This window comes from Tympanuchus pallidicinctus, unplaced genomic scaffold (genome assembly GCF_026119805.1).
Source record: "Tympanuchus pallidicinctus isolate F22 unplaced genomic scaffold, pur_lepc_1.0 scaffold3, whole genome shotgun sequence".
In the NCBI taxonomy this organism is placed as follows: Eukaryota; Metazoa; Chordata; class Aves; order Galliformes; family Phasianidae; genus Tympanuchus; species Tympanuchus pallidicinctus.
This window is the reverse complement of record NW_026294747.1, coordinates 88,894,610-88,953,131: the sequence shown is the minus strand read 5'-3', so window position 1 is coordinate 88,953,131 and position 58,522 is coordinate 88,894,610. Positions and strand designations below refer to the sequence as shown.

At 38.4% G+C, this 58,522-nt stretch overlaps 1 protein-coding gene across 1 annotated transcript; it reads right to left on the bottom strand.

Annotated features, from left to right (window-relative positions):
• Positions 1-9,267: 9,267 nt before the first annotated feature.
• Positions 9,268-46,157, bottom strand: LOC128085223 (dynein axonemal heavy chain 11-like). The gene is given in 9 exon segments (XM_052692309.1): positions 9,268-9,378; positions 9,381-9,488; positions 11,909-11,946; positions 11,949-12,119; positions 14,227-14,277; positions 14,280-14,350; positions 21,004-21,026; positions 45,199-45,345; positions 46,023-46,157. Coding segments are annotated over 9 exon segments (855 nt in total).
• Between the last annotated feature and the right edge of the window lie 12,365 nt (positions 46,158-58,522).

Sequence of the window (58,522 nt, the reverse complement as noted above, 5' to 3'; positions counted from 1 at the left end):
CATATGGGGCCTTCCATTCCTCTGAGAAGGGAGTCACCCACCACGACCACCCTTGTTTCTTTCCTGACAGAGGCAGTCTGGAGGCATGGGGATGGCCGCCTTGCCTTAGACTCCCTCCTTGGCAGATCCTCCATCACCTCATTGCTCACCTGACCTTCCATTTCCAGCATGTGAAACCTGTTGCTAAGGGGGATCTGGGGAAGCGGGGTGGGCAGGCAGGGGGGGTTCCCATGACGTCGAGCAGGGACTCTTGTCCAACCCTCCTAATCAGTCAGGTCTGTCCTACTCTGATGGGGCTGGGGGTCCACCCCTTTTGTGAGGGTGTCTCCCTGGCACCTTTTCCTCTGACATGCCAGCCAGTAACCCCACCAGTCTATCTCCCGCTCACATTCCCTGATGGTCCTAAGTTTCTGTACCTCTTCCTTGAGCTCAATCACCAGCTGGAGTATCTCATCCACTTGTTCTCACCTCACGCTGGTGTAATCCCTGCCATCTTCCCCAGGTAGCAGCAGGCTCAAGCAGTCCCTGCAGCCAGAGACTTGAACAGCCACATTTCTGAGCAGCCCCTTCGTCTGGGTTGCCACAGTCTTGGAATAAACTCATTGCCTGGTGGAAACCATGTTAGCCTCCCTGTTCTCAATAGGCTGAAGCAATGGTTCACACCTGCTCTGCTGTGTGGGTGGAAGATATCTTCTGCCCTCCCTGACGCTACTCAAGGATTATTAGAGGGTGTGAACTGCTTATCAGCATTCAGATTCAGAGCCTCTCTGAACTCAACACAGACCTGTCTGGGATTTAGGCTAGACTTGCAAGTTATTGCTGCTGTGAACTATTTCTGACTGTAAGTGGTGCTTTTCACAGAAGCCATTTTTTGCTAATGCAGGGTCCTATCCACAACATCACAATAAAATTTAAAGGCTTTTGGCATTTAGAACAGTCGACAACAAGCTACTGCTCAAAATAATACCAAGAAACACTTATTTCTGAAGTAATCTTGGTTCTGCAACCAGCCATTTATCTACACTGAAGACAGCACAACTAACCTCATCCACAATAAGCTGTGCCTTAAGACACCACTTTGAAGCAATGCCTGGGTGTTGAAAAGAGCCTTGTTATTCACCTTGAGTGAAAGATCAGTGCCATCAGGCTGTGGCACTTACTGCTCTGTGCTGGCACTCCTGGAGCCACACGTGCAGCTGGAGCTGCAGCCCACTGAGCTCTGTGCAAGGACCCACCAACATTGTGTCCCTATGTTGTAACCCAGGTGAGGGACAGCAAAGCTGACTTGTGCTGCCTAATTCTAACACACCTTGCAAAAGGTATTACAGCTAAAGCAATTCAGCAGCAACATAGGTGAGTAAAAGACAAGGCAATCTTCCCAGCAAACGCAGAACGGAGATCCATGCACATCTGTCCTGTTTGCATTCATTTGACCATCAGCCAGTGCGTACAAGTTTCTGTTTTCACCAGTGCTGTAACATTTTCCAATTACAGCAGAGAGCTTGGAAAGATATAATCTCGTTCTCTGAAACAGCAGCGGATCCCTGCTCAGGGTTGGGTCTCTAAACTTTCCAAAGGCCATACAAATAGCAGTGATTCTCCTCAGGTTTCACCACCTATACTTATTTTACAATTATTCGAATGAAAGTTCAGGCTTGTGAAGGTTAATGGACTGCCTAAACGGGAAGCAGTCATTCTTTACTCACCCAGGGGCTGGATGCAGAGCAGAGACAGGCAGAACCAGCTTCCTCGTGTGCCCCCGTGACCTCCGCTGTCATTTGGAAAAATCATCCTGGCGGAGGTCACAAGTACAGTAATGTTTAGCCTCCTCATCTCCATGGCAACTTCCTCTTGGGCCTCTTCTTCAGAACAGTTCCTTCCAATTGTGTTAATCTGCGTGTGGCTCTTTGACATATGAAAACCCACTTGCTAGGGACAGGGAGATGTGAGCAAACTGATATTGCCCAGAACCTTATGGCAGAGTTAAGGGCGAAAAGTGCTCTTTCCCTAAGCTAGCCAGGCTCAGCAAATGACCTGTTCCAACACAACTTGCTATTTTTTTTCTCTTCCAAAAAAGCTTTTTACCTTTGGACAAAGAAAAATAACAAGTCTGGAAAGGGCACTAGAAAAAGCTCTCAGGTGATTTCCACAAATTGTCTGCAGTAAATGCTCTGAAGTGGCTAGCTCAGCAGCAGAGGGGAATCAGCTAGGGTTGTTCTTATCTGTATATTCATCCATATTCATCCACATTTTATACAGATCTATGTGGATGTTCATATATGAAAACAGATTAAAGTATTTCCCATGCAAGGGTTTTAGAACTAAAAGTCGCATTTTCTTCTTGTATGCTTAGAAGTTCTGCCCTTTGTTTCTGAACAGAAGCAGCTTTGGCAGTTTTGCACCTTAGGCTCTTAGCTGCTCTACATGCCATCCGGGACCAAAACTCAAAGGCAAAGTTCAGATCATGCAGTATACGTCAGCTGGTGGCAATTTGACAAAGCTGGAGCTACAGAAACAGATGTATGAGAGAGCCATGAAGAACAATGCACACTCTAATAAGCTGTTCTCCCTGTTTTGGGAACATGAAAATGAAAGGAAACGTATAATGTTTTCATGCTATTATCTATCCAGAGAAAAAGACATTTAAGCAATTAGATAGAAGTCTCGAGGGTTGTGCCACTCTGGACTGCTGTATCAGGGGAATCTATCATTTAAAGTGCAGCTTAATAAAAAGCATATCTTTCTTTCTGCCCAGGCATTTCTAAATAGTAACCTCTTAAAACAAAATAATTAAAATAGGAAAATTGAAACCTAAATACACTGAACCAGAAAGTGACTAGGCTGGCTATATAAAGCAGTGTTACAAAACACAGAATCCAAGTTGCCAACTAAGTGCTTGCAAAAGTATTTAAAGAAGCAGTGTGCCAAGTCACAAACCTTTGCAGACAAAATCTTCTGGTGATGAATCATTGTGCTCGTTTCAAGTCAGGTAATTTATTCCACAACAGACAGTCAAATGTCTGGTATGATGGGACCATAAAGATGAGAAAGCTTGTGGACTTCCCCAGAAGGCTCCAGTCCTGAAAAATGAATTTACCTCCAGTTTAACGAACTATGTATATACATTCAAGAGGTTTAGGTATGAAAGTTATTAACACAGACAAGGTGATGAATTCTGGCAAATGTATGAAGCAGAGCCTGCAGTCCCAGACTTCAGTGGTGTGGACACCAAAGAGACAACCCAAATCCTCCTGTAGAACTTCAACCATCCGGACATCTGTTGGAAAAACCACATGGCGAGCTGCAAGAGCTCCAGAAGGCTCTTGGAGTCCATTGACGATAGCTTTCTGGTTCAGGTATTGGACAGACCGACCAGAGGTGAAGCGCTGCTAGACCTGCTGCTTACCAACGCCGAGGAGATCATCAAAGGCGTCAAGGTTGGAGGCTGCCTGGGCTCCAGCGACCACGCCCTGGTTGAGTTTGTGATCTCAAGCGATGTGGGCTTGGCAAAGAGCAGGATCAGGACACTGAACTTTAGAAAAGCAGACTTCAAGCTACTCAATGGATTGCTGGCCAAGATCCCCTGGCGCGCTGCCCTCAAAGACAGGGATGTTGAGGAGAGCTGGCGGCTCTTCAAAGATGCCCTCCTGGAAGCACAAGAGGTCTCCATTCCTCTGAATAAGAAAGTGGGCAGGCGAGGTAGGAAACCGGCATGGCTCAGCAAGGACCTGCTGAGAGAACTGAGGGCGAAGAAAGGGGTGTACAAGCTCTGGAAACAAGGCTGTGTCACCTGGGAAGAGTACAGGGATGCCGTCCGGACTTGCAGACGTGGGATCAGGGAAGCCAAGGCGCAGGCAGAACTGAACTTGGCAAGGGACGTGAAAAACAATAAGAAAACCTTCTACAGGTACATTGGCCAGAAGAGACAGGCCAAAACGGGCGTACCTACTTTGGTAAATTTAAAAGGAGAACTGGCTTCAACAGATGAAGAGAAAGCTGAGGTGCTGAATGAGTTCTTCACCTCGGTCTTCACTGGTGGCCAGGATTCTAGTCTTCTTCACGTCCATGAACCCTGCATCCCCAAACCTCTATGTGGGGACCAAGGAGGTAAATCCCTCCCCACTGTAAGGGCAGAGCAAGTCCAAGAGTACCTCCTTAGACTGAATGAATACAAGTCTATGGGGCCAGATGGCGTGCATCCCAGGGTCCTGAAGGAGCTGGCTGATGTGGTTGCCGAGCCGCTCTCCATCATATTTGAGAAGTCGTGGCTGTCAGGTGAGGTCCCGGATGACTGGAGGAAGGGTCACGTCACTCCCATATACAAGAAGGGGAGCAGGGAGGACCCGGGGAACTACAGGCCGGTGAGTCTCACCTCCGTGCCTGGGAAGATCATGGAACAGATCCTCCTGGACAACATGCTCGATCACATAAAGAATGAGCATGTGATCCGAGACAGCCAGCACGGCTTCACCAAGGGAAGGTCATGCCTGACTAATCTTGTGGCCTTCTATGATGGAGTGACGGCATTGGTGGACGAAGGGAAGGCGACCGATGTCATTTACCTGGACCTGAGCAAGGCCTTTGACATGGTCCCCCACCACATCCTCATCTCCAAATTGGAGGGAAGTGGATTTGATGGGTGGACGACCCGATGGATAAGCAATTGGTTGAAAGGCCGCAGACAGAGGGTGGTGGTCAATGGCTCTATGTCCAGGTGGAGGCCGGTAACAAGTGGTGTCCCCCAAGGGTCTGTCTTGGGACCGGTGCTCTTTAACATCTTTATTAATGACATCGATGAAGGAATTGAGTGCACCCTCAGCAAGTTTGCTGACGACACCAAGCTGAGTGGTGCGGTTGATACGGTGGAAGGAAGGGATGCCATTCAGAGGGACCTCGACAGGCTTGAGGGCTGGGCTCGGGTGAACCTAATGAGGTTCAACACGGCAAAGTGCAAGGTTTTGCATTTGGGCCGGAAGAACCCCAGGCACCCGTACAGGCTGGGAGAAGTGGTCCTTGAGAGCAGCTCGGCAGAGAAGGACCTCGGGGTCCTGATGGACGAGAGACTTAACATGAGCCAGCAGTGCGCTCTGGCAGCTCGAAAGGCAAATGGGATCCTGGGCTCCATCAGGAGAGGGGTGGTCAGCAGGGACAGGGAGGTGATTGTCCCTCTCTACTCGGCTCTTGTGAGGCCCCACCTGGAGTACTGTGTCCAGGTGTGGAGCCCTCAGTACAAGAAAGACATAGAGATCTTGGAAAGGGACCAGAGGAGGGCAACTAAGATGATCAGGGGGCTGGAGCACCTCCCCTATGAGGACAGGCTGAGGGAGTTGGGCTTGTTCAGCCTGGAGAAGAGAAGGCTGCGGGGTGACCTCATTGCAGCCTATCAATACCTGAAGGGAACCTACACCCAGGAGGGGAGTAAACTCTTCAGAAGGGCTGACAACAGCAGGACTAGGGGAAATGGATCAAAGTTGAAGGAGGAAAGATTTAGGTTGGATGTTAGGGGGAAGTTCTTCACAAGGAGAGTAGTTAGGCCCTGGAACGGGCTGCCCAGGGAGGTTGTGGATGCCCCGTCCTTGGACGTGTTCAAGGCCAGGTTGGATGGGGTCCTGGGCAACCTGATCTGAATGTGTACGTTTGGTGGCCCTGCTAGGCAGGGGGGTTGGAACTACATGATCCTTGAGGTCCCTTCCAACCCAGGTGATTCTGTGATTCTGTGATTCTGTGTGAATGTACCCAAGATCATTAGGTGAAACAACATCAGTTTTCAAAAGAATAAAATCAAAGCTTCTCATAATAAATACTGTTATGAGAAACAAACAAACAAAAAATCCAGTATTTCCTTCCACAAAGCTTCATAGTTAAGTATTCTCACTGCTGTTTTTTGTTGTTGTTTCAGACATAACTGCACTGAAGTACAGATTTCCTGGCTTTCTTGCTATTATTATTTATTTTTTTTTCAATCCAGCAAGAGGTACCTATAAATACTTGAGCAATAATATCAAATTTATGACTATAACTGTCTGATGGTGTAAAGCAGTCTCATCTGAGCCTAATGTTATATTTTCTAACTTATACCTCCTAAAAATCTTTAAGGAGAAAAGTACATTTTCAAAACACTGCATGGTATAAGAGAAAATAACTCATTAGCAAGTGAATGTATTTTCCCATGCAGATCTTTAAAAACATAATCCTCACGAGTGACAGGAAGGTAACCTACTGTGCCTTTCTTAGAGGACAAATAAAAAAAACTTGTATCTGATTGCAGCCTTTTATATTGCCTCACTAGGAAACACCAAGTAACTGAAATTCTACTTCATTTGAATTTGGGATTTATTCAAAAAATTCAGTAAAAATTGAACTAATATTAATCCCATTGCTACCACATCACATAAGCATTATGTTTATTGTAGAACTCCAGCCATAATGTTGCTGTTAGGCTTTGTGATTAGCAGCAGTAACACATTTTATTCAAGGAACTACTGTCTTTCTGCTTCATTTGGCTTCACAGAGTTTGAAGCTTCTTTTTGCTACCCTTTGGTTTGCAAAATATGCCAGTTTATGATGAAGCCTTTCCAAACAGGAACCCTTACGCCCTTGGGGGCAGTATTTGCCTCCCAACAGTTCAAGTAAAAACTTAATTATAGGCTTTAAATATTACATGATATGACAGAACAGAACACGTAAAATAGCTGCTGCTATGCCAGTATGCTTGCTGCAACTTTATTTCAATTGGAATATGTGAGACTCGAATCCATCTTTCTTTTAAATTGAGTGGAAGAGAATGGAGGGGGAAAAAAAGGAAGAAAGGTAGAAAAAAAGGCCACCAGGACATAATGAGCAATGTCACACACTGGTGATGAGAAGCCTAAGCCTTGTGAAAAATACCAACAACTTTGGCTAAAAATGGGACTTCTTTGCTGTCAGAATAAGCTTGCGCCTCTTGGTCAGCAATAGAAGCACACATAATGCTTTTTACATTTAAAATATATTTCTCTAAAGGAATGGTTGCTTCCCTTTGTATTTTGGAAAAGTGTGTCAGTATTCTGACTCTGTAAGGCTCATTCAGACACGTACCTTTAGAAACGTTGATTACATGGGAATAATCAAAGCTCATAAGAGGGACATTTTCACTGCTGCAAGAAAAGTGAGGGCTTTGTATTAGAAATTATTTGGGCTGTCAGGTTTGCATAACTGCTGTTGTAATTATGAAAAATTGGTCTGTTTCTATTCAGAAGGGCCTAAACCATTGCTCACTGGATGAATACAGAGAGTAGAGCTCACATCCCCCTCAACACCAAACAGCTCCATGTATGTGCATACATGGACAATGCAGTGGAGGGAAAAAGTGGGACACTGAAGTGAGGACACTTCACCTTAGTTGCCAGTGTTGAGTATGGCAGAATTCATCTTTGCAGTGGGAAAAAGTGTTAAGTCTAACTGAGATGCAAGAATGTTAAGTATTAATTCACAGCACAAACTGATGCCAATAATGACAGGAGATGGGAAACTCTGCAGTAGCTGATGGGCTAGCTAATGCTTTCTAGTCTATTATTCCTGGTTGTAATGTGATGGTAGGTACTGCAATAATAGTGGGGTGGCACAATCCGAGGCTGCAGCATATGAGAACAAACCCTGTACAGCAGCTGTGGATGCAGAAACAAAAAAGAAGAAAATGTGCTTACCTTTGTAAGGTCTCAGGTAGATAGGAACCTCCAGCAAGATACCCTTGCCTCCACTGCCAACCTTTAAATGAAGTCTGGGAAGGGATGGATCCTGGCTCCAACCCTTCCGGTCATTGAGAAGCATTGCTTGCATGTGATCTCCTCTGGGTTTTGGCCCTGCCTTCCCACCAGGTGCTCAATCACTGGTTCAAGCTGTGACTCAGCATTTCTGCTACTCTGCTCAATCCCTACTTCTATGAAACAAGTTTGTTACCGAAGGGTACCAAACTGGGAGCTATATCAATATATATGTATTCACATACATATGCACATGTGCATTTGCATATGAAGTTGCATTTAGGAAAGTCTTTCACTCTTCTCTCTACAATATCTATGTTAAAAAATGCTGATAAAGCCACAGTGTAATGAATCACTAACCTCTACAATGAAAAGGGCCAGTAAGCATTATTACCAAAGGGAGAGCTGAAATAATTCTTGCTCTTACAGACCTTTCTAGTCCTTCCTGCCATCAGAATCCTCCTTCTCTTTAATTAGCAGAATTAATTATCAAGCTTATGAAGTATGGTTTAAAAAGAACTAAGCTTAAAGAGCGGTAAGATTAATAGCAAAGAGAACTGAAAGTTGGAATCAGCTGATTTTAAAGACTTGTTTTCTAAATGAGAAACATTATTAAATCATCACCATAAAATTAAACAATTATTTCAAAGTGACACCAAGTACTACAGAAAGGAAAACCAGTTTCATGTCCTATTAGCCAAAAAAGGTCAGTAGGGGAAAAATTAAAAAGGAAAATTAATTTCTAAGAGTAAATGCAAGTTAGGAGATACAGAGGAAAGCATATCACCAAGGGGTAATATTTCTTTTTTTTTTTTTTCTTTAAAGCTATAAATATCTCTGATATTTCATTAAATTCTGACCACAGGAGGACCTGTTCCATACTAACCACATTATTCAGCAGCAAATAATTATTGCAATTATTTAGACACTGCATTTACAGAACTTACATAAATGACCTCAACTGAGTATTTAAACTACACAAGTGTAAAATATGCTGTAGCTCAGAAATAAAATCACTCATCTACCCTTAACTTCGACTCAAGGGGAACATTACTGAGAAAGTCACAACAAGGTGGCATCCTTAATACATAATAATGACACATGCAGGAAATGCACCATTATTTATACATGTGACGCGCTGTAAATTGCTTCCATCATCAGAACTAATTGTAGTGATTATTAATGCAGTGTTATGAACTGTCAGAATTGCTCTATGTAATTACATTTGTGCAAATGCTTCATTACCTGCCTAATGAATTTGGCATATATGCACATGTAAACCACTGTTTTTGTTAACATAATGAAGGGCATTTTTTTCCCCCTTAGCTACTGATGTGGAACTGGTTTGACCTAGATTATAAAGTTCAGGCACCCACCACTAGGAAAAAAAAAAAAAAGGAAGAAGCTTTGATCTGGTTTATTTTCATTCTCAGCAACAGAACCTCATAATGCCAGATATTTAAATAACTGCTTCAGAGAAAAACTATATCCCCATTATTCAGTACGAACAACTGACTGAGACAAACTAACCTTGGTGTGCATTTAACTGACCACTGTGTCTGACCTCTCTGTGATTGGCTAAATAGTTACAGAGAACTCTGATGCAAACAGTGAGATCTCTAGAATTGAATGGGTATATCTATGTTTGCAGCCCGGAAGGCTAGGAGATTCATGAGTTTGAAAATAACAAAAAGAGAAAAGGATGCTCTTCAACTCCGGTTCTTTGTCACACAGTTCAAGGGTATCCTGCCAAAGGAAAAAAAGGAATACATTTATCCACTTAACAGCCAGGAGTGTTATTGATAGCTGTGCCTGCCACAGCTGCTGAAAGGGAACACACACTGGCCTGAGGTTTGGAGGAGAGAGAAACAAAGGTGAGCAACTACGACACAGTGTTTGGGGCAGTACTTCCCAGAAGCAAAGTTGTTGATGGTTACCTTTTTATTTACAACCATCCCTTAGGAATTACATCTTTGAACAACTGAAACTAATAAATATAGAGAAATTAAGTAGTCAATAAAAACCACTATCGTTTCTTTGCATGAGCCACCCACAGGCTTCATTCCAGGTAGAAAATATGCAAGTTTGACATTTTATGAAAAACATATTGTTCCTTCAGATTTTACACCATTTCTGAAAAAGTCATGTTTGAAAGTGAAATTTAATCTTTTTTTTTTTTTTTTTTTTTTTTTTGCTTTTGGTTGTTTGTAGTAGTGGCAAAAACTGAGCAAAATTCTGTGAAGATTTCTAGCTGGTCTTAAAATTATTGAGATATTTTGGCATTTCCCCATAAATCTTGCAGAAATTAATTCTTGACTCCTTGACAGTTCTCTATGTTCTACCTTTTAATTTAAAAAAAACCAGACATAACAAATCTGACTTTTGATACCCATAGAGACTTAGATGTGTGGTAGAAACTTCAGAGGGATAAACTCTTGGCTGCCAAAAGTAAACAAGTCATTGTTAACTGAACAACAGGTTGCAAAGTCTGAGCAAAAGTGAAGATTCTGTCCAACAAAAAAAAGCCTATACTCAAGTCACCATCTTGAGTTTAACCATTAAAAATCCAAGACAAGCTTCTATCCTAAACATGAAATTTGAAATTTATTCCACCTAGCTAATGTGTAGTTTCATTTTCTCAGTACTGTTTTTTCCTCCAAAGAATTAGAATACCTTGACAAGAGATGTGTTAAGTATAATGTCTGCATGGGAACTTGCAGTAAGTTTCAAACACCAATGGCTTGAAACAAGGGGGAGGAGGAGAAAGGAGTGAGAGTGATTCCCAAAGTACCAAGCTTAGAAATAAGCTAATTAAAACACACATATGTATTTTTTGAACTGAAAATAGTCTGAAGTGGGACAATAATGCATATGGGTTGCTTTTATTAAACATTTTGTCCAGCATTTTCTTTCAGCTTTCCATTAAAAGCATTGCTATAATAACTTATGTATATAAAAAAGGAAAAACATCAGTAGATGTGTACAACAGCAGTAGAAGATATCTGTTTAGTCACAAAACTACAGCTATTCTCATACTGCCATAATTGATGCCTTTGTAGCTACAGCAGTTGTGACACAGCTCCTTTAGTGCACAGCTCTGCTTTTTCAGGCTGGTTGACAGAGCTTCTTTTAGAAGAAACTCTCACCCTGCTTGCATCCAGGCTCTGCCTTCATGTATCCTATGTACACATAAAGACGTGCTAATAGTATTAGTGAATCTCCAGGGTTGGAAGGATGGACGAGAATAATGGGGTTCAACATCTGGCTCCACACATGACCACCCAAAATTCAACCTGTATTTCTCATTACGTTGTCCAAATGCTTCTTGAGCTCTGACAGGCTTGGTTCCATGACAACTGTCCTGAGAAGCCCAAATATTTTACTAGGTGGCTAAAGTAAATTATTTTGTTTGCTGTTATCATGGTATGATTTTCTGACATGAAACTTGCTACTCCACAGCTGACTGGCACCAAATGTGAAGATCTGTCTATAAGTTCCTCAGAGTAAGAAGAACCAGGGTCTTAGAGGGAAGTAGGCAGAGCCCATCCAGGTCTTCTGTATTTCTACCTCTTTCTTTGCCTACTTCCTTCTATCAAGCAGTGCTCACACAGGAGAAGAGTGAAAGACAAAACAGCGAGCAGTACGTAACCTTTTGCTCATAAATTCCCTTCTTTATGCCTAACTGCAAGAATTCATACATAGGGTACTGCAGCAATGACAGAATATCTGGATGCATAAATCTATTCTGTGTGAGAATGGATATGGTCTAACCTAGCAATAACTAAGAGCCAAACAAAATTAGCGGGTACCATCAAATGGAAGACCATGGCCAAGTGTTTTGATGAGACTGTGCCACTGGGTACAGCTGGTACAATAAACATACCTTTTTGTCTATCTTTATAAACATAGCTATGTACATCCATACCTAGATATTTAATGTGTATGTATGTACTATTAATACAACTTTCCCCCCAAAATGAATGGAAAACATGGAGGTTGCACGTGGCAGACAGTACCACATGCCTTCCATTTACTTTGGAAACAGAAGCTAGCAAAAAGACCCCAAAGTTCTGGTCTGCTACACGTTAGTCATCAACACCATCAATTCTCCCCACAGAGGAAGGAGTAAATAAAACATGAATGAAAAAAGTCCATCTTGTTTTTACCTGGTCAAAACTGTAGAGGGCAGCGTATAGATTAGTTGCATCCTTGCTGGAGCTCCTCCGGTAATTTTAATCCAGTTTTCAAGTACTCCTTGAAAAACAAAGTGCTCTTCTGGGGCTGGTGCTGGTTCAGCACTAACGAAGACATGGAAATCAGAGTGACTTTCTTCACTGTATTGCTCAAGGAGTTTTTCCAAGGTTCCTAGCCCCTTGGCTGCCACACAAAATATTCTGCTGGAAAACAACCAGTAGGCTTATAGTGAGATAACAAATACATTTGTTATCCTTAGCCTTGATTTTGAACCTAATGAAATTATAAACCTAGAGTTGAGTGATATAGCGGCATTACTCACATATAAAAATAAGTGTAAAGTGGTAGAGCACTTGAATGTAACTTAAATTCTCCGTAGAACATGAGGCCTAAGACAAAACATGACCGATACATACCAGGAGTGTGACTGAAGAAGTGCTAGGCAAAGGGAAATGTTTACAGCTATCTATAGCATATATAAAAAATGTTTCATACCACATCAGAATCTTCAATATTCTTAATATACAAAGTGAATGGAATGCCACTGACAGATAGGAGAAGTTCTTTATAAATGTAAAGAATTTGACTCCAAATCACCGACTAGGAAATGATGGAAATATCAAGATTTAAAATGGAGGTGTGCGAGTTCCACCCATTCACTAGCCCACAATCTATACCTTTTTGTTACAGAACTAATAATTTAACTCAAATTGCAGCTAAGTATCTTCACTGCTGTGCAAAAAAATGATTGACCTGTCTTCTCTCTCCATGCAGTGGAAGAGGAATTAAAACTCCACACACACACCAGCCAAAGAGTAGGAATATCAGCCTTGCTTGATGACTACTGCATCACTTAATCACAAGAGCATAGGAGTATGTTAGGAGGATGTTCCCAAATTGTCCCTTGATACGTGGAAAAAGGAATGAAGGGATGGAAAGAGACTTTCATGTCACATGCTGTGGCAGTGGCCCAGTGACACCTGCATTTTCATACAGGTTACATTCATTCATGCAGAGATGAGTTTATTTCCCATTTATTCCTGTGACTTCAGATATGCAATGCTGTCTTTTTAGGGTTTCCCATTTTCTTGTTTAGTCCCCAGAGTAACACTGAAATAGATCTAAAAATCAACTCTGCTCTTGCTCTCACAATACTTCTCAACATTCAATAGAAAAATCCAGGACATTTTCAGGCCAGCTGAAGTAGCTTACTCCTATGAAATCTGGTTAAAGAATTCTTTCAGCTGTAGTTGAATGATGAGGCCAGTTTGCACATGTTTGCAGATTCTCTGGCATGACAAGGCCTTTTGGTAATGCTATTTCAGTCAGTAGTGTACCCAGAGTCCAGCCCATTTCCTCATTTATTGCTGACAACTTGGTGGAGAGCTGAATGTGTGTTGCTGAGTTTAAATCCAGATGATGAGGAAATCACCTGTAATCACCTTCTAAGTATCAAGGATGGGATATGCATTTCTCCTATGATTTCTGGACAAAGGAATGTTGCTTTAGCAAGAGGGAATCTCAGAATCACAGAATTGCTGGGGATAAAAGGAACTTTTGGAAGCCATCTGGTCCAACAGCCTGCTCAGGCAGTTCTCCTAGAGCAGGTTGCCTAGGCTCATGTCCAGGAGATTTCTGAAGATCTCCAAAGAGGAGTCTTCAGTGCTTGTCTCCCTCACAGTACAGAAGATTTTCCTTATGTTTAGATGGAATTTTGTGCACTCTGTTTCATGCATGTTACCTCTACTACTGCTGCTACCTTCTTTCAGTAGCACTGACAGTTGCAGTGCTCCTGTTAACACTGTCTTTATATGTCATTTGGTTTGCTAAGGCATTGCATGGGGTTTTTGTCTGCTGCAGAGTTTGCAATGCTCCAGAGATGATCAGAGCTGTTGTTGCTATCTGGATGAGCAATTCTCCAATAGTAATTACACAGCTTCCCAAGAGCTAGTCAGACCCATTTTATTAAGGTCTCCATCACTGTCCAGTGAATGGAACTATAGTTCCTAATTACATGTGGAAAGCATATCCCTGAGAACAGCCCTACCTACTCACCAGAGGCTTTCTGTGTTATCTCTCTTGCTCCTCCTGGGAGGGCAAGGATAACATTAAGAAAAATATAGCATACAGTCTATTAATATAATGTTTATCCTGTTACAATTAAGAGTGAAAATAACAATATTATTAGCCATTTAAAACTTTTGCTGTAACCTTCTTCACATTTTGTTTGTAATCTGGGAACATCTCTCCAACTGAGTGGACAGTTGCCTTCAGAGAGGCCGTATACCACCAACTTGGAGAAGAAGCCAGTGGCCATACTTGGCAGCCTTATCAAGTCCTCATCCGCAACCATCTCCTGCCTTTGTCCTGAAGAGATATGAAATCTTCTGGAGTCTATAGTGAAGCTTTTTTGTCTGTAAAAGAAATAATTGGGGGAGAATGACAGAAGGGGAGGAGATCGGAAAATTAGCAAAGCAGAAAGGAAAAAGAATGATAATGCCCCCATTAATTTCACTATCACTTGTGCAATGCATATTACTTCTTCTGAAGCACTTCACTAAACCCTTAGAATTTCAACAAGCAAAATTGCGAGCTCTCAACAGTGGCCTTATTGCTGGTATTAGAAAAAGCCTGCAGAAATCTGTTCCCTTGGTTTTAAGATAATGAACCTTTTGACATTTTGATAGATGCTCAGCATTGTTACTGAGCTTTAGAAACTCTTACAGGGGGTACAGAGCAATTCCCTTATAAAAAAGGGAGCAACATGTGGTAGATATCACATCAGTTTTTTAACTGATTGGTTCAGTGGGTAAATGCACAAGTCTCTCACCTTGTGAAGCCTGGGTTTAAATTGCGCGCAGTGAGGTCACAGCTGTATTAACCTGGTATTCTCACTATTGTCTGTAGGGAATAGTAATCCTAAGTATAAAGCGACAGAACTCTATACAATTGGGTATAGTTTGTATAATGACCATTATTTAGTCACAGGGGGCACAAGATTACATGAGCATGGAGAAAATTGCCCTCTGGCCCTCATCTAGTCAAAAGGTAGAAAACAGTACAAAGAAAACCTGCATTATGCCAAGCAGAGGAATGCTCAGTCTAAACATTTCTTCACACTGCAGCACTTATGGCCTTACACTTTTCATCCACCCAATTTACTATGAATATGGTGGGGGTGGAAGAAATTTAGAACTTGAATCTTCTGCTGAAAATAAACCCTGGCCAACTTTTCCATGGTAACGTGTACTCCATTTTAACGACAGATCATTCTAGAGGGCTTTGATTTATTTAGTGAAAATAAACTCATACGCGCTCATGTATGTATGGGTACATACATACAAGCATAAATACAAATATCATATATTCGTATGTTTACATAAATGGCTCTGTGTGGTCCATTTCAGTTGGGAGATCATTTTTTCTTTAGTTAAACATGTCTGCATGATCCTTCCATCAGAAGCAAATAAGAAGCTTACCTAGATCTCCATGTCTTCAAATGAGTTCACTCCTGGAGATGGAAAGAAAAACAAAGGACTGCTTTCTTTGTATGACTTTACTAAATCCATTCCTTTGCCTTCCACGTATCTTCAAGCTACACTCTGCCTCCACAAAATTCCTGAATACAGAAAATATGTTCTTAAATAAAAAATGTTCCCTGATTTAGACTTTAAGCCCTCACTATTCTTGAACTTGAAATCTGATAATGATGGCCTAAGCAGTTTCATTAAGGACAGTGTCAGGAAAGTGAATTGCTATCAAAAAAATAGCCAGATGGTGATCTCTTTCTCAGTGGAATAGAGACCACATCACAGAAAACTGGAACTTTTAACTGAAAAGGACTTCTTCAGTTACAGAATCAAAGAAGTCAATAAATGCAGGCAATGTTGTCTTGTAAATCCAGGGCACTTGGGCACGATAAACACCAAGGACAGAAAAACTGCTTTCTCAGAAGGCATCTAAATGGATAAGAATAGTGATGCTGTGGTGTGAAGGATCAGGTCTATGAGACCACCACTTAGGACCAGAAGATTAAAACAGTACAACTAGAAAGTAACTGAGATAAGAACAGATTGAATCTTTGCTGAAGAACAAAATTTTTCAAAAAAATATACTGAATTTTAAAAAAGAAATCACAAACACGTATCTCCAAACATGCCACAACTCATGTCTCAACAAACCACCTGTTAGTAAACTTTCACCAGCAGAACAGTCTGGGAATGGCCACAGGAGTTTATTTCAAATTCTGGGCAATCACCCAGTTTTATAAGTTCTTTGCCTACTTCTTAAATCTTTTTTTTTCTCCTTGTATTTACATACAAGCTACTCTCACACATACTCACCTGGCAAAGGTCCTCAGATTTCATACCTATGAGCATATGTCATTCTTTCCGGATGGATTGCCACCAGTATGATTAGTTTCTGAAGAGAGTTTTGTGTTTCCATTCCCAGGAGAGCTTTTCCTTTTTTGGACATTTTTGAGTCCACTCACTTTTTCCCCCTCTAGGTGGATACTTCAATATCTTTATCTAACCTCTTGAATGCATCCATCACTGCCATAGCCTAGAAAAATACCAAAGGCAGAAATGTAGATGACACACTTTCATAGAATCAAAGAATCTTGGGGGTTGGAAGGGAACTGTGGAGATCATCTAGTCCAAGCCTCCTAAAGCAAGTTCTCTAGAGTAGGTTACGCAGCAAAACATCCAGGAGACAACAACCTCTCTGGACAGCCAGTTCTGATAAACAAGTTTTTCCTATGTTTTCTTTCTGTGGGAAGGATGAAAAGAGAAAACAAATATTGATACTTCCAGGAATATGTAAAAAAAGTTTAGTTTAACCAATTGCAGAAGACTCAAGGTGTACCTTAAGATACTAAATCATACATCCACAAATACTATTATTTTTAATACTTGATTTTTGCCTGCATTGCTTTACCATCTCCTTATTGTTAAACATTAAGATATACCAAGGTAGAAACCTTGTGTGGAACATTTAATGTAGTAAGAAGCACTATGAAGATCAGTGATATCTTTCTAGGACACAAATTATAGTATAACTGGATTTCTTCACAATACACAATGGCTGAGGAAAAATACATTCAAAAGGGAAAGACAACTCTTTGAAAGCATCACTATTTCTACCACAAAGTCCTTTGAAATGTATGACTTTATCTGAGATTGTCTGGTTGTAGCATGTCTCCAGAAATAACATAAAAAATGATTTAGAACTAAAAAGCAATTTTCACAATCTAATCTAATGGCACTTCATGACTGAGCACTTAGGAAGTCAACAGGACTCTGGTAAGTGCATTCAACTCTGAATCAAAGAAGGAAATCCAATTCAAGTACTTCTACCTCTTTATTTCTTAGGAGAATCTTGACAGTGTACAAAAATTGAAAAAGGCCATCAGACTTGGTTCAGAGCCACTTCAGCCTTAAAGTATTCAGCACTCAAAGTTTCACTGAGTAGGGAGCTCAGAGCTACAAGGACTCCTATGGCTGCTTTTTCTGAATCTCTGACATAAGAATTTACATCTTGGTTTAAAGTTGCTTTAAAACACTAGGTTAAAATCTACTGCAGATAGAATGGTATTCAGAAATATTTGTTATAAAAGATTTTGACAGATTTTTCCAAAACCACTTTTTCACACACATGCAATTGAACTTACCTTTACTCTTAAAATCACCTTGAAAATCAAACTCAACCTGACTCATATATTTTTGCAGAATACAGAATTGTTGTTCATTTATGTGCTGAATGGTAAATTTACCTAATTTTTAAAATGAGCTAACAGATATCAGCACTTATTTTTCCTTAGATTAGGGGAACATAAGCAAAAATATAAATCTTGAGCACTGAAGATAACTTTACATAAACTTGGCTACAAATTATTTTACACTGCACTACAAAAGAAGTAATTATTTCTGAATTCCATCTAATTATCTTCAAGTATCCATTTTATGTCTCAAAAGGCAGAAGTACAAGTCATGCACACCTGTCCACATCATCTTTCTAGGCGCTCTTCAGACTGCAAGCGGTCACAAACCTTTGGGAAATTTGCCACTCCTGAGTTGCTTCTTTAATTTTTTGGTGGTGGTAAGTTGTTTTTTTTGTTTTTTTTTGGTTTTTTTTTTTTTTTTATGTTAGCAGTGGAATGGATTCATTATTATTTTGATGGAAATTTCAATTTTGTAGAAGTAGGCTACAAAACTATAGCAACCAAAATAGTTCTTGCACTTGGACTGAATGCATATCAATAAAGCTTCTTCCATGTTTAATAGGGTTTCTTCTGGTTGTTTTCCCACATTAAAGTGGATATATTCCAGAATTTTCTTGCTTTCCTGCATGCAAGATAATCAATTTTCTTATGAATGCAGGCTTCTAAGAAGAGATGTCCAAAGCTGTCAAAAACATGAGGCACTGGGGGTTGAATCACTTCTGCCAAGAATCTTTCGAAGAAACTTTCAACAATCCATGAGCAAGTGCTGAAGACAGCAGTACTCTTTTCTTCCTTAATTAACTCAGCAGATGTATCCCTCTCGCTCAGGAAAGCCAGTAATTTTGAGTCCTTTCTCATAGCATCAATAGTTTGGAAGATTTGCCACAATGGATCGTTTACAGAGAATCCCTGACAGCTCCTCCTCCCTGACTCTGTGGGATGGCTGCAAAAAAGGCAGGTGAGCTTGAGAAACACAGTCAAAAAGCTTCATCAGAATGGAGGCAGCCAGCAATGAGGCACCTTTATGGAGGTACTGTAAACCAACAGGAGGTTACATGGCATTGTCCTTTCTCAGACTCACAATATTGTCACCGTAATCATCTGGTACAAATAATAATCAATACATTGGACTTCACTGCTGGACACCCAGCACTTCCTGCTTTGTGAAACCAAATCAAGAGAGAGAATTGTGTAACTTCAGTGAGTAATGGTAGATGGGGCTGATGCTGTCCAGACTATTCTAATGAAGTAAAGAGATGGATCAAAAGGAAAAAAAAATATTATGTGACAATTCCTTGCCATAAATAAGAAGCTGTGAACTTATGTGTAGACAGCACTTGCTGGACAGACAGGAATTTGACTGCTTCTGTCTCATAGGAGTAATTTACTAAAAATAATTAACAATACACATTTTACAGGTGAATTCAAGATGTTAAAATTAGTTCAGCAATTATTACCTTGCAATATATTTCTCCTGCAGTTGACTCAAATTTCTCAACAAGTTCGCTGTCACCTACAAAGCTGCTGTGGGCAGCTGACAGACTGAGCAGCATTTTGGTCTCAAGCTGCTTGAGCTTGATTTCAAAGAGGTTCTTCTGCTTCTCCAGCACTGAGTAGCAGAGAGAAGGAAAACAGTGCATTTAAGCAATAAAAAGTAGCATTAAAAATACTGTTTTGTAGCATCTGTGAGCTGCATTTTTCATTTAATTACATCTGTTGATTTAATTTAATTTCTGTAAGAGAGATCTTCTGGGACACTAAAGCAAGAATGTCAAGGTCATGGTCAAGGAGAGCACAGACAGCACAGAGTAGAACTTCAGCTCTTTCCTAACCTTCTTTTTCAGATCATGCAAAAGGGTTGGGATCTTGCCAGAGATGACAAACAGTAACCTGTATGTAAGCTGGAAAAAAACAAGAGTTGCTCCAGATTTAAAAACACCACTTTGGCAGCAATCAGGGTGAGGAAGCATGGTTGTAGTCTGCTCTGCTGTACAGACCTTCTAAAAGAGCAATAGCTTGACTGGTCTCCTTGTGATTTTGCCAATCTCACACCAAAATCCAAAATGACAGAGGTGTGCTAAGCATACAGCCCCATGTGGAACTACGCTTTGATGGAGAGAAAAATAGCCAGAAGCTTTTGCATCATGGTCTTAAGCATTCTTCTAAAGATGATTAAATTCTCAGAACCAGCTTGCCATAGCATGAAGCAGCAAGGAGATGCAGTGAACTTTTGCTGGTAAAGTTTGTAAAGTGCATGAGTTAAATGGACATATATGTTAGAGAAATAGGAAGCATTCTTTTTTTTCATTTTTTATCTGTAAGTAATTTTTTTCTTTTTTAGCTCATAGATCAGTCTGTTCAATTTCCCCTTTATAATCATTTGTTCAGGTATTTCTGCTCATAAATTACTGCGTATTTGTTATGACGCCAACAACCACAGAACTGCATCTTGCAGAAATAAATTATGATTTATTAACTAAGTGCCCCAAGTCTTAACAGTGCCATCATATCCTCTTATGGACTGGAATGAAATTTATTTGCACTTATTGGCTCAAGATCATTGAAGCACAAAGCACTGCAGAGGGTTTTAATCCTGTACTGTAAATTAAAGGCAATGCACAAAGCAAACTGAGCAGTAGAAAGAAGTGTGGGAAAAATATCACAATGAATTTAATTTCTAGCAGAGCTTTAGGTTGAGCACAGCTCTGTGCAAGCACCAATTTAAGCAAATCTATAGAAACACTTTCAACAGTTTACAGTATCTGACCCTTAAAATCTCTTTAATGTGTGGGTTGCTAATAATTACTGTACAGCAGTTGCAAATAGGCAGATTAAAATCTCAGGAGCAACAGAAAGATCAAAATACATTTTTTACCTTATGGTTTTCCAAGTCAGGAAACTGGTCCTCAGAAAACAGCTGTTCTTCCAGCCTGTCCCTGGTGACAGTGAAAATAACGAGGGTGGTCTGAGCCTTGAGCTCTGGCTTGTAGGGAGGGCTAGCAAGTTTAGTGTGAAGGATGAGATGGAAATTCCTTTTTTTTTTTTTTTTTTTTTGTCTTCAAGCTGGATATACTTGAAAAGGAATAAATTGCACAAGAATGAGGGAAATAAAAAAAATCCTAATTGCAAAAGATGGGTATTGTATAATTTTGGCAGCACAAGAAACAGATGCAAACCAAACTTTATGTGCCTGCAGTTTAAGGAACAAAACAATAACTGAAGACATCAAAACTATATGAAGAATTCATACAGAATTTCTTAATTGGCAGTTTCATTTGTATATACAGCAGACATCAGTTTATTCACTGCTGTGCTGAAGAGTCGGTGACATAGGGGTAAACTCACCTATCTTGATTGCTTAACATAAGCTGAGAAATTTTTTCAAACATTTTTATCACTTTATCACGTAACTGTTAGTTCTTACAATTTTTCGTTAAGTGGTGGTTTTTTTTCCCAGTTTTGTTTTGTTTTTATCATTTGAAATAGCTTTGCAAGAAATTGTACAGCACTAAACAGACATGAAAGAATGAATCATTCTGGGTTCACTTTTTATCAGTTGAACAAGAACCCGTTACTGAAGAGATGCCATTTTCTCACCGAATCAATTTTCAAAGTGATTGCAATACTACTATGACTGAGTATTGAAATGCAAGTCATGAAAACCTTAAATAAAGCCTGAATGGAGCAAATCTGTACAAACATAAGTACTGATTGGTTTTTAGAATATCAAAGCAAACCTCCAGAGTCAGGGGCATATATTTCAACTTTTAGTATCCTTGCCTACTTCTAGCATCCCCTTAGCCAGAAGTCAGAGACTAAACAAAACAATGTTCTGAATGTACTTTTGCATTTCACCAAGGACCAGGAAGAAAAGGCAGCCAATTATGATACACTGCAAATGAATTTCTAAGAATAACTTAATGTGTTGGGAAACCCATGACTCTAAAAGACAAAATTAGATGTGTGCATAATGTATGCACTAATGCAATGCAATCTACTGGAGGTGACCATTCCTGGTTTGCGCTCAAACACCATAGCCATGTCCAGCTAAATACATTCAACCACACAGCCTTGCAGCCTTCCTTAGATGGAGCCGAATTCTCTCAGCTCTGCAACATGGATTTCAGTTCTAACAACCAGTAACACTACTAACTCCTCTTCACAGCCTTCAAAATTGTCTGCAGATGGAGATAATGGAACACTACAGCTCGATACAGAGCCATTTGGCTGTGCTTTCAACACATAAGGTAAAAGACAGAAGCAGAAATCTGACAAAAGGTGAGCTTTAGTTTGCCTTGACAGTGGAAAGAAAAACTTTACTAAGAGAATTGCACTGCTTACTTTATGGGTTCTCAGTTCACAGGAGCAATAAATCAGTTTTTGTGATTGTCATCTATAAAAGGCAAAAACTACATAATCACTCAGTTTTAATACTGCTACTATTCTAGGTTTTGTGATCAGATCTGGGAAAAATAAATGTTATATATTTGCTCTTGCTTGGCTCAAGGAGTATAAGTAACAACTAAAAACACAAAGGTAACTCAGTAAACTCAGTAGAACTACCTTTTTTGTTTTGTTTTGTTGTTAATGAAATGCATCCATTTAAAGTTTGTGTCCGGATTCTGAAATAATGCAGTAGGTATAGGTACCATTTGTGGAAGTGCTTGATGGATGGCATAGCAAAAAATGAACTCCAAAGAAATTACTAAAGATAAAATATACTTCTGATATTTTTTTCTTCGTAATCATTTATTCCACCAGCAGAGACAGATAGAACTGACCAAATTAATGTGTCATTCTAGCCACGAATACACAGAGTGATTCATCTAAGATCTAGCTCTCTGTTATTTTGAAATATACTGTTTTCCTGTTGGAATTCTCATGGATCATGAAAGAGTAGATTAAAGGATTCAAAAGTGGTTCCCAAAGCACTTTTAAAATCCTGTGTAAATATTGAGGAATAACTGGTTTTCAATAAAAGTTAAGAATGAATACAGCTCAGAAGCTAATGCAGGCACTGAGATCTCATCTGTGAGAAGCCCAGGAATGAGTGCAATACCTGCTCTGACCTGCCAAAATCTGAATTCTCAGCACAATAACTGCTTTCCCCTGCGCAAGTGCTGCCTAAAGAAACAATGTGTAGGACTTTCAATCAGAGCACTGAAAACAAAGATAAAAATATGTTGATCATACAATAACAACTTCATATCAAGAAATGTCTCAAGCTTATTAAAAAAAAATCTTATCAAACACTTTAGTTCAATTCAAAATTACAAAGAGTATATAAATATAAAGTGAACTGTCAGCTGCATAACATGATTTTTCACCATAGTCACTACCATTAGCTGTGCATTTTCATCAGCAACAAAAAAGATCTCACATGCAGCACCTGTAGAAACCTGCACCAGCGGAGGTGACCCACTGTTACTGTTGCCAACACTAAAATGCACCACCCACCACTTGCTGTGCTCACATCCATGTTTGGTCTCCATAAATGTTCAGCAAACATCCATAAGCTTTAGTGAGTGCCATTTCTTCTGCATGGAGGAATTCAATTCCACCCCTTTACTTCACATGCACTTTCATGTCAGACATCATTCTGTGAGACTGCCCCTCTGCTGCCATCTGTCACACAGCAAGAATATGTAACAAAATATTGATAGGAAGGTTCAACCTCTACTGCCATACCACCATCTGCCTCTGACATCATGGACCAACATAATAAAATGGGAGGAATTGCTTTCAGAACATCCCTTGTATATAGATCTATTTATATAATCTCTCTATTATTATCATTACTGTTATTTCTCTCTTTCTTTTCTGTCTTAGTAAGTAGTTTTTACCTCAACCCTTGAGTTCTACCCACTGGGAAGAAATCACACTGGGAGGTGAGGGCGTGAGCAAAAAGCTATGTAGTGTTCAGCTGCTTGCCAGCTTAAACCACAACAGAAAATAACTGATAAATTCTTGGATGGGAAAAGAAAGGGAAATGAAAGGGAAACAGTATTTTTCAGTATGAAGAAGGAGGGATAAACACGTTTTCCAGAGGAGCCTTTTTTTCACTTCCTGCTGCTTAAAATTAAAAGCTTCTGGAAAAGACTTACAAACTCCAGCAAGTAATGTAGAGAGAGTAGTTGAACAAATCAGGTGAAAACAAGTGCAGAAGGGAACAGTTAATAGGCAGTTTCAGTAGGCAGACTGTGTAAGTTGGTCAAACTTGTTCATGGAAAATGCTGCCTTAGAGTTGCACAGCTGGCAAGACGTTCAAGGCAAGGAAAGCCATCCCTGTAGAGAAACCAAGGGAATTGTCTTGCTGAGCATGTGTGTGAATAACAGTCATGCCTCATGAGAATGGAAAGTTGTTCATTCAAACAACATTTGCATATAAATTTCTAGACATCTTAATCCTGAATAGCTCAGTCTTGCAGCTGAAGAAACCTGACTACCACTTTGTGAAGGCATGGAGGATCTGAGTGGGTGTAGCAGCTCATATGAGTGCAAACAGCAGTCTTATGAGCAATGAATTTATTCTTTTATCATCTCCATTGCTAGTCAAAGTGACATTGACTTCTTATAGCTAATGCTTGCATGCAGTTATCTCTCTGGATCAGGGGAGGCAGAATAGGAAATACACAGATAAACCTTAAATATCAAAGTTTGTCCAGACCAAACCTATTCATTGGCATCGCTTCTCTTCTGGAATAAGCAGGCTAGAGAAAAAAAAAAAAAAAAAAAAAAAAAATTGTACAAAACCAGTGCTTGCTTACTTCCATGCCTTGAGCTGTTTGTTTCAACAAATCTCAGTATGTGCGTTCTGAACCATTTTTGCATATGCTGCCAACAAATAGCACCTAAATTTTACCCCTTTTTTTTTTTTTTTTTTTTTTGTATCATCTGTGCTTACATAGAGCTGTGTACCGCAACAAATAAGGTTTGAAATTAACAACTTTCGTCTTTTTTTCTCCTCTCTGAGAAAAAAAATGAAATGAAAACATTAGCATTTTTTAGTTCTTTCCAACATGGGATCAACATACATGAAGATCCACTGAGCAGGCTTTCAGCTCCAGAAAGCTGAACTAAACTAAAACTTGAGCACCATAAGCTTGTTAAGCTTCTGTCTACTAGCTAAGGCACTTGAGTAAAAAAATCAAGTTTTCAGAGATAACAACCTCCTGTAGTTCACACTATAATCACCCAAGTTTTGAAGAAAATGTAAATGTATACCTATATTTGAAGTGTCCTGAAGCTGAGAGTCTCCTTTTTTTGTCTTCATTCAAAAACAGTGGTGGAAGTGATACAAAATATCTGATACAATCTTGGTAAGCAGTATGGGGAGGAGTAGAATTTTATGAAGCTGCTTCACAGAACAGAAAGTTCTCTAATATGCAGGCCAGTAAATTTGCTTTGGAAAGAGTACAAGTTGATAAATCTCCCTGTCTATGCTTTCTGTCGATTGATACGATAAGATATATTTTACTTAAAATTAGGATTGTCTGAAGCTCAGTGGATTTAATTATTTGTAATTATCCAGTTGTTGTCAGTCTGTGGCCATTTTATGACAGTGCTATCTACTGTGTGGGTCAGGTTCAACTGTATATCTTTTCAAACACAGAATTAATGTACTATTGATGAAACCATTACTAGAACCAAATTAAAGTCTGGACTGATGTATTGGTCCACAGGGTGCTGTCAGACATGAAAGGAGTAATTAGTATTCATTACCTCATACTCTGCAACATTCCAATTATTAATGAACTTCAGCTGCTGGACTGTACCATATCTATCACAAATACCTTTCTAGTCTTTCTTTATTAGGAAGAAAAAAAATACCAAAGTGCCTGACACAACTACAAAAATAAACAAATAATAGAAATTAATCCAGAATGAGGGAAACTCTCCTTCTTTAGTAATACAGGGGTGCATATATTACTGGAGCCTCACAAAGGAGACATTCCTCATCTTAAGCAAGCTGTGGAACATGTCAGGTAGGTCAGGTAGTGCTGCTAAAATACTCACCCAGAGAACTTGATTTCAAGTCTTGGTACAGGGCAAGAGTGCATCTTCCAGTAGCTTCATGTATTCAAGGAGATACGAGCTGTTGCTTAAAGTTACAGCATGGGCACGAATGCTTGAAATTCTGGATGGTGGAAGAGGGAGATAAGTCTTAACTGATCTGTACAAAACCAGATATCAGTTTTACTGAATATATCTTTCATATATTCTCCTGAAATAATCTCAATCTGTGCAAGCAGTCTGAATGTTCTTTGAGTATTATTTGAGGCCCGTCAAGAAATGCTTTAGGAATATCTCTAATTTTTACCGAAAAGCGAATTGTATTCTCAAACATGAAAAGTCTACTTCGTGAATGTGTTGATTGAAAACAGAAATAGAATAGGAGAAGCCTTTAGGACTTAAAAATAAATTCATAATTGAGTGGAAAAAATAACAAGGCATTTCAGCCAGCCAGATCAAACATTTAATGTGGTTTACGTGGTTTACTCATGCGACTTAAAATCAGTATTGTTCTTTAGGCTGACAGGTGCATGGGAGACACAGCAGTTACACTGGAAGCTTTCATGTAAAGTGATAGAAGACTTCACAGTCTAACATGGTTTTGTACAAACTGTTGTGGATAAACTCAATGATTTTGCCTATTATCATCCATGAAAATGTATTTAGAGTACCTGAACTAGATCACAGGAATTCATTTTGATGGTATTTTCTTATTTTTATAGGTTTTTTTTTTTTTTTTTTTTTTTTTTTTTTTTTTTTTTTTTTATTCCCCAAAAAATCTAGAAAAAAAAGGAAGGTGTAGAAACTAAAATTGAGATTCATAGACACACCCAGAGCGTGTTGTATGCCTGCTTACTAGGTGCAACAGTTTCAGAGAGAGAAGACACAGTAAGTCAGCATTGAATTACCCGGTTTGAATCTGAATCTCCCTCTTGAACACCTATCTCCAGACATCTGAGTTGGAGTGCTGCTACCTTTCCAATGAGAGTTTGGGACAGCTTCTGTTCTTGGACTTCCTTTATTTATCTATTTCTTTGTTTTAAAATATAGAATTATACATTTGCACTTTGAATTGAGGAAATCTCCTGCATATATGTATTACATTTCAAGTCCAGTTCAAGAATTGAGAAGGTTTTTTTTAATCCAATCGGGTGCAAATACTGACATTTTAATATCCATTCATCATCAGTTTTTAGGCATTGAATTTTAAAATAAACAAATAACTTCATGAAAAGTTATGAAATAGTAAGCATAAAGTGTCAAATCAAAGCAATATATATCCTGCTGTCATGGACAAACTCTGATTACAAAAGTATACCTTCCCTTTTTACCTGTATGCCTTCCAAGTAGGGAATCAAGTATGGGATTGATAGATTCAGCGCTGTTTCTGATTAGTATAATCTCTCCACAAGCCAAAGTTGTATCAACAGTCTTCAGAAAACTTTCCATGAAAAGGAACAAAACTCCTCAAATATTAGAAAAGAGATGATCATAGGCAGAATTCTATAATAAAACTGAAGAACCTTTTCTAAAATAGCTTCGTTAAATTGTGCAAAATTGTTCACAAAGACTTCCTTGTTAAGAGTTCTAAAATTTGGATTTAAACATATTTACATTTATGCTTTTCTAGTCCTAGAAAATATACTGCTGAAGATTTTCCTGTAAGCAAACATGAGAATCAGGCCCCACACTGAAGATCTAGAAACCAGGGAGGGAGAGTACACATCTACTAACATTTTTTTTTAACTTTATACTTAAGTATTGTAGATTTCTACAAAATAAACATTTTCTTCAATGATTAGACTGAATAACTTGGGAGACCTCTGCTTCAATAGGCAGCAATTAGGGAGCAGACAATTGTGGAAGATAAATAATTAGGACAAGCTAGCTTTGTGCAGAAGTGTATTGCAAAGTATGAGTGAAATTCACAAATATTTATAATGTTTGGGTAAGGGAAAAAATAAGGGCAGGTGGTCAAAAAGAGGAGCAGACAGGATAAATGATTAACAGTTTTAAAACATGAGACATTGCTGTGACCACTTGCTATGTAATTTCATGTTTTATCTGGAATTCAGTCAAATTAACTCAGATAACTCTTAACTGGAGCAGCTCAAGACTTAAATAGTTGCCTCCCTAAATCAAGGTAAATATGAAAAATAATATGAACAGATCAATTGCATGGAAGTGCTTTCAAATTATGTGTCATCCAGTAAAAGCAACAAGAATTAGAACTGTACTTATTTATCTGCGAAGGACCAGATATTACCTCATGCTTTGAATGCAGTACTCTGGATTGAATTTTCTCTTCCTTTAGGTGCATGTGCAGTGTTTTGCTGACTACGCTGTACAGAACAAGCTATGTCATACCATCAGGATTTGCACCTTACCGTGGAAAATTGATTTGCCCTTCCCAACTTGTTTTTTATTCTCTCCTCAACACTTGAACAAAGTACAACAAAATGCCTCCTTTTAAGCACCATTTCAAATGGAAAATGATACTACAGGTAAATAAGCTGCAGTGTTTTTAGTATTCCAAGTAGTCAAGTAAATGCATTCCAACACAGAGCAAACACAAAACTTGGAGGAAGTTCAGAGAGCATGAAAGCCAGCCTTTCAGCACACACATAACCCTTCTCTCCTAGATGTATGTCTTTAAAATCTGCTCTGTATTTATTCTTTGTCCGTTTAATTCCTGGTTTCTAGGGATCCATCATCACAGGGCAGTGCTCACAGTGCGTCAGAATGGTGTCAAGTTCTGCTGACATCTCATCACCAAGCCTGTTACCTTGTTGCTCTGTGCTGCATTTGGAGCATCATCCATCAGGTTAGCATGGTCTGATCATAGGAACAGGAAACTTTGAGGCAGAGTGAAACACAATAAACCACCAAGATCAGCAGGCACCAAGACGTGATCAGTGCAATGATAACTGGGCTGAAGTAGTTTAAAGATTTTCCTGGCAGGATATTAAAGAGGACCCTTGTCAACTCAAGATGCAAAAGAATCAGTTTATGGTATTTATCTTGGATTTTCGAAAATGTATTTTCATTTAGGTTGCTTACTTCATAAAATACATTTATATTTGAGAAGGTAAACCCATGCATTGTAAATTTCAGGGTGTATGGATTCTAATATTGCAAATTCAATGCTCAAGCATGCTCTTGAGCAGGTATTTCTGGAATCAGTGTTTAATTTAACCAGTGAAATGCAGGACAAATTCCCACCAATTTCTTTGCCACGTTATCCCAGGTTTCCTTCCTTAGACATACATAGTCCTTTCTGCTGGCTTGCAGGCTTGAGATTATCTTAAAAATGCACCTTAACATCTAAAGCATGCACAGTTTTTATACAAAAATCATTACATATATATAAGTTGAGCCAAATTTTCACATTAGTAAGAACTAAACAATACATCCAATGAAGTTTCTGTGACAGAAACATCACAGTTGCCAGAGTAGGATAAATACATAATTCTGTCCAAAAGCATCTAAACTCTGATTCTAATTACCAAGTCCAAAATAAAAGAACCAGATAGACGTATATCCTTGAAAGCATTTAACATACATATCTCCTGCATATAACACATTTATTTAAAAGTACCAAAATATGACAAGGTGATTTCTTCTGTCTCTGGACTGTAAAACAAACAATGTACTCACTTCCATGAACTGAAATAATTCTTTGTGGATAAAAACAAGCAACAGAGTATTATCAGGATTTCTACACAAGTTTTTACGCAATACAATAAATGTGTTCTAAGATGAAAGCTTATACTTCACGACATGGTACTGGTTGTTGTTCTTTCTAAAGATTATTATAAATAACTAAAACTAACAATTTTTAACATCACCTTCTATATGCACTTCTCAGTCTTTTCCATTTGCAGGAAAATAATCTAATCTGAAATAAGGTCTTTTATTTATGTCTTTTTATATATAACCATCTTAAAAATACAAAATTACAGTGTAAACTATTTTTATTTTTAAAAGTTTCCATCCATTGCATAGGATGCTTAAAAAATAATGATGTTTTTTTCCAGGGCCCCACTGTCAAAACTGAATAAAGGGAGGGCATTTTCCTACCTAGTGTTATGCTGCAAGGTGGAAGGAAGTACTGAAAGGACTTTATCTGCAGACAAAGTTTTGGTTGGAGAGATCAGGGAAATGTTTTGAGCAAGACATAGATCCACATAAATTATTATTTTTTTAACTCTCAAAAAGCAAATAGCTGCAAAAAAAGATGGCATTGAAGCTCTGAGTGCTGACCTTGGGAAGTCAGGATTCAGCTTTAACTGTGAATTTCTGGAGTGTCCTCAGGCAACTTAGCTCATCTGCTGTGCCTTAGCTCAGTGATTTAAAATAGGGGCAAGCATTCCACTCTTCACATGCACCTTCAGCTCTAATTGTGGTACAGCACTGAGATTTGTGGCAGACATGAGATGTGGAACAAGCTGGAAGAAGTCAGGAGCACCTACATCAGTGAGGAGGAAAGGAACAAGGAAGGACAAGGAAGACAAGGTGTCAATGCTGCAAAGGCAACAACACTAGAACAACCCAGCACAGAGTGTGCAGCAACACAGGCATGATGTAAGTTTATGCCAGTCACACCATGTCATGCTACAGCCATACTGTATGAGCAGTGTTAGAGAGATAAATGAAGTGGCAGAAACAGGTGAAATATAGGTCTCCTATTTAGTAGACTACAGATTAAAATACTGAAGCATCCAAGTGAGAAAGATTTGCGGATACAACTTCAAGAATGAGAGGCTCTCATGGAATTGGAAAGGGAAGGAACTCTCTTTTCCTTACGCCCTCATTATGCTCAAAGTACTGATAAAAGTATTTTGTACTGGAATGCATATACTGGAAATCAGACAGCGACAGGTATTTCATAGCCACTTTTAAACATGATTAATAATCAACAACAAATACTCCAAATTTTTGAGAGACTGTGACTTCAGCAAACTAGACTCCTCAGTTTAGACTGCCATTTTGTACGGTAAAATATCACCGTTGCTTTAGAAAAAGAATCCAGAAATGTTCCATCTTTTCCCAACTGTATGGGTCTGTGAAGGCTCCAAAGAAAGGTGCAAATGCTGCTGCTGACATAACATCATCACATACAGTTTTCTTTCATGTTTTGAGGTTTTCAACAGGTTGGCTCCAATGCACTTTTTCAGACTGCAGAGCAAGACTAGACAATATTTCCTGAACAACTTGGAAGTGACAGAACGTTCAACCCTCACATTAAAAACAAAAGAAAAGCACTACAGGAAATGTTCTCTGTCAGTCAGGGATAGACTTCCTAAGGCTCTCAGGCTTGAAAAAATTCATACTTTCTGGTGGCAATTTGAACCCTTTGAATCTGAAAAATTTGGATAGAACTCTTCATTAAAAGCTTTTTATGTTTTTCCCTTATATTTTTTCCTCCCCTTTTTTGATGTTTTTGCTTAGGGCAAGTACACTGTGGTAGGCATACTGCACCACTGACAGTATCTGGCATGTGCAGGCAGATACAGCAAGGTGGTGGTGCTTTGAGTCAAGGCAATCACTTCTGGACAGATTCAGAAAAGGCAGTGTAAGGAAAAGAGACTGTCAGGAAGAAAAGGAAGTACGAAGGGGGAAGGAAATGAGGTTTGAAAAGCCCACTAACTTCATCCTGTCCAACTCTCAACCCATCACCACCATGTTCACTGAGCCAAATCCCTCAGTGCCACATCTACATGGTTCTTGAAGACATATTAGAGTCACCTTCACCATATTTCAGAGGGCAGAATGACTGATGTAAAACAAGGGTGAGCAAGAAAGAAGGGAAACACACTGTTCTTTACCCACTATCAGTACAGACATTTTTCAGAGTGGTGACGTTAATAAAAAAATATTTTTTTCCAGACATGTACTTGTTTTAATCAAAATCAGTGAAAAGCTTGGAATAGACAGAATTCCCCCATGGTTTCTTCCATTTAAAAAATAAATCTCTGTGTTTAAACAAACAAAATAATAGAACAACTGGTAAAGCTGATATTTATGAAGAATATTACTTCTATGTTTTTCAGGCAATCAGGAAGTAAAGTCGTTAACCAGAAGACATGAAGAAATGGAACTCTGTAAAATACAGTGCTTTATTGTTAGCACTGAAATTTTTTACAATGAAAATGCAGTAAGGCAGTGTGAGAAGGCCTCCCAAGCCCCAGTTACATTAATAAGAGCCACTTAACCAGTGACAAGTAAAGGGTTACTTCCATGGAAAGCTAAAACAGTAATACTTATATAGAAGAGTTTTGTTTTGAAGTATTTTAGACAGCAGTTTTTTTCCTATAAATATCACAGTATTCTTCCTTAAATCATTAAGTGAAGGCAACAAGACAAAAATCCATTAATTTACAAGAGAGCTTTTTGATTTATCCATTCTCTCCTCTTGTTGTCACTGACTGGAAAGTCATAAACAATAAAGAGCACCCACCTCATTCTCCAGAATAGCTTTGGAATTTGAAGATTTACTAAACATAGAATGATTGTCTATTTAAATCTTCAGTAATTTTACCGTACCACCCAAGCACCATAAATCACTAGTGACATTGGCTAACAAGGGTTTAAGAGTTGGAACATGCAGTGTAATAAATTTCCAGACAGTTAAAAATCACTATAATTTTATTCTAATGCATTATAGATTGCCTGTAATGTCATCCTGGCCGGGGTGACCCATTTCTAATTTTGAACAGCTGTTCAGCTCGGGAGTTAGTTAATGATTAAATATAAATTGCCTGATTTATTAGTCTGAATGGTTGAGCTTGCAGGTCAATGCTATATAGACAAAATCATCAGTCTTGATGCTTTTCAGAACATAAGTGTCTCCTGTTCTAGTCAAAAAGAATTTATTCTCAGCAGAAAAGATGTGACATTCTCAATTAATCCTTTTAAATATTACCCCCCTTAACTTACACAAAAACATCACTAATAAAAGCTCATATCTTGTAAAAAAACTTAACTAGGCATAAAGTTTCAAATCCAATCCAGAGTACTCACTGTCAGCAAGGCCCGTTGGCTTCCACAGGATCTCCAAAGGCTTTGAGGATCTGCTGGGCTAGGTCTACAGGGACTGACTCAGGCATGTTGAGGAAAACAAGAATACTCATATGCAGATAACATTGCTACACACCATTGACTTCACTGTTGTTCTGCAAAGCAAAGATTATTCACACACTACAAGTTTCTGAGTGTACTGATCTTAGAATCAGAGAACAAAAAGGGATCTGTTTTAACTTCCAAAAATGGAACTGTTTATTTATTTATTTTTTAAAATTATTTTTAGCTTTATACTTTAATGTTGCATTTCTTACAAACTGATTTAATCTTTTTAATTGCCAATTTCTGCTGAGAGATTTGCAGAAACAAAAATATTCTTTCTGTGAACCTGGAAAGAAAGGACACAATGATCTTATGAAATCCAAGTTAAAACATTTATGAAAAAGTTATTAAGGCTATCTTTGGTATAGTATTTTAGCTATTCTTTGAAGCCCTTATTTACTGTTATTTATACTTATTTGTGAAAAAGGAATGAATAAAACTCTAAAGGGTGAACCAAGACAGACGATTTGTGTAAGACTTAGGAGAGAGCACAGCAATGCTGTGGCTGATTTAAATGGCCAGTAACCATTAAAGAAGCATGTGTTAGTTTTAATGGTGTTTGTCTATAAATAAAGGCAAAAACCACAATGAAATATATGCATAATTCTAATGTAAATTATATTCATTCTTATTTAAAAATGAATGGTTTCTGCAAGAGGGAAAAACAGAAGCAAGCAGCAAATATCTGATTGGTGCCTTCCACTTAAGTACAATCAAAAGTGCAGTGAAGGCAGATGAAGGGTGACTCCATCCTGACCTAAGGATTATTCAGTCTTTCTGCTCATTAACTAGAGGCTGCCCAGGCTGTCAGGATGTGTTCTCAGTTATGTATAAATGTGGTGCCTTACTTATTGAGATTTCTCCTTAGCAATCATGCCAATATCAGTCATTCAGTAATACCTGCTTTTTTTCTTTCCTTTAGGAAATGCAAAGTTATATTCCTCAGTTGCAGTGCAGCACATTTTGCTTCTCAGGATTTTATTACTCTCTCTTTTTTTTTCATTTAAAAGATTCTTTACGAGGGTCAGCTCAGGTGTCACTCCCAGCATTTTGTCCTTACAACATCTTCAAAATTTGCTTCTACATTTAATGGAACATTTCAAATATTTCAAAACTCACACCAACTACAATATTCAGGCAAAGTCCTCTTACCTCAGGTCCCTTGACCAACCTGTTGGTCATCTCAGTAGTGTTGTTTATTTGGATGGTTGACATCATCTCTGTCTGTCTTCCTCTGCAACTGATTTCTGAAACGAAGGTGTGAGTTTACACAAATTGCTATCCAAGACCTTACCAAGTAAAGGGATTCATTTAAATGTTGAAGTGTAAGGTTGCTTTGTGTTGCTGTTTTATTTGCTTTTATTTCAAGTAACATATTTTAATAATAATGTTAGATAGCGCCTTTAAGTTCAAAGGATAAAAATTTCTGAGGAAATGTTTTGTTGTACTCTTTGCTCTTTCTGCAGCTTCTGGAACAGCATAATTAAGCACACTGTCATTTAGACAAAAAAAGTAAAAAAGGAAAAAAGAAAGAAAGATTGGAACCCCCTACCAGAAGTTGATTTAAATGGAAGAGATTAGGTGCTTGAAGACGATTATAAGTGGATAAAAATTTCTGCTAGATGACAATGAACTATATTACTGAAGGATCTGAAGACCCCACAGAACTTTCTGTTTAGTATTCTAGATGGCTGAGAACATTGTAAATATCTCCTGGGTGCTTCAGATCATTTAAAATTGCACCAAAGAAGGGAAAGAAAAAGCAAGAAAAAATAGCTAGCTAACTTTTTTATAAAGAGCTCATGGCATAAAATCCGGCAATTTGCTATTGGGCAAACAGGATGGCTTTACCAGTACCAGGAAAGAGACAGATATCCTGAGTGCCTATCCACACTTTAACCATTGTCTTTTGCACTCTGCTTGAAGCACAGTAATGTGCCCTCTCTCTGCTTTCAGGCATTTCCTCCTGAACTCACCTCAACTCAGGATCAGCCACTTCTGCCATATAACTGGGGACTCACTTAGCTGTAGTGTTTTCTCCAGATTTCCTTTATAGAGCACTCAGGTTGACATTGCATTCTTAAATAAATCACATATATATATATTTTCTGTTAATGCCTGTGTAGTTAAAGCAGCTGAAAGACGAACAGGAACTAATTTTTTTAAATTGTGGTTTAAGTTTCAACATCCTGTTCTGAAAAAAAGTATCCTCCACAAGAATGCACTTGGCCCAACTTTTAGCTTTAACACTAATGACATATTACCTTACATCCTCTTTTATTTTTGCATATGGTAGTCTTAGTTACTGGAATACATACATGAGCGTACAATCAGAATTTTCACAAATACTTTTAGAAGGTAACTGCAGTCTCTCAAAGGATGGAGATTCAATTTCATTTAACTTAAAAAAATTGTGAAAAGAAATCCATTTTTAAATTTTCTATTTCCTAATCTGTTTTTCTTTCCACTTAGTGTAAATGCATAGCAATTGTTCAACTAAGTAGACAAATGTCTATGCTTGTATATTAAAATTTAAACCTGCAATATATGATCTGCAGTTATCACCATCCAAGGAATATTTTTTCAATCATCTTTAAAACACAGTAAAACAACATAGAGCTTTAGTAGTAGTACTGGCTTGTATGTATTTGACATTAAAAAAATTACTGTGACAATACTCATTACAATAATGCCCATGTTTGATAAGAATTTAATTTGTCATTTAAAGATATATTCTGGAAACCATGAAAAGTGGAAAGAGGTTTGTTTACTGTGCTGTCTCTGCTGAAGATGTATTATTGATTACCAACAGCTGCAGCAATTATCATTACTGAAAACTGCTGCCCACAAAAACTTCCATATGAAAAATATGTACAACTCTCCTCTCTCTCTCAAGCAACAGAAAGAAACTGAATTATGAGTCAGGGAGCACAGCACAGCAGTGAGTGCAGGAGCAGAGATCACTAACAACTGATACTCTGCCCTCACTGTCTATTCTTTAGAAAATTAGATAGAGGAAGGTTGGAAAGAGACAGGCAAATAAATGAGCAGAAGGAAAAACGACAAGGAAAAACTGAAGTGTAGGGTGCAACTGAACATAGAGATTGATTTGTGGATGCTGATAAGAAAACATTAATGTCACTTTAATGTGTTGAATCAAAAGAGACAAGATAGAAGAGTAACTGACTCATTGCTCTTACTGAATTTGTTTAGCTCCAGAATAGAGAGGGCTATCGAGAAGCTAACATTCATAAATGACAGACAGAGTCTCTCTTTTCTGTTCTGCTTGATTTGATGCAAATGTGAAAGGATTTACACTGGTGGAGTACTTTCTCCTGTGGCTGAACATAGAGGTCTTGTGCAAGCTTAAAAGAAGTTTAACCCCTCAGAAGACAGCAAATAGGGCAGCACAGCAAGTTGACTTCTGAAGAAGTGGTGTGAGATGAAACCTTCCCACAAATTGGATTCAAATCAGATAGAGAGATATACGTAAGAATGGCTGTGCATCAGGAGTTACCTTCCTTCAGGGTTAGAGGACTTCTATGTTTTACAGACTATGGAAGCATACAGGTGAAATAAGGAGCAAGAGCATTCTGCATACTGACTATGTACATGGAGTTACCAGTACCTAAGGTCAATCAAATCTAGGCCTACTTTTTTTACACTCTTTCCCAGAATAAATACAAGTTTGCCTTCTCTTTATACTCATTTCACAGGCTCCTCTCTGTAGTCAACTATACCTTTAAAATGTCTCCTATAAGCCAACTGGAACAGCTTGCATAGGGCAGAGGGACATATAACAAAATACTGTAAAGCAGATAGGAAGTTAACCACCGTTGGGAAAATGGAGCTGATGAAAGCTTCCTGGATGTGAAACTCGCTGGAAAAGTGGAAGATATTGGTTAAAATTTAGAGTGCTTCATGCTAACTCTAAAAATGAATGCCAGCAAAAAGTCAGTGTATGTAACAGACTTTGCCATGGGACATCATGTTGAACATCAAGTCTTTCTGCTTGTGGATTAATGCAAGTTTTGAGCTGAGGAACTCAATATGATTTTAAGTGTAAGACAGGACACTACAGTCCCTTAATCACATAAGACCGTCCAGTAGAGATGAAAAACTGCACACCATGTTATTTCCTGTTGACAGTTGTTTGCATGTTCAGTTGTAGAACGCTAAGCCCAGAAAGTGGAGGACTTATGAAATGCCAGCTATAATTACGGTTAAAACAAAGCCAAGCACGTTGTTGGATTTCATGGTATAAGTGAATATGAATTCAATTAAATAGCAGAAATGCAAAGACAGGAGTAAGTCCTGTGGAGTTCCTTCCACCTGCTGAACCTCTCAGCAGTGGCTAAGTGACTCAGCCATCTTATCATCCTCCAGCACTTCACAGGTACTACACAGGTACAGGTATTTGACACTAAGGAGCAGAAGCCAGTGTAATTGCGTCTGTCTGTGATACAATTTTTTTATAGTAGAAACATCTTGAATGATAATTTCATAAAGTAGGTGTCAAAGAATTCTTATAAAAGATGCTTAAACTTCCTTCTAAGATTTGGAGGTCTTTTTAAGTTCCATTATGCACTAACATGCAATTTTTGTTTTCCTATAGTTGCCAATTTCAGGGAAAAAAAAAAAACAATGGCTTTTATACACACATCTTCATGGTTTCACAGGCACTTTGATCATTTCCAGTCTGGCACACAGTTATCAGATAGGACATGATTTAAACATGTAATTAAAAGGCAGTTGCTCCAAACACATCCAAATCTTTTCTTTAAATCTCTTTCTCCTTATTGATGCCTCAATGACTGACCAGATTAAAAATGCCTAGGAATGCATCTAATAAGTGATACATAGTAATCAAGAAGTATTCTTGAACAGCTCATTATTTTCCTTCCAATATGCACTATTTTCCATCAATCAACAGAGAATTTAATCTACCACAACTCTCTCCACTCAACAGTATTATGAGCTCTGGAGCTCATACTCTTACAAGTAATATCTACTGGAAAATCACAAGTTAAGAAGCTAAAGAACAACTTAAAGATGTTCATCAAGTTATCAGCTGTTCTATGAATCAGTTATCTGGATCTTCTCACAGTGCAAAAGGAAGCCTGTCAGAACATGCAATATGGGCTGTATAAAGTAGTTAGCAAAAAAAAACCAAACTCATAATAAGTGGCAGTGTGACAAATGTTAGCCTAACACAGGAAACAGATAACTGCAAATGGAACTGCAGTTTTTTCTGTGGTGCAGAACTCTTTTCCCACCAGGAACTCAGTAAAGTTGAGAAAATAAACTGCTGCTAATCAACTCCAAAAAATTTATGAAGAGATGGAAGTGGAAGCCAATAAATAATAAAAGACAGGACGAGGCTTAAAGTTGGAAACTTACTCAGCAGCAAGATCACCTTAAATAAGAAAAGATTTTTGGAGATACTAACAGACAAAGAATAGAGATATATTAGTGCTCTCCTCTGAGGGACACTTAAAAAAAGAACAACAACAAACCTCTCTGAGTTTCAAGGGTGACTGCTGTGTATTAAAATTAATAATAAAAAGTAATTAAGGGCAATTTTGTCCAAAAAAATATTTGCATTTAATAAACATCCATTAGTGTAGCTATATGCAGTAATAAAAAAGACTTTTCAATCAAGATATTTTTTAGTGTAGATACAACATTCATTAGGGTCGATGAGATGAATAGGTCACAGGAAGGCTATATCACAAGTAGGGAAAAATACATGTTGTACCAGCTGGTGGGATTTTGGGGGTGAAGGACAGAGAGAACTAGAAGAGGAAGGTTGATCAATGCTATTTTTGTTTAACCATTAAATCTTTATCTCCAGAACAGGAAAAGCTGGGTGCTATAGTAGCAGGAGAACGAATTGGGAATTACTGAAGGAAAGAATAAAACTTTCAGATACCGTAATCCACAGTTTTCTGAGAGTTTCATTAAAAGCAAGTCTTTTTCATTCTCTCAAATTGATACTTTAAGAGAAAAGAGTGAGAACAATCCCCACATTATGAAACCAACCAGCCTTCATTTATTGCTTGATAACTTAACTTGAGATTCAGGTCTAAATACTCACAACAGAAAGAGTCAAGACAAAGCCTTCTGAATTCAGTTAATGCTACGCCTTTCGAATCATTTAAAGTTGTATTTGATAAGTCAGAGTAATTAGCTTGCAGTAGAGGAACTCTTTCCACCCACCATCTCCCCAAGATACCAAAAGTGTCTTTGTTTGTTTCAGGAGTGTTTTGTGTTGCAGTTACTCCATTAAATGAATAATTTAATAAACATCCACAAATAATCCCTCAGAAATGTTCAGTGGGTACTTGCTGGTAAGCATAATCCATTCAGTCAATGCAGAAAATATTTTTGTCAGTAAAAGTACGTACATAGTCAAATTTTCTGCTTCTAATGCATGTATGCATGTGTATGTGTTTGGAAGTCTTTCAAAAAAATCAGAGGAGGTTTGATGATATTTTAATGACAAGCTTGAGCACAGACGAGCTGGAAATGCCACAGTCCTTTACTCTAGTTATTCTGATAGTCCAGTAGCTTACTTATAAACACTCAGCATACATATCTAGTAAAAATCATAGCCAATGATTTGTACCAACTTTTATTTTGGTTTACTAACCTATTTGGTATAACATGTCCAGGTGGCTTTTGGGATATTCAGCAATTTCTTAGGGGCAGCTTCATGTACACTCACCAAAACCACTGAATGTTGTGCAGTAGGAAAATATAATGACAATGCTCGATGTAAATATATCCTTAATACTTTAGTTGAGAAGTAATAAAATAGATTAAAAACAAAACAAAACAAATTAAATAGATAAATTAAATGGGCTCAATATATTAGAAAAGTATGCATATAAGTTAAGTATTGCTTAAAATAAGCTTCTTCCTGATTGTGTGTAGATTCTCTTTAGCTGCTGCTAAATTAGTATTTGCCTAGATCAATACACAACATTTTGACTCTACTTCACTGTACACCTTAAGAAGACATACAACATAAGTACAGTAGAAAAAATATTGGTTTCATATTTGTTACCAAATTTGCAAATAACTTCTGTTGAAAGATTTTCATGTTACTCTGTTGGTCTTTTATTACAAATATTTGCTTTATAACCATTCATCTACACATCAGTGAAACACGTAGAGATTTCTTTCAATATATAGGGAGAGACTAGAGGATATGCAATTATAGCTCATGTAAGGGTATTTTAAGCAGAACCAAGTACATTCTCAGGAGGGCCTATTTTTCAGCTGAAATTAATCTATATATAACTTTTTCATAGTTTTAGAATACAAGTGTAAGAGAAGCATTAAGTTTAAGTACATTTCTAACCTAATTATCTATCTTGTAATTAAATTATAATCTGCTATCATACTAGAATGAATGAAGCAAACTTGCTACCAAATGTTCAAGGGAATCACAGATGATGAGCTATATGTCTTACACTCTAGACAGCCAGACTCGGATGGACATTTTGATTTAAACACTACATTTGGAGATGAATATTTCCCAACTGTTCAACATAATGAAAATTGAAAGGATCTGGACACCCACACCTCTTTTCCAGCTTTTATTATTTCTAAAAATAAATACATATATACGTTCTGTCAAGTACAGAATATCTTCCTTGGAAGGAGGCTGCATTTTCCTCAGAACACTAAATTCAGCTTTCTAAGATAATAAAGACCTTCAATAACAGAAATTTCCCCATCAGTGCTAGTAAAGAGAGGAATTGGTACACAAACAACTAAGTGAAATTTACTGTATTGATAACCCAGGCACACACTCCTTATCATAGTTTATTAAAGCTTTAAAGAAGTTATCAACCTGCAAGAAAAGAAGTTCCAGTGCATTATTTCTCTTCCATTTCAAAGAACCAGAAGCTAACTCCTAGTTTCATCACAAATGCAAAACTGAAATCTTGCATTAAGTTGTTGCTTTGGAAACATAATGCTGTAAAAGCAAAAACATTATTTCCCTCCAAATCCTGCAGAATTTACCCTCACAAACATATTTTGTGACTTGTGTAAGAAGTTTTTAGACATGAGATAAATATCGCAAAATTCTCTCCCTTTGTCTTTTCATCTATTTTTCTTATTAATAAATTCACATGGTGCTCAGGCTGGCTTAAACTTGTCACCAAACTCATGCAGAAGAGAACAAAGCAGAATAAGCATTTATCCCCTTAAATTAAAGACTTAAATTGTGAGAAAATAAATATATTATTTAGTTTCTCCTTCTCTGCCTCCAATTTTTAAGTATCCTTTTCTCCTCTAATTTCAGATCCTATACCATATCCCACAGGCCATGAAATTTCCCATAAAGACTTCCAGAGATTTCTAGCTTTGGTCATTGGGCACTTTCTCTTATAAGTCAGTAAAAACCACTACTGCAGCAGTACTATTTGTTGCAGCCACTGGAGGGTTGGTAAAGGCTTTCAGATCTGTAAGATTAACCTGAAAAAGGAAAAGCAGAGAAACACGTGCAGGACTGTGCAGTAATAGTGGATTTGTTCCACAGAACTTTCTATTAGCAGGAATTTTGAAGTCTATCACTAATATTACACTATGAAATATTCATGATCACAGCCTCTGCAATTCTGTATGTAAGGTGCAACGTAGGCTGATGGGAAGTGTAACACCAGTTCAGGTACCTGTTTTTGCACAGAAAAACAGAAAATCAAAGAAAACAGCAGGGAGACAATAGTCAGTCTTGGCCATACACTGTGGTGTTCCCTGCAAAGTAAAACATTCACTGTATTTTTTGAGCATAGATGAACGCATTGGATTTGTTAAAACAGCCTCCATCTTTTGGTAAATTTGCTTCATTCTTTTTGTTTCCTGTCCTAAATCTGAAACTGTAGGGCTAAAACAAAGGGGTAAACAAAAGAAAATAATATATCCTGTATGAAAACAGTATTTATTTCATTTCGGGCTTGGAAATTAAACATATCAATGTAAGCAGATTCAGATTCATCAAAAGTCTTTTTTTGGCTCAGATTGACTTTATTTCACTTAGCTTCAGTTTTAAGTGAAATCTGAGCACCTTCACAACTTCCTGCACTGACATAACTAGCAGTTTAAAAGCTGATTATAATTCCATGGGTGCAAATCTATCTGGTAGATTTTCCCTGGAGGGCACTGTGACATCTGCAGTTGCATATTTGGGAGATTATCATGCATATTTCTCAGGACACATTGCTTGGGGCTGAAGTTGGTTATACAAGCTCATTATTATCCTTGTACCTCATGCTCATCTCACAGGCATGTTTCCTGTTGGGTCTTGCTTAAACAAGTCTAATTAGAGAGAAGGAGGATATCACAGTGATCAAGATGTTAATATTTGGATCAAGCATTGTGCTTTAGAAATAACAAGCCTCTATAAGAATGCAGGATCCTTACAAAATTTATTTTTACAACTGTCAGGGGCACTTTCCATGTATCCATTTCTTAGAAGGGACATAAACAGACATTAGCCATGGAAATAACAAGGATTAAAAATCAATATTCCTTACGCCAGAAGTGTTACAAATAAAGTTAAATCTTTGTCTCTTGTGAAAGAGAAGTGCTGAACAGAACTGGTGTAGCTTTTAGGATGAAATTCCCAGTTCTTATTGGTTTGCACCTAAGTCACAGTGTATTTTTAAATTAATAAATAAATTAATTAAATAATGGATATACAGTTGCAGCTTTAAATTTATCTATATAGTCTCTAAGAAAGTTTGAGGCTCACGTTATCAAAATTAACTTGAAGAAATTTAAAACTCAGTCAAGATACTCCTTTGGTTAAACTTACTAAGCATTTAAGCAGGTGAAAAAGCATCACTCAAAGTATGTAGCAATTCTTACATGAGACAGTATTCTTCATTAAAACGAACAGTTAATATAAGTCACATTCCATTACAGTTCTGTCTCTTTTTTCCCTTACACTTAGTTACTTATTGTGTGCTGATGCTCAAATCAAATACAGGACATGTTCACTTTTCTTAAGGGAGAGAAAAACAAACAAGTTGCAGATAACGTTTAGAAAATTATTTCTTAAATATATTTCCCTTCACGAGAGATGAAGGAGATTTTCACTCTTTCTCCAGAAGTTTAGTCCCCTTCACATCAATAATTTCTACACTATAGAGATCTTAAGTGATGGCCAAATTGTTAGAAAAGCTAGAAGGAATGTACCCTATTGTGTGCCATTAGCAATCAGACCATGAGCACAGCACCTTAAACATGCAATGCAAACAGCATACTTCAACTGAGAGAGGTAAATCAGAAAAGCTGGTCGGTGTGCATTCATCTTTGTCCCCAGTCCCCAGCTAATGTCACTGTCCTGTACCCACCTACAACCTCCTCTGTTTGATTTCTTCTTCTGGCAGGGTTCCCATCTAAAAAGGCAGTGTCACATGCATCTTCCTCTGGGAACCTCTCTGGCTGGAAGCATTCAGAGCACACAGACTGCTCATAAAATGACAGCAGTGTTACTGTCCAGTATTTTAAACCTCAGTAGTGCAACATTCATAGTCAGACCCTTGTTGATTACTGTATGGATATGTAGTTCTGCCATGTTTACAGGACATCCAAGCTGTTCCCATGTTTCCTGAGGAGTCTGATCTAAAGTGACTTCCACTCTTCATCTTTTTTTACATAACGCTTCACTCTGGGGAATACCTCTGGGACATTTAATGGCTCAAGTGTTGTAAAACTGAGAACATCTTTATAAACAAACTACAGTCTGAAACCTGCAGAACAGGAAAGCCAGAATAATTTTTTAAAAAAGCAGTGCATTTTAATCAGTTCCAAAGATTAATCACAAATTACTAGCTGGTGGGTTATTGGTTTGGGGACCTTTGGTAACAAAAAGATTAGGAGAAGATTAATATTCAGAAGCCTCCATTAGCCTTAAAGCAATGTAGCATTAAACAACACCTTAATTCCAGTGAGAATGTTTCACAAGTGCAATAAAACAATGAGCAGGAGAATATGGTAGTCATCAATGCAACATGCTGAATGTCATCTCTGAAACAAGGTATCCTACAGGTACTATTATCCCATGACAGTCACTGGATGTGGTTCACCTAGTTGCTTAATGAATGCTTTATTTTTTGATCATCGTAAATTGTAGCATCATAAGCACATAGATCTTATAGGGGGAAAGCACCAAAGAAAAGAGATTGTTAGGACATTGAGCTTTTTGATCCAATTTGCTTAAGTTTAATTGATTGCACTGTTTTGACTTGAAACTTCGTAGCAATTTTTGATCCCTACAGAAGATATGGACTAGTGAAATGCTGAAATCCATAATTAGCATAATGCAAAGAAATATAAAGGTCCTGACCCAGCCTTCATTTATGTCAGTGGAAAAAACCACTTTTCCTTCATTAAAATTAGGGTGAGGCACAAGGTTATTATTGAAAGTACTAACTATCAGCTAATAATAATGTCTTTTAAAAAACCAAAACAAAAGTGAATGAAAGTTCTGACTGCTCCTAAACAGCATAGCTTTCTCCATTCACCAGCATCTGAAATAGGTTTACAATTTTTTTGGCAATTTAAAGTTTCCATAGCTTAAAATCAGATGTGAACAGCTATTGTGAGTTCTTTAAAATTTTCTCTCTGCAGTACTGATAAATGACACAATGGACCTAAGGTTTTGTAGAAATGCTGGAGTTGAATGAGTCTTTCAGATTTAAAGGCAGAAGAGCTTCAGTTTATAGCATTCGATACTTCAGTGTTTAATTTCAAAAACTGCACTTTTAACAGTAGATTCAAATTATGGAATCAAAATGAAACTGCATTTCTATCCAGTTTGTGGTGAGAGAAAATACACTAAACCTCTATGTTTCCAATGTGGAAGTTGAAAGTAATATTTATAGGCTGAACTGAGAGGAGTAGGAGGAAGATTCAACATTGATGACGCATACAATTAGGAACTCCATTATAATCTTAAAATGCAAGGCTTGCACCTTGCAGTATCGCAATGTACTGGAATGGACTTTTGTATCAATCGAGTTGTTCAATTCACCTAGAGCCTCAAAGCCTTTAGAAATCTGAAGTGCTCAGAGATGACTCTCTGACCTTTACTGTATTACAAATAGGTCTGATTCTCAAGATCCACATCCATTAAATGCTTGAATGAGCTCAGTATTTATTGTTCTTTCATCTCATTAAAACAGCTAAAAGGTTGGGAAAAGGCATAATGTAAAGAAAGGTCAAGTGGTAATCACGGTGTGAAATGCTGTTACATGTGTAAGTATAATAATTCTTTAGACTTTATGCTCCCTGGAGAGGAAGTTGTTCAAAACTATTCACCTAAAAAGGCTTATTTTCTACTAAATATAGCTCAACAGCACTAAACGAGGGAATTAGACCGACCTTTTGCTCCTCTGCTTTGACAATGGCCTTTTCTTGGCTCACTTTCTCAGTCTGAAACCCTATCTTAGCAATCAAAGCTTCAGCATCTTGATTTCTCAGTTGCAGTTCTGGCTCTTGTGAAGCAAGTTTGAATTTTAGATCTTCTACCTACAGGGAAAAAGATAATGCATTATTAAGGAGTCAGGATCATTAGCTATCATTCTTGAGAAATTCTAACAATACGTGCCCCAAGAAGTTGATCTACAAACAAAATTCATGTACACTTCATGGATCTCTATTAAAAGCATCACCTTTTATTTCCATATGACAGCTCATATTTGTAGCTCACAGAATTTTGATGACTTTGAGAACTTTGTAAGAATAGTCTAACTGCACCTGCTGCACAGCTCCCTCAGAATGCTCAAATGTCCATCTAGTTGCTGAAGCTGTTTTGTGATCGGGTGTTTCAGCATAGAACGATAGACTGGTTTAGGTTGGAAGGGACCTTAAAAATCTAGTTTCAACATTTCTGCTGTTGGCAAGGACACCTTCCAGTTGACCAGAGCCTACTGGACCTGGCACTGAATAAACACGTTACCTGTGTAACTTGCTTCAGTGCCTCACCACCCTACGAGGAAGGAATTTCTTCCTTACATCTAATCTAAATATACCCTCTTTTAGTTTAAAGACATTACTTCTTGTCCTATCACTATATGTCCTTCTAAAAAGTTCCTCACCAACTTTCCTGCAGGCCCTCTTTAGTTACTAGAAGGTTGCTATAAGGTCTCCCTGGAACCTTCTCTTCTCTAGGCTGAACAATTCCAGCTCTCTCAGCCCGTTTTTACAAGAGAGGTGCTCAAGCCTCTCATCTTTTTGGCTCTCCTCTGGACTTGTTCCCACAGCTCAATGCCTTTCTTGTGCTGAATGCAGTACTGCAGGTGGGGTTTCAGGTAGGCAGAGTAGAGGGGGACAATCACCATCCTTGCCCAACTAGTCATGATTCTTTTGATGCAGCCCAAGCTGTCTTTCTGGACTACAAGTTGGCTTGTGTTGAATTTTTCATCACCCAACATCTCCAAGTCCTTTTCTTTCAATATGACCTCAATGCAATCTTTGTCCAGTTTGTATCTGTGCTAGGGATTGCCTCAACCCACGTGCACCTGACCTTGTTGAACTTCATGAGGTTTGTGCAGGCCCACCTCTCAAACCTGTTAAGGTCCTCCTGGATGGTATCCCTTACCTCTAGCTCGTTGACCACACCTCATAGCTGGGTGCCATCACCATCTTGCTGAGGGTGTACGCAGTCCCACTGAACATGTCACCAACAAAGATGTTAAATAGCGTCTGACCCATTACTGACCCCTGAAAATCCTACTTCTGACTGATCTCCACCTGGACATTGAGCTATTGACTGCAACTCTTAGAGTATAACCATTCAACCATCCAAGTGATCCATCTGTCAGATTACCATTTGGTCATTGTCAAATTAGAATTCAGAGTATTTTAATCATTGTTTAAGCTATGCTATTTCTAATAGACATCAGTTACACTTTCCTGACTATTTTTGCAGGGCTTTAGATGGAGAAGTGGGAATGAACCAGTCAGCTCCCGATGTTAAACTCATGTAGCAATACAAAGCTGTGATGCTATGCAAAGATGTAACTGAGCATTTCATTTATTTCATCTACATTTTTCATGTGAAACACACGGGTGGTTTTTTTGTTTGTTTGTTTTTTGTTTTAAATAAAGATACTACTAGATTACATCTAATCATGAGTAGGTGTGTGTGTGGAGAAAGGCTGAAAGCAGCCTCCCCATCCCTGACTTGCCACAAATGAGACAGCAGCATTGAGTGGGGGCTAAGTGGCACTAACCCCACAAGAAGCAGACTGCTGATGTAAGGCTCCAGCTGTCTTTGTTACCATTCAGTTGGCCATGGGCCATGCACAAAAATCCCCACATACAGAGCTTCATCTTCTTGTGATTTGACTTTCACCTGACACTTGCATTCCACCGCTATCCTCTAGGTGCATGTCATAAGCCCTGAAATTGCAAATGGATTCCTGAGTGGCTGAGCATAACCAAGGAACAGGAACAAATGAAATTTGAGAGCAAAGAAAGGTCTCAAAAACGACGGAAGAAGATACTAAGGATGGCTCACTCATAACAGTATTCTTCAAAGTTTACCTAAAACATCATTTTGTCATCATGTAAAGGACACTGAACTTAAATGAGTCTCCTCCAACTTTTTTTTGCATATAAATCAGTTAATTCTGTGCTGGCATTCATGAAGCCTTCATTCCCATAGAAGCAAAGTGCTTCAACAGTTTTGTTTCGTTTTTTTTTTTTTTTTCCTAAAATCTAAAAGCACAGATGATGTCAATCACTACAAATACAGAATTAATAAAGTTAGTCATGGTTAGACCAGATAATCATAGTGATCTCGTCCAACCTTAACTATTCTATGATTCTGTGTACAATATATGAATTTTCTATTCCACCTCTGAAAACCCCACCTAAAAATATATCCCATAAAGAAAATACAGTGGTTACCCTAAATCCTCTCATCTCCACATACTTCAAATATTCTTAAATTCCCACTCAGAACAGAGTGATTTTTTTTTTTTAATGCCATTAAATTTTGATCAGACAGAATTGGCCATCCACTACATACCCTCAGCTCAGACCAGAGGCCCTCAGGGAAGTACAATGTGAGCAGAGGTGAAAACATGCTGGTAACTTTGCCAGCTACTGGTTGTTGGTTTCCTACATTTTTTGAAAAAGGAGCTTTAAGACTGTACTTTCCTGGAATAAAGGAACACTCTAAATTCATTTATCTTCATTTTAAAGGGCCATATCTACCTGTAATACTAAAATATATCCAAATACAGGTCTAAGCTAGGATACTGCATGCTAAATTAACAGGGAAATACTAGGAAAGCCTATTTAACTCTATCATTGTAACTAACTTCCATTTTGTCCTCTGTGACTTCTAGCATACTTAACTTTATAATTTGTGGAGTCACATCTCCTTCATTTTAATGATTATTTATTGCATTCTGTACAAGACTAACCCAGTTCAATTAATCAAGGTAAGCCTAAAAATCAATTAATATGAATTAAATGAGCTACACCAACTCTTAGGAAAGTCACACGTAATTTACCAAAGCATTGTCAATAATGCTTAGAGAACTTTGGGAAAATTGCTCACGAGTGGTTGTTGATGCAGTTAAATGTTTTAAGCCTACATCATTAATATTACAATCAGGCTGATGCAAAAAATCTTGCCATTTTTCTCAGTGAGAAACCTCATTATTTTCTCATGACTTTTAAAATCTAGCTTAAAAGAATATGTATTTCACCTGCAATTGCTACAACAGAAATTAATGCAAGGTCTAAACAAAGAATGATTTACGCTTAGGGAAAGCAGAAAGAAATTGCTTTACAAATAATAATAAAAAAAACATACATTAGTTGAAGCAAAGCTAGCAAAAATCCATCTTATGTTACATGCACTTGTAAAAAAATGTTTCTAACATCCTGCTGGTCAGCAGGAATGGGCATTTTATGCAGATTTGTGCAGCACTTGGCTTCACACTGACATCTCTTACAGCCTTTTTCTCCTTTCCTATTGTGTACGACACGCACACCCTGCCATACAGATCTTCCTAGGCAAAGATAGTCTTCTCACACATGATCCTTATAAGAGGTCTCAACTCAGCAGTCCTGAAAAGCCCTCTAACAACAATTTCATTTGTAAATCAGCGAGGGAAGAAGTGGGTTCCGGTAGAGCTGGAAGTGGCCAGAGACAACTTGTCTCAGTGGGGCAAAATAACTACTGTTACCGAGCTTAACAAAATGGCACAGCATGGGAGACACGCCGAGCCAGAGAGCAGCTGGTTGTAATTCACGCTGTTTTTCAGAAAACACTAATCGTTCCCGAACAGACCTCTTTGATGATTGGTCTTCCCTGCATTTCCAATTTGTCACTTTCTCTTATGATAAGGTCAGCGGTGACAGCACTTCCTGACATTAACAGCTGTGGCTTTTAAAAGGGTCATTGTGGAACTACTAATTGCAGTAATTTCATTAGCATAAATTATTTATTCTGCCATTCATTTATCCCCAGTTTTGGTTTTTTTTTTTTTTTTTTTTTTTTTAATGCTACATTGTATTTTTCAGTATATGCCTATTCAGGGTTTTAGGCAAAGGAAAGTATTCTTGCTAATTTAGCCTTATTACAAAAAAAATATCGAACAAAATGAGTTGATACAGTAACAAAATCTGATTTAATTGCCATTCACTAGAAAGCATAAAGTAGCTCGAAACCAGTAGTGAAGAATAGGTTGTCACAATTCAAATTCAATAGTCTTAAAGATGAGTGAGAAATAAGCCTACTTTAAACGTGAAAGAACATATATGGGCAATGTCTTTTGTTTGTTTGAGATGCAGTCTCTCTATTTTGGACCTTGGCTGACTGACATTAAGCATCCAAAAACAACAATGCATGTTATGAGGAGGGCTTAGGAGCTTTGCCTGAGTCCTCCTTGTTGCTTTCCTTGAGGTGTAAATCTGTCCTAACCAAATTGATAAATCAAGCAAGACTGGGTGCATCTCTGAACTTGAATATGTGGGAGGAGTATAAAAGGCAATAGAAGGAGGCAAAAACATGTTATTTCTGTCTTCTTTTCCATATCATAGTTGTAAAATACTTTGCATTTTGCTAAAAGCATAATTAATTTATCCTTGGTATACTTGTATGTGACGTTTAGTGCTGTGTCTTGAAGGAGCAGCATACAAGGCAGCAGTAGCAAAATAAATATGAAAAGCATATATCAGAGACGTACTTTGAGTTATTTTAAAAGAGATAGAGTAATTAATTTGATTCCTTTACTATGTGCTATGGTGATACATGAAACCAGAAGAAAGTAAGGGCAATTGTTCACCACAATGAATGTAGAGACAGACATGATTTTAAAATAATTTTAAACTAGTTTAAAATACTTTAGAGGATATTTTATACCAAGTGAGCTACAAAGGCATTTTTGGATGTTCATTCAGCTCAGAATACAGATTTTGGTATTGCTGCACAGTGTTCTTTGCTTGTGATCTTTGTGTATCCAAGTTCAGCAGTTTGAGTACTCAGACAGAAGAGGGCTCCTTTCCTCTTTCTTTTTTTCTTTTTTTCTTTTTTTTTTTTTTTTTTTTCCTGCCAAGGTGACATCCAATCAAAGGCATCTAAACCAATTACATTTCTCATACTCTCAGTTTTCTCTGACTGTGTCTAAACTCACTGCCCCTCTTGCCCTTCACCCCTACATTGGCCAGGAATAAGTGGGGATTTATGTGGGAAAAGGAAATTCCATGCAGCGCTCACACCCTCCTTCATAGCACACGCTGGCACTGCAGCTCACCTTCCTCCCACAGATGAACTGCATCCTACAGAAAAGCACCTGGAACTGGCTTAAAAATAGATAGGGAACTCAAGTCTTCCTCCCTGGTTCTCAATCACTCTGATTTTTTTTTCCCTAAATTTCCTTTATCATTTAAACTCAGAGATGTTCCTTTTCCTATTCCCCATCACGTAGGTATAATGACATATTTGTATAGAATACTAAAAGTAATACGTAACAAGCAGAAACATTCAGTATGCTTCCTAAATAGTGAAACAGGAAAGCTAAAAGTTAATTATGACAAAATGATACAATAACAGATCTTTCACTGCTCTTTACAATGCCAGCAGTTACACTGTGTGTCAGAACTCCAGGTACCTCTCCTACTTTTCTAGTCCAGTTTTGATTCTCTTCTCTTACAACATTGTCACAGTTTCTTGTGTTTCCATACCTTCCTATGCTATGTCTCTGCTCTGGGTCCACTCTTCTCATCACTTTCCAATCCATCCTGTCTCCTCTTCAGATTTTTCATATCCTGTCTATTGTTTAACTCAGGCACTGCCCTACCTGTGTCGATGCTGCACGAACTTTCAATCACAAGCAGTAAAGCGTTCTGTTCTTTACTAAAGATTTGAATTCTAGAATCAAGAATTATTTGAGTTGGAAAGGATCATTAAAGGCCAACTAGTTCAACTCACCTGCAGTGAACAGGGACGTCTGACTGTCAGATTACGTTGCTCAGAGCGCCATCTGGGTTGACCTCAGATATCTTCAGGGATGGGGCCTCCACCATTGACTGCTCTGGGCAAACTGTTCCAGTGCCAAAAATTTAGGAATTCTTCTAAACAGCTACAAAGCAATTACACAGGAATATAATTCTTAAAGTAAATTATAACTTCCATTTGAAAATCTTAAATCTGCTGACCAGATGTACTTTCAAAAGAGCAAGATATAATATTAATTATGGATCAGGGTCCAGAGGAGGGCCACTAGGATGATCAGGGGGCTGGAGCACCTCCCCTATGAGGACAGGCTGAGTGAGCTGGGCTTGTTCAGCCTGGAGAAAAGAAGGCTGCGGGGTGACCTCATTGCAGCCTTTCAGTACCTAAAGGGAGCCTACAAACAGGAGGGGAATCAACTCTTTGAAAGGGTTGATATGTGTAGGACGAGGGGAAATGGTTTTAAGTTGAGAAAGGGGAGATTTAGGTCGGACATCAGGGGGAAATTCTTCACCCAGAGAGTGGTGAGGTACTGGAACAGGCTGCCCAGAGAGGTTGTGGATGCCCCGTCCTTGGAGGTGTTCAAGGCCAGGTTGGATGGGGATTAAACGTGGAGGTTGGTGGCCCTGCATGTGGCAGGGGGGTTGGAGATTCATGACCCTTGAGGTCCCTTCCAACCCTGGCCATTCTGTGATTCTGTGATCTAATTTAAAAAAATAAAAAGGAATTTAAGTTAAAACAAATGTCTATTCTCATTTTGCCCGCATTGTCCTGTTTTTTTTTTTTTTTTTTTAAATAAACGGGAATATGCAACAGGTTGAAAAAGAACAAGCCCCCCAGATATCCCACCAGACATAACCGCGCGCTGCTGGAATACAGCGGGCGGTGCTGCAGGAACGGAGGGCAGAGGCGCAGGAGCTGCACTTCCCATCTTGCCCTATAGGGGGCAGCAGCGCGCCGCGAACTGACGGCCCCGGGCAGCCGCAGCGCCCGCCCGCCAAGAGGGCTCTTGGCTCTATCCCCCGACCCGACCAGAGCCAGAGAGCGAATAATTATCCAGGCAGCAAAGTTCTAAACGCATTTATCATGTCACAGGGGAGATTTTAACTTATAGCTTTTCTTTACTTAGCCTGGAGTGCGTACTGCAAAATTTCAGCCTTTACCCTGCTTGCAGTGTAAGTGAATATATTCAACTGTGTTGAGAAGGGCAAAATGAATTCTGTACCTATGGTTCCTAAACAGCTCAGGATGGAAGGATTCTGCAAAGACAGTGGTACTATGAATTACAGCACACTTTCCTTTTTCTGATCCCTTCCCTGCCTGCACTATGTTGACCTTCCTAAATTAGAATCACAGAATCATTAAGGTTGGAGAAGACCATAAGGATCATCAATCCAGCCAGTGCAACCGCTCCTCCAAAGGAACTGGACAGTGGCATGCTCGTAAAGTGCAGCTTCTACCAGGGGAGAGCTTGAACAACATTGAAAACAGTATGCAAGGACTTTAAAGAACATTCAGCTTATTCAGTCACCAGTCTTTCAGATATCTCTGATGCTTCCTTACAGGGCTAACAAGCTAAAGGCTCTGATCTCCCTTCTGGTGCCCCCAGTGAGCCTCCCACTGCCCAGCATGGGGCGTCCTGCAGCCACAGATAGAGTTAGTCGATAACACACAGTTAGCAATACTGGGAGCATTCAGCCCAAGCTCCTAGCATGAGTCCAGGCAGAAACACAGAATATCTGCAGGGAGGAAAGGAAGGAGAATTATACAGTGATGGAGACCAGCAAAGAAAAGTGTGCAGTGAACCATGAACCCACACTGGGATGAGCCAGCTCACAGCTGAGGCTCTGAACAAATTTGGCAGATACAAAACTTAGTCAGCTAGAATGGTACCTTGGGCAAATAGCTTTTACTCTCTTTCCGCTGTACATACACTACATACAACTTCTGCTCCCTTTCCCCACGTGACTAGCAGTCTTCTCACTTCGATAACTGTAAGAAAGAAAGCAGCTGCACAGAAATGAAGCACGCATTCACCTAGTCCCTGTGACACCAAACCAGCTCTTGGGTTTCTTAATCTGTTTGAGCCTCTTCCAGCCATTTTAATACGCACTGCAACTCTGTCAAAAGAATGTAAGTGAAATGAGATTGGGATTTTGGTTTCTACGTGAATATTTAGAAACTATTTTTAAAAAAGAGGAAAGCCCAAACCAGGCTATAATAGTCAAAGAAAAATAAATTTGTATTTGGCCACTGGTATTACTAGGCCTATCCAAAGCAATTCACATCTGGGAAGGAAGGATTACTCTATCTTTCTGTTGATATTCATGGACCTACTTACTGCTTTTAAAGCATGTTTTGGCCCTGGTGTTTGCTTTTGTTTAATTAGCAAAATTAGAGACATTAAAATCTTAAGACAGGTCTGTGTTCTTTCCTATATACTTCTCATTAAATGAGGCATCCTTTTGCCTTACAAGACTTATCACAGAATGGCTTGGGTTGCAAATGGACCTTACAGATCATCTTCTAGCAATCTCCTGCCATGGGCACAGTTGCCAGCCACTAAATCAAGCACTAGAGAAGATCACCCAGGACAATATGAAGGGGGAACAATCACCTCCCTCCCCGTGTTGATCACTCCTTTTTTGGTGCAGCCCAAGATACAGTTGGCCTTCTGGGTTGCAAGGATGCTCTTTTGGCTAGTGCCTATCTTTTCATCCACCAGAATCCCCACATGCTCTTTGACAGGGCTGAGATCAGAATCAATCAATAAATGTTCTTTGCTCACAGGCCAGGTCAATCCGTATCACACAAAAACTTTTTCTTCATGGCTGTGCAAACTGGATGGGATTTTGAGACAACTGCAAGCTTCAGATTAACGGCACCATTTTTAGAAGGCCAATTGTAACAGCAAGAAAAACAGAAGCAGTCCATTTCTCTTGTTGTGCAAATAGAAGAAAAGAAAGGTAGAAGAGAGGAACAATGATAAAAGAAAGAAGACAGAAAGTTGAAAAGGGGTCTGAAGAAGAAGCAAGAAAGACAAACAGAAATAATGATTTTCCACGTTCTGACAGACACCAAGAAAAAATGCTGCAGACTAAAATATTAAGTATTATAAAAATAAAATAAAATATTAAATAAAATATAAAGAAGCATAAAATAAAGAATTCATTGAAATCTTTCCCGGTTGGTGAACCATAAGTATTTAATAAATTAGGGTTCCCAAGTCTGTGCTTTAGACTGCACTGTGAACTAACTGCATGTTCCACTTTTTGTTTAGTCCATTTACTTCTTTACATTTCTAAATGGAGGGTATTCACTAGAACCTTTTCCATTTCCAACATATTTATCAGCTTCCCATAGGTTCTCATAATACAGCTTTAATCTGTCTTATGGAACAGGATATGGATGACTATTTCTTGTTAGAACAGTGTTTTGAATTGCTGTAGTAATTCTGGTCCCCCTGCTGATGTATTTTATTATGAAACTGCTAAAAATACCTCTCTAAATCTTCTACAGCCTAAAGTTCTTCTAACACAGCTGATTTGCAAAGTGCCTATAAAGTATCTGAGAACAAATCAGCAAGAGAAACCAATGGTTTTAAATCATTTGTGACCTTTGACTCTTGCAAGAATTACAAGCAGCGGTATATGTTCTCATGCTTGAAAGAAGAACGTCTCACACTGTCTTCAAGAGTGCCAGCAGAAATGTAGCCACTGGTCTATGTCTGTGCAAAAAGACAATGGAGTCCAGCTTGTACAGGGACAGCAGAAAGATTTGCCAATCAGCAAGGTGGCCTAATGTACAGAGAAGACTTTATTTGCTTTTCTTTTTTTTCTCGAAAAAAAAATCAGGCAAGTGGCAGAAATACCCATGTAGAAATTCATTCTAGCAAAATGATGGCAACTATGCTAAAACCATAGAAAGACTATGGAAAGATCTTGGAATTTACAGCAAGATCTCATTATGCTGATGAGAAAGAAGGACAAACAAAGAAGCAGCAATCAAAAAGATTCAAGAATAAACAGTCTCCATTTCAAAAGTCTGAAATAGAGAAGTAACGTAGGTGAAGAATATGTTGCATGTGTTTCAGAATTGTTGAACACCTTGGACACTTCTCGTAAGTTTCTTCTCTTTTACACCACACATTCTTCAACTAGATATTCTCCCTCTCATTCATGTCACCTTGCTTTCTGATAAAGTTCTATAGTTATATTATCAGACACATATCAAAAAATGTTGACGTTTGTAGCACCTCATTTTCTCCTCTTACCCCTTTAGCAGCCACCTCCTCACATAAACATACCACCCTTGATATGGTAGCAATAGTAACAGAAAGCCAAACTGAATCTATCACACCTTCAAGTCTGCAAACCATAGTCCTGGAAGCTGGAACCTGGTGCTGGAACTTGCACCTTTTTCATGTTCCTGCAAGGCTCATATTGGTCATATTTGGACTTAACTCTCTAAGCAAGGAAATGCAAGAAGTGTCCAATTCAAAGTCTTGCACAATTTGCCAAACAGAAATCAGTATTTTTGTCTTATGCCCTCAGTAGTATTTTATCCTTAGTAAATATTGTGCACAATTCTTTGTATGGAATGTTTCAAGCCCTATTTACATCAGTCTTGTGTTGAGCTTCAAAGAAGAAGGGACCTTCTCTAACATTATTTGGTGGGACTTGAAAAACCTAGTATCTATAAGACCTACGTAAGGTTATATAGACTGTGGAACCCTGAAAGATAATGTTGACATCTTGAAACCGTTCTCTCTCTAACTTCCTCCTAGTATCTAAATGCTAGATTTACAAAATCATACCCAGAATCCATTTATTTCCTCCTTGCTTTCAACCATTCCTCCAAAAATATTTGGACTTTTAAAAAAGAGTTATTATAGTAACGTGTTCTAATCTCTATTCTAATCCCATGCTACTTCAGCACAGTACTAGTAGATCTCATGCGGGTTACCACAGGACACAAAAGCTCTTGACACTTATCTTCCATAATGAATTAGTAAGGAACAGAGTGCGAACAGACTGATGACTGAAGGCAGGCAGGAGAGAAACAGATAAAGCATCTAGCAAAAGCTGGTAAACATAATAAGCAAATAATTTTCATGCAGGCAACCAAGATATAAGCACTGAATGTTTCTCATATAGTAAAATAAAGTTCTCCCAGATTAATCCATTGTTTTATTTTAAAGAAACAGATTTCATGAGCAGAGCAAGGGAAAAAGCTAAGTCAAGTGGATGCCAGTCATGTCACACCACAGGCAGGTCCTTAGGATTGTAAAACAGCCTTCAAATACACTAACATAGATGTAGCCTTACGTTACTCAAAAAAAGATGGCTGAGATTCGAATTAAAAAAACCTTGGAGCTTTCCACGGAGAGCTCCATAAGAGCCTGCCAACTACAGAAGAAGCTAGGTTTTGCACTACAAAACTTAAGAATCCTGGGACATTCTTCACTGTCAAATAACTTGAGACTTCATTAAGTGGAGGAGAAGTGTTTGTGTGTCTCTCCACATGCCTCCTTGCTGGCATTGGTTGTTGACTTCCAAGATTAGTCAAGAGGTGCAGTTGGTAAGTGATAGATGATACCACCTCTTGTACACTCATATCCTCGTGAATCAATACCGGGCTAATATTAGCCAAACACAGAGTCAGAAGTTCTCTAGCTGGGATTAAGGCATTCAAGCTGAAAGGCATGTGCATTTATTCTCTTGAAGAAGTAGCTGTGACAACTGGCCAACAGCCCTGCTGTGATGGGGCTGCAAAATTTACAAAACAGAGTGCGAGAAAAGGCTAACATGTCTTGATGAAATAGGATTTGGAAATGGAGATAATTATTTTAAAGAAAACTATTAGTAATATCATAGATGATACTACTTGTGGTGATGCAGTGCTTAAGCACATTCTTGCTTTTTATTTATTTCACTGTTCATCACGAAAGCTTTTGAAATTCTCAGCTACGTATATATCCACGCACAAACTTCAACTACAGTCCCCCGTGTTATAGTGGTGCAGTCCTCTGTCTTCAACTGACATGCTTCCACCTTACACTGACATAAACATATACCTGCATAAATGACATGTTCTCAGTATACTAATAGTGGAATTGATTGCAACTTCCAGACTGAAGACAATCAAAGCAAAAGCTGCACAAACAGCTGCAGTGGTCCAAAGAGTGGCAGTCTGTTCTTGAGGTGTGTTCCTCATCATAAAGAGAACTGCAGGGTATAGAAACACAGAATTATAGTTGTTGGAAGGGACCTCTGAAAGTCATCTAGTCTAACCTCCTTACTAAAGAAGGTTTCCTATTGTGGATTGTACAGGAAGTCATCTAGACAGGTTTTGAATATCTCCAGAGAAGGAGACTCCACAGCCTCTCTGGGCAGCCTGTTCCAGTGCTCTATCAGTCTCAAAGTAAACATGTTTTTCCTCGTGTTCATATGGAACTTTCTATGCTTCAGTTTGTGCCCACTGGCCCTTGTAATCTGACTGAGCACCCTTGAAAAGAGCCTGGTCCCATCAACTTGACTCCTATTCATGAGATATTTGTAAGCATTGATAAGATGAAGGGTGAGCAAAATGGAAATGTGGGCTTAGCATAGAATCCTGACTTTTTAGAATGAAATGGTAAAATGAGACCATATTACTTCACTAAGCCTCAGTATACAGAAACGGTGTGAATTCTTTCTTTTGTTTCTTTTCACATTTCATTAGTCTTTTATTCTTCAAATTTAGTGAAAGTAGAAGGCAGGAGGTTGCTTGACACTAACTAAAAGTCCATAGAGATATCTTCAGTGTGTTAACTCATGAAATTTTATACCTTCTTTAGTACTACAGCGTCTCTACTTTGCTTCCCTGCAACATCAATAGATATTTCCTGTTCTTATCTCCAGAAGCATTAATTTGCACAGTAGGGGACTGCTGAAATTGTTGCAAGGTAAAAGGTAAAGGTGTTTGAAAGCTGGTTTTCAAAAAGCCCTTAAAAAGAAAAAGAAAAAAAAAAAAAAAAGAAAAGAAAAAATGTAAGAGGAATAAGGAAAACACAAAGGGAAAAGGGAAAGAAAAGAGGAATAAGAACTTAAAGAAATGCTAGACAGCTTGTCCTAAAACATGTAATAGCCACACAACAGAGACAAATAGCACTGACTAGAAAGAGAAACACTGAAGGTAAGCACTGCTATTGGTTATGTCACTGAAGTCCAGAAAAGTAAAATCAATATGTAA